General features: G+C 38.5%; 5 protein-coding genes and 1 non-coding gene across 6 annotated transcripts in view; 3 read left to right on the top strand and 3 right to left on the bottom strand.

Moving 5' to 3' along the window:
• LOC103427435 (1-acyl-sn-glycerol-3-phosphate acyltransferase PLS1-like) overlaps positions 1–3,338 on the bottom strand; it is a 7,001-nt gene extending 3,663 nt beyond the window's left edge. Inside the window, exons 1-6 of the mRNA XM_008365489.4 lie at positions 3,116–3,338; positions 2,897–3,019; positions 2,669–2,708; positions 2,093–2,166; positions 1,887–1,946; positions 1,571–1,648 (exon numbers count right to left, since the gene is read on the bottom strand). Of these exons, the coding sequence (XP_008363711.3) occupies positions 1,571–1,648; positions 1,887–1,946; positions 2,093–2,166; positions 2,669–2,708; positions 2,897–3,019; positions 3,116–3,196 (456 nt within the window). The 5' untranslated portion in view covers positions 3,197–3,338. The remainder of the gene's footprint in view (positions 1–1,570; positions 1,649–1,886; positions 1,947–2,092; positions 2,167–2,668; positions 2,709–2,896; positions 3,020–3,115) is intronic.
• Positions 3,339–7,090: 3,752 nt separating this feature from the next.
• Positions 7,091–12,220, bottom strand: LOC103427354 (1-acyl-sn-glycerol-3-phosphate acyltransferase 3-like). The gene is made up of 11 exons (XM_029100070.2): positions 11,910–12,220; positions 10,831–10,953; positions 10,261–10,300; positions 10,030–10,103; positions 9,592–9,651; positions 9,178–9,255; positions 8,937–9,095; positions 8,662–8,787; positions 8,030–8,122; positions 7,733–7,819; positions 7,091–7,575 (listed from the first exon to the last, which is right to left on the bottom strand). The coding sequence occupies exons 1-11, from the start codon at positions 12,090–12,092 to the stop codon at positions 7,354–7,356; spliced, it is 1,245 nt and encodes a 414-aa protein (XP_028955903.2). The 5' UTR covers positions 12,093–12,220; the 3' UTR covers positions 7,091–7,353.
• Positions 12,221–13,443: 1,223 nt separating this feature from the next.
• LOC103407912 (polyadenylate-binding protein RBP47B') lies at positions 13,444–18,222 on the top strand. Its single transcript, XM_008346788.4, has 8 exons — positions 13,444–13,812; positions 15,391–15,874; positions 16,038–16,117; positions 16,208–16,338; positions 16,634–16,730; positions 16,891–17,052; positions 17,263–17,360; positions 17,789–18,222. Exons 1-8 carry the CDS (start codon positions 13,627–13,629, stop codon positions 17,877–17,879), a joined length of 1,329 nt encoding a protein of 442 aa, XP_008345010.1. The 5' UTR covers positions 13,444–13,626; the 3' UTR covers positions 17,880–18,222.
• A 21,736-nt stretch (positions 18,223–39,958) lies between these two features.
• Positions 39,959–46,951, top strand: LOC103456394 (origin of replication complex subunit 1A-like). The gene is made up of 16 exons (XM_008396109.4): positions 39,959–40,947; positions 41,053–41,188; positions 42,515–42,667; positions 42,767–42,904; positions 42,988–43,139; positions 43,230–43,329; positions 43,440–43,562; positions 43,643–43,804; positions 43,962–44,019; positions 44,233–44,411; positions 44,508–44,622; positions 45,543–45,613; positions 45,712–45,807; positions 45,959–46,035; positions 46,497–46,580; positions 46,719–46,951. Exons 1-16 carry the CDS (start codon positions 40,103–40,105, stop codon positions 46,780–46,782), a joined length of 2,553 nt encoding a protein of 850 aa, XP_008394331.3. The 5' UTR covers positions 39,959–40,102; the 3' UTR covers positions 46,783–46,951.
• LOC114824282 (small nucleolar RNA snoR28) lies at positions 42,575–42,652 on the top strand. The gene has a single exon (XR_003772423.1). It is a non-coding gene; the product is annotated as a small nucleolar RNA snoR28 (small nucleolar RNA).
• An 8,551-nt stretch (positions 46,952–55,502) lies between the features above and the next one.
• Positions 55,503–62,778, bottom strand: LOC103448103 (uncharacterized). Its single transcript, XM_008387342.4, has 12 exons — positions 62,349–62,778; positions 62,000–62,067; positions 61,249–61,332; positions 60,790–61,083; positions 60,068–60,207; positions 59,351–59,438; positions 58,853–59,035; positions 57,691–57,852; positions 56,749–56,942; positions 56,470–56,620; positions 56,051–56,216; positions 55,503–55,904 (listed from the first exon to the last, which is right to left on the bottom strand). Exons 1-12 carry the CDS (start codon positions 62,731–62,733, stop codon positions 55,837–55,839), a joined length of 1,983 nt encoding a protein of 660 aa, XP_008385564.3. The 5' UTR covers positions 62,734–62,778; the 3' UTR covers positions 55,503–55,836.
• Positions 62,779–71,424: the final 8,646 nt, after the last annotated feature.

The raw sequence follows: 71,424 nt of genomic DNA, 5'->3' as shown, positions 1-71,424 counted from the left end.
TTTTAAATGACAGTACAAGTAAATAGCTGATGAGTCACTATCCTTCAAACTGCATTCGGGCAAGATTATTGCTACAGGAGGCCAAGCCAAGGTGTCTATAAAAGGAGAAAGAGAAGTCAGAATCAAGGACACTCAAACAAACAAACAAAAGCACAAACTCTGCTCAAAGCCAGATTTGCCTTCAAAACGAAGCTGTAGTCAACCCAAGCCTTCATCCCTTTCGGGATAAACCCTTTGTAATAGCTCTGCTACCCTGCTCAAAGCCTACTGTAGTATCGATTTTCTTTCTGCAAACTCATTTCCCAACCCCTTTTCTAAGCCTTCAAACCTTCTGTTAACCCACAAAGATAGGAAGTTGCAAGACGATCAGCCTTGCCCGACAAGGTTAAACCTTGCTCGACCTGCTTTGGTTTTGTCTTTTTCATTCATTAGCCTAGCAATATGTTGTATACTTCAAGTTGTATCCAAGTTATTTCTAGTAATATGGCTATTAAAAGACTCTCTCAGCACTTGAATCCGATTTGAATATGTCTTCACAGTTCAAGCCAGATCTAAGTTCTAAGCCTTCGGGCATATAAGATTTGATCACCCTAAAAGTCCTTGGCCTCAAGGCATAAAAAAGAACCTGATGTGGACTTAACCCATCCACTACAAGCTTTGATAACAAGAAGTCCGAAGTTACTTGGGGCGCAAGTAATCGACCTGCCACTTGGTTTTATTTCTGTTATATTATGATGACCATATAACGTTCGAGTACAGGATGAATTCTGATGGGAAGCCTCAAGGCCTATTCAAGGCCCCACAAAGGCACCTATTTGGATTCATCCTATTTCTCGGGCAAGAACGTTCGAGTACGGGATAAATTCTGATGGGAAGCCTCAAGGCCTATTCAAGGCCCCACAAAGGCACCTATTTGGATTCATCCTATTTCTCGGGCAAGAACATTGAGTATAGAAGGGGTTCTGATGGGAAGCCTCAATGCCTATTCAAGGCCCCACAAAGGCACCTATTTGGATTCATTCTGCTCTTTGAGCTCAAGTAATCAGAAGTATGATGGTTATAAGACCCATATAACACACAAAAGGAACCTTATGTGTTTGAGTACTAAGTTAGTTATTTATGGGAAGCCTCAAGGCCTACACCTAAGGCCCCACAAAGGCACCTGTCAATAACTAACATAGTCTCTCGAATATATATAATTAAAACTCAAACATCCGTTCTACATCTACCATGCTGAAGATGGTAGTGGCACGCCTGAGCAATTCAAAGTTAATCTTGATCGTGAGCCTCAAGGCCTACATTCAAGGCCCCATAAAGGCACCTTTCAAAGTTAACTCTGTCCTTCTCTTTCAACCTTGCTCGACAAGCCTTGCCCTACAGGCTTTGCCTGACAAGCCCGCCAGTAAAGCAGAAGCCCGACAGAAAGCATCAACCGGCGCCAACCTCTCAGGGAGCTGTGTGCTCGTCGGCCAGGAAGCATTTCCCACGAAAATTCCCGCCACGAACAGGATCCCATCTATGAGGCTGCGAGAAATTGCGGTATAAATAATTTCATTTCGAAAAATTGTACCTTTAGGTTGCTTTCATCTTTTTCCCAGCTTCTATCGAGGAAAACGAACTCTAGGAACCAAGAAGTCCACCCAAAAACCTGCACAAACTAGTTGCAATTAATATATATTTAAATTCTTTAAACCTTGATGAATTTTCCTTTCCTATTTGATGCTGCTTTATACTTGTTGAAGGGATTGAAAACTTTGCTCCATTTTGGAAGTGATATTGAAATATATAAACAAAATGTTAATTACGTACATCTACACTAAACCCTAGAAAAAGCAAGCACACTAGCTAGTTAAGATGATTATATAGTGTCTGCCTCAGAAACTCACAGGAAGGTATTTTGAAGATTTCTTGACAACCATAAGCGCACTACGAAGGCAACCCGAGCGCTGTAGGAAGCAATATCCACATTAAATTAGGGTTCTATAAGAAAATTTAGCAGGTTGCAACTGATAAGGTTGCACACTATAAGAAAGTTGCTAGCTGACATTTTTAGCTATTTCCAGTTAACAAGCAAAAAGCTACAATATCGTACATTAGCTAAAAGCAACCCCATCAGTATATCAGCATCACAGATGTGGTTTGGCATGAGCAACGCATGCTCCTTACCTGTAAATTTCTCTAACTTAATAATTTTTCGAAATTGAAATATATTAACAAAGAATATCTCAGAAATGAAATATGGATAGTACTTGTGTTCCCTCTTGGGGGATGATTCATTTTCTTACGTGCAAATAACGTATTTTCACCATAGAAATTTTATAATCGGAATCGTTCAATTTCTTAAGGTTCATTTGAAGATCATCCCTACAAAATCATTCTAATTGGAATTCGTTTAGTTATTCAAATGCACCAAATAAATGGAGGTTTCATCATGAATATGTTACTTGATCCTTACACTGTTGATTTATTGGATACATTTGAATGACTAAACGAACTCTTATTCGAATGATTTTCGTAGGGATGATGTTCAAATGAATCTTAAGAAATTGAACAGTTTCAATAATGAAGTTTCTACGGTGATGATATGTTATTTGCAAGTGGAGAAATAGGCTCATCCCCCAAAGGGGGGAATGCAAGCATTATCCATAAAGTAATACATTCTCGTTACCCATTAGTCGATAAGTTTCCAAATCTGTGTACAACTTAACCTGAAATCAAAAGTCCGTATTTATTAGTCAAAAGAATGAGTAGTAGTACTAACGTATGGTAGCTCCAAAGTATTAGATACGCGAGGTTGTAAGTGCATGTAATGCACGAAGGAAAAAAAACTGACCATATGTAGAATTAACCTTTGTTATATATAGGTCTACAACAAGTGATGCAAATTTGCGTATACCTTAAGGCCTCCCCACCACTCCATGAGCCAAATGAGATCCAACCATAAGAATGATGCAACTGCTCCATTGATCTGTCTAAACGCACTCTTCGACAAAGGCCGAATGGTGAGGAAGCAAATCGCCTAAATGTAAAGTATGATTAGTTATGCCACCTTACGCATCACAACTATTATAGTGTAGAAAGGATTTAAACGACTATTTTAGGGTAGAATAAGGACCTGGATAAGATTAATAGCTAGACCAAAGAGAAGAAAGGTCAGTCCAAAAGGAATTGAGAACAATACAGCTCTAACCTCCATGGCCACACACGCACAATTCCTACAATTGCAGGCAGATAAGAGACAGAGAGCGAAGGCGGAGTGAAGAGATCGAGGGTCCTATAAAAGGAAAAGAAAGGATACTTGTAGGTATGAATATGTAAGCTGTTATTTCTGTTTATCGGCAAATATGACACATTCAGAATTTATATACTCATCTTTTTTTACTTATTCTGTCTGAAATAAAAAAAAAGAAAGTGGTTTCACCTGTAAAACTATTATTTATTTATTTATTTTTGAACAAAATATATTCTATACTAAAGGAGTGGGCGAGTTTTATACTAAAGAGGCCGGGGAGTGGACTAAACCTTTTAATGAGTTAGCAATAATTGTTCAAATTCGCCTTTAACGAGAATTGAACATAAAACCTCACTTACAAGTAAAGGAAAAAATATCACTAAACCATAGTACTAAGTGGCTATTGATTCAAAAGTAACTATTTAAAATTACATTTTTACACTAAAAAGTCAATCCTAGTACTATTCACTTTACCTTTTATTTTGTCCTTATCGTTAAAACTCAAAGTTTTCGGACATTTTTCATTAGTTTTCCTTATTTTGTAAGGTGGGTTGGCAAGGACCTCACGTAACCTAGTCTATTGGCTTGGTACAGTTCAATTTCTTTTATGAATTTAGGTACAGTAATTAACTCAATATAATTGTAAACTTTTTGGGACGTACCTATAACTATAAAAATGTCGTGCGATCGGGCTGGACGTACCAAAAAATCTAGCTTGCACTAGGGTTTGCGATCCCTACATCAAGGAGCACTGTTCAAAAAATATAGGCGGCGCTATAAGTTGGTCACCGCTCTGATTAGTTCTTAGACATTTAAAAATTAAGAAAGTATGCTTAAACCCGTTGACGTGTCCACCTAGCTTGCCTAAACCTGCATAAGCGTCCATCTAAATCCACCTAGGCACCTGTATAGATCGAGATTCTCACTTAAATAAAAAATCGATAATTTTTATTTTGGAATTCTATTTTTCAATAAAATGTAAGAGACTTGTTGAATACTTGGATGAACACTCATTATATACTTATTCCCCATATTTTCAATATGTTTTAATACTTTATAATATATATGTTATTTTATTTTACAATTTATGTATACAATTATGTGTCTTTTAAATATAAATGGGCACTTATTTTACAATATATAATAAATTTACTTAAATTTGCCTAGATCTCACCTAACTGTCTAGGCGCTAAGTCCCAGTTCACCATCCTACTAGTGTCTAACGTCTTTTAGAACTTTGATGAGTTGCACCGACTTTGACATAAAATATTGTTAGGCAATTTGGTAACTAGGTTATAGCATACCATGATGATACCCACTGCTGTATCGTATTAAACAGCACCAAAAGATTTAATTTTTCTGGTAATTTTGCGTGCTGGAGTTACTGTGCATTAGGTAATTGGTCAAAATTAAAGTATTGTGGTCGGTAAATTTCGGTCAATTCGTAACTTGGTGACCATTTTCCCTTGGTGTGTAAATACATATTCCTATCCTTTTATATATAATCACGCTCAATAAATCATCCCGGATTCAATTATCAAATTTATCAAAGAGTAACCTAGTAATTATTATAAGAGTGACAATGGTTATCTGCCGTTAACAAGGGTTGATTGAGTTGGTAAAGATCATTCTCTTCATCATACCAAAGTTTAGATTTGAGTCTTGCTGCCGGCAATCTCTCTTGATGGGTGATTTGTAAAAAATCCAGAAAGGTACTAAGATCCCATCTTTAAGTCCTTAAAGAGGCTTGTTGTATGCCCTAACCCAGGATGGGGTAGCCCTCCCCACTCATTCGCTAATTGGAACCTAATGGATCGTACATCGAGTAACGATGAATGTGAAGAAATATCAATGAGATGGATAAGGAATTGAATAGTTTAATTGAGATTGGTCAAGATTAATTAATTAGTTAATTAATCATACGAAAGGTTTGTATTGGCTTTTTAAGTTAGTTTCGGGTTTTGGTCCACAAGGCACATAGAGTTTAAGTTGTATGACAACTAAAATGAAATGAGCAATATAACCTAACTAAAACAGCGAGGGCGGCCATGCTAAAAAATTAATTAGTTAAATGTTTTTTTTTTCAATTTGCAGAGGCTCGAATTGTCGGATTTGCAAATCGATTTCTATTGATCTCTACAAATCGATGACAAACTTGCAGACGCATCTTCCTGACGGAATGCTTAACGGTCTCGAGAAGGATGCGACAGTCAAAGAAGAAAAGCTTAATGGTGGTGGGTTGGAGATCTATTGGAAGATGACTGAGGAAGTCGAAGCCTCAACACAATGATGATGCGAAGCGCTGGTCTTAGCAATCCCATCCTTTTTGCCCGGCCTCGCCAAACCTAACTAGCGAAGAGTTTAGTCGGAACGAGTCCGAGTTAGTCCCATTAAACTCAGTCCTGGCTTGCACCAAATACGAATTAATATTCTTAGCCAAGCCAGTCTTGTCCAGTGAGGCTTAGTGAGTGCAAACAAACACGCCCTTAAAGAATTAACACCATGCAACACACCCAATCACTGAGAGATTTTCAGTGTGACGGGAACACGGGATGATACACCATGTGTCACTATACAAATAATGGGATATGGGTGTTAAAAAGTTAATAACTTAAAAAAATAAAAATTTTCACTATTTATATAAAAACACGTGGTGTACCACTCGTGTTCCGATCACAATAAAAAATTTCTCCCCTATCACTAGTACTGTCATGATTATGACCACAATTCTTGAAGCATATGTCATTTGTGTCCTTGCAAACACAGGTTTTGTCATTATAGACACTCATTGTTTCTGAATCTCCTTTATAATGAGAAGGTATTTTCCTTTCTGTTATGTTTAGCATCCTTACAATACTTGTCAATATTGGAGAAAGTGGTAACCACGACATTACCATAGTTCCCGGCAGCTTGGTAATAAACATAAGTACCAAGTCCTAAGATAAAACTCGCAACTAGATTTCATGAACTGTGGTCTCAAAGCAAGCAAGCCACAATTTCTACAACGCATAATAAATAATTTTCATAATTTGATGTTCCAATTCTTTATGGACATTACATAAAGCTAAACTTGTCCCTATACTAAATTGAATAATTAACATTAAGTCATATCATATCTCTCCGGAACTCTTTTATTGAAATGCTATTTAAGATGTAATGATATATTGGCACATCACTCACATTTAGAGTTGTCTGGAACTCTATATTTCTAGCCAATTAATGCCATGATAAATTTTTGAGCTTAACAACATGGTGAATCATGAATGACTTGATCTCGTCTTAGGGTACGTAGACAATCTAATCTAAGGATTAGATGCAGCCATGAGATGAAACAAACGAAGGGACGCTACTTTGAACTAATGATTTGTTTTTGGTACTTCACATAGTGAGACTACTGGCCTTTTTGAGTATGTGCCTTGCGTATATATGTTACTGAAGTACCGAGTCTAACTTGATTCTTACTTTGGCGTATAATTACGTCTTGACATCGTGTATCGATCCTTAACGTATCTCAGAATCGAGATGTGACACGTATCCTAGGAAGAGGAAAAAGAAAAAAAAAACAACCTACAGTCTAGTCAAACTAGTTCGGATCCGATCGCTATCTCATTTGATCTACCACACGATATTATTCTAGATTATGATAGTGTTCTTGAAGACTTGATGCGACAACTTCTTAAGTTGATCCATCGCATGACACTTGAGTTAACAATTATTGTACCTGCTAACAACTGACGACAACAACCGCCATCTCCGAATCAAGAAGACTTGATGCGACTACTTCTTAAGTTGTTCACACTCAAAGAGGGAGTGTTGTAAATACTATTATCAATTAGAAATGTGATTGTGGAAATAGAATTTGAAGATCAAATCCTTATTGGCTTTGTATTACTTGTAAGGTAAAAAAGTCCATCATGATTAGTATAAACAAAAAGTACAAGGCCAGTGATGAATATACAATTCTCACATACCCGAGCACCTCTCTCTCTCACCACCTCTCAAAGTTAGTTTTACAACAATCTGTATATTTTATATTTATATATTTCCAAAAAAGAAAGAAAATACATGATCATACATGTGGGTTGGCTGTTGTTAGTCCTAAATATATATACACATGAAGATCATTTCTGAATGAGTCGCTGCTGTGATGGGTCTTTTTGGGGTACCGTGAGAGCAGTAGAACGCTCTGACTCAGATGACTGGATGAGAATTTGCATGACAATTACAATAAGGACCAAGAATGTTGCTGAAAATGCAATGCCTTCCCATGAGGCTAGGAGGGCAGAGCATTGCACAAATTTGTAAATTCCATAGGCAAGGAGGATCGACCAAAGTATGACAACCTATATAATAGTAACAAGAAAATGTGAGTTAAGTCAGTTGGTCAAGAGAATGTATCCCATTCGGCTCCTTAATTGCAACTGAGTTTGAAGCCTCTTCCTCCATAGATTAAAAGATAGAAAGAGGGAAATGGTAATTTGGTCAGTTAAAAGATCTTACAATTAAGGACTTGGTAGGTCTGCCAATGTTTTGAAGTTGTTGGTCACTGAATGAACCTTTGGCAAAGTACTTCTCCAATAAGGCATCCTGGTAGTTGGAGATTTTAAAAAAGAAGAACATAACATCAAATATATAGTCACGACGAAGGGCATTGTAGCTCAATCATTCACCCCTGGGCTCTAGGTCCTATGTTCGGTTCCGCCCGCACCAAATATTGCTTGTATGAAAAGTTTCACGCACGGGAAGATTCCAGATAAGAAGAGAAAAAGAAAAGAAAGGTTGCATCGATTACTATACCTTGGTAACAAACACATCTTTACACCATTGTCCAATTCCATCAGCCGTTTCTGGCAACTCCTGCATTGAGTGTCTCCTGATTTGTAATTTTAACTGCAACAATCGGAATTCCTTATAGTTAGTAACATTATTTCCTAACCTATTCCCACAACTGTTGGCCTCAGCTCTACATGGAAACAGTACAGTTGATAATATATCAGCCCCATTTCATTTTCCAGAAGTTATGGCCTAGAATTTTAACAGAAGCATAAGTCCCGTAAACAAGATCATGCATAAGGATGCAACGGCACACCAGGCCAGCACGAAATGCCGCCTTCTACAGAATGTCTGTCCTGTTTCTGCACACTCATGAGTACTTTGTATCTTCCTTTTTTGTTCCCCAGTTCTGGTAGCATCCTTAATGTTTATTGTGGTTATATGCTAAAAATTCATTTCACGTGTTATGCATACGGTTCATACATCCAATTACATGTCATGTTTACAACTCTCACGTACGTCCTAAATGACGTCTGCAGGTAAGAAGGATTACAGAAAGTGTGATGTTCCCTATGAGAGACTAATGATGCAGTTAGGAACAAAATAAGGTTAATATAACTTTATTAGCATATGAAGAAAGAGTTATGTGGTCCTACCACAGAAGATTGCCCTCTGAATATTCTCAACAATGTAGGTGGTGGCTGATTGTTGGGGACGGCCAGTGTACAGTCATAAATTGCTGGAATGAAAGAGCGCATATGGATTACCGATGAAACAAACCCCTGCAAGTACAGAAAAAATTCAGAAAAGAAAAAAGTAGTGCAGCTAAAAACGTATAATGTGGCAAGGATGCATTGCTCTTTCTTTTAATTTAAGTAGGTCGCATATTAAGGATTCGGTCAGACTTCACTTCTAAATACAGTATATTTACCTTCGTCCGTGGAAGCAAGACGTTCCTAGGAATAGGCAACCCTCTAGAAGCTGCAAACTCTTGAGCTGCCATTAACTTTGCCTGCGTAAATCGTGTTCCTTCTACAAAGAGAGCCAACCAAAAAGGCATGGGGAAGTCCTCTAGTCTTCGAAAACCTGACTGTAGTGGAGAACCCATGAGTTATACCATGACAAAGAAGAAGACTGTGTCAACATATACATGTAAACAAATTTAAGGATACCTTCAATGTGCCTTCATCTTTTGTCCATCTTCTTTGCAAGAAGACATATTCAGAAAACCACATTGACCAACCGATGACCTGTGTGCATTTGCCATGTTATCAACCCTTACCGAAAGATTTATCACAATACAAATTAGATGATTGAGTAGAAAAAGGGCAATCTGAATGAGTTGGTAACAGTTGGAATGAGGAGAGTGACAAGAATTCAACTAAATAATCGAATAAAAAAATTAAGAAAGTTGATAAATCTTAGTTGGTGAAGCAAATAACTTAAGCTGGCATAATTAGTACTTCAGCAGAGATTCTGGTTTTCTTAATCCTGCTAATTACGGAAAGCGTAACTAAATACATACAACATAAATCCATCACTAACTTCAATAGGAACAGAAAGATACATGTTGAGTGAAAACTCACTGGGAGGAACATTATTTCTTTCTTTATGATGGCTAGTGCGCTACCAAGGCAACCTGAGCGCTGTTAGCAACACATTGATACCGATCAGTGAACTAGAAATAACACAATCGAAAAGATATAGGAGGTTAATAAATTTCTAACTCTGCCAACTTTACTTCAAATCTCATTTTCACTATAAGGGTGCGGTCTGAGGTGTTCTGAATAAAGGAAACACAAAGACACAAGATACAACGTGAGATATTGTTTTCTGAAATTTTTTGTTGAGGTTAACAGTTGAAAAACAACAAAGTGGGGGAGGGAAGGTCGCGGACCCCATGATGGTAACTTGTTTTTCATGAACTCAGAAAATTATATGCTTTTAAAATACCGTCAACAGTTAATATGCTTGTTTAACATCATACAAATGACTGCTAGAGATATATTTGGAAAGATAAGCACCTGAGCTACAAGCCATCCGACAAGCCAATCAATGTCACTTCTGTGATTGGAAATGACAAGTGCATGTTCTTTACCTGAAAATTCCTCAAACAAGGAAACAGTCAGTCGACTTGAGAGATTTGTAAATGTAAACAAAGTTCAACTTTTCTTTCTTTTGCCATCAAAATCTTAATTCCCTCTCTTCGACTGAAAGAATTCTGGCATACAACCAATTAATAATTGTCACCTCACCCATTAATTGAAAAGTTTTTGAATCTACATACAACTCAACCTGCAGAAGAAGTTCCAACTAGTTAGACCGTGATTTAAGATTGAAAAGTCAGCACGGAGAAATGTAGCAACGAGTATGTTTCTTCTGCATATATGGCAATCCAAGGCAACTTGGAGTATGTAAAAAGAAAAACCATTCTAAAAACATGGTTTTCAAAGTAGATTTTGCATCATGGTGTTCGTTAGTTTCCTCCTTCGCTGCTCATTTTGAAGCTTCAATAAATATTTAGCTTTTGCAGAACCACAAAGATTTGGATTTTCATACAATCATTTAATTTGTCTGTTCATACAATCACACTCTTCCAATAACTCAACAACCCCTACATATTGTAAGCAATGAGCATACTAAAAATTTGAGATTATCAATTTGTTCCAAGATGTGTATGTATTGGTTGATCAATCATATAGATCCTACCACGGTGCATTTATCTCGAAAAAGCTACGACTGCTAAAAGATAGGTCTGCGATAATATTGTTGAGCAAATGAGACGTAAAGGCATAAACATGAACAACTTTAAGAAAGAAGCATGCCTTGATTCCTGCCCACCAATCAATGAGCCATATGAGCTCCAACCACAGCAATTCTGCTACTAGTTTGTTGATCTTTCTATACATACTCTTTGATACAGGACGAACAAGGAGGAAGCACACCATCTGCAAGCACATATTGAATAATCAAAGGAAAATACCATTAATTAGTTTAGTGAGGTAAACCCATGTTCGAAGCCACTGGATGAAATGGAACGATCTATAGGACGTAAAAGCATAGAGCATGTAAGTAAACGATATGTTGGTCGGATTTTCATCCAACAACTTAGAACAGGGTGCGCTTCTTTAACAATTATTTAACGCGTTACGCGAGACATTTGAACATTCTTGTATGTGCCTATGTGTGCGTGTGCATGTGGCATGGAAGTGCAGGGCCTTATATGCAGCAAGGATGCCATACGTTGAGCCAAAACATATTGGAAGTAAGCACCTATTGAAGGCATTATTTTCTGATGGTGATAAATAGGTAGAAGGTTTAAGCCTTATGATAGTTACTTCTGTTCAATTAATTCTCATTGAGATATAAATTAGTGTCCTGATAATTCATCTTTGCAATTTTTTCACGTTAAAACACATTCAGCAACTCATAATTTTGTACCATTGTGTTCCAAACTTGTACCATTGTGTTTCATACTTACAATTACGATCAAATTACTCGAAGTAACGGAGACATTATAGAAACCCCACGGCTGTATAATGAATGCAAATTAAAGTTGATTCTTGAGACCCTGGCTTTAATTCATGCTTACTCCGATTCTTAGTTAGCAAACACTCCTTGATATCAATATTTTACGATTATCCGATCTATCAAAATTACGTGATGGGTTGGAACCTCGAATTCCTTTGCATGAAATAGAGTCATTGAATTACCACAAATTCTCATCATTCACATCATGCGTTCTGGCATAAATTAGGTTTCAAAAATCTCAACATTCTCCATAACATGCAATTGGATCATTCAATTTCCATGCAACGATCAAAATGGAGGACAACTTTTGTTTTCCTTAAAAGTGAAGCAAGTTTTATGTAGTTAATGTCATCAGACGGGTCTGCGTATGTACCTGCATGAGATTAACAATGAGGCCAGAGAGAATGAAGAGAACGCCGACAGGTAAGATGGCAACTACAGCTGGGATGGCCATGGAATGTGAGGCGGCGCCGGCAGCGGCGGTTTTGGCTTTGAATTTGGAGACAAAGAGACACAGATTCAACGGGAGACAGAGAGGAGACCTTTTTGGGGTCATAACGAAACAAGAACACGGCGTGAGACGAGAACTGGAAGCCGCTTCAAACGCTCCATGTCGTTACACAATTACAAATGAACCATTATTATATGAAGCGCATGCATTTTGGCATTTTCTAATCTAGTCACTTTTCTTTTTCCAGCAAAAATAAAATACAAATCTAATCACGTTTCTAAAGGGAGAATGACTTACATGAAACATTCACCACTGCATGATGTCCTGATTCAATAAAACAATACATCTGTCATGTAGGATAAAATTCGTGCTATTTTAAGGGCTGGATAATTAAAAGGAGGAGACATTTAATCAAGAAAAGTGATTGAAAAATTGGGTTAAAAGTTATTTGTTAGCATATCCCAGAGGTGGATGTTTTGGACTTTTTGGGTTGTTCACATTAACGCAACTTTTATTTGGAATGTCAGTTTTGGGCCTATTACAAGACTTGTTGCAATAAGCCTAGTCAGAATTCGGCCAAATTGTAACTTTTACCAGTCCAAACATCCACTTTGAAGAGAAGCTGGCAACAAATAACCTTTTAACCCGTAATTACCAGTTCTCTTATCACTTTACTTGATTAAACGCAACCTCCTTCTTTTAATTTTCCCGAGCCCAAAATAACACCAATTTTGTCCCAAGTAACTTTCATTTGACATGTCAATTTTGGGCCGATTATATATAGATACGAAGAAAATGATCAGTCCAAAACGAGATTTTAGTATTTTAGGATCTATTTTATATTTTGTTATTTTTTTTCCCCTATTTGGATTCCTAGAGTTTTAGGGCTAAGTACATTACAAATAGGTCACCTTGCCTTTAGGTTGTAATCCTATCATATTATTAATCAAAGTTAAAGAACTTTTCTCAATTTTATAGTGTTCCAGAAATTAAAGGGTGACCATTCCTGATCTCTTGTGTCTATAATTTTTTACGTGGCAATATGTAAATTTCTCATGTGTCTTTGTATTATTAAATTTGGACGTCACATGATGATAAACATGTTTCATGTAAGTTGTTTTTCCTTTTAAGAAAAAAGTGACCTGGAGACCTAAAAATAATTATAAAAAAAATCCCTAACCCCAGCCCTCTCACTTCATTTCATTCTTCTTTGTGTATCATCGCTTGAATGAAAATATAATCACAATAAAAAGAGAAAAATATTATTTAACTTTTTATCAATCATGATCAGAAATGAGAGGTCATATATTTGTTTCTCACCAAACATAATAGGGAGTTTTAACGAAATACCATATTTTTACTTTTTCTTGTTACTATTCATTACACATTTATTTATCATTTTCCATTAAAACTAAATTTTTTTTAGAATTTTCGTTAGTTTCTTAGATAATAAAACAAAAACAAAAAAATAAAAGTAAATTCTCCATCCTTTTCGTGGGCTAGAAAGGGGTTCTGTTTTCAGAGGGGGAAGCAAAAACGGAGTGTTGATTGATTTAGTCGGGGCAAGAACACGCTGTCGCCAAAGCTGTTATTCCCGGGTGCTGCTGGTTCCTTCTTTGTTCCCGATACCGGTGGAAAAATGATGAGCGCTCAGCCTCAGCCGCCGAGTAGTATGATGGCGGCGGCTCCTACCACGTCTTCTCAGGGGTACCAGCATCATCATCAGCCAACTTCAGTGGAGGAGGTCAGAACCCTCTGGATTGGGGATTTACAGTATTGGGTGGACGAAAACTACCTCAATACCTGCTTTGCTCACACCGGCGAGGTCTCTCCCTCCCCCTCTCTCTTCATGTGTATACTATCTGTTAGGGTTTTGCTTGGAAATTTTGTGTTTAATAATCATTATTCACTTGGAAGAAAAATGGGTATTTCGCGTTTTGCTTGTTGTTATGTGTTGTTTGGGGTTGCCTGGAATTGCTTTCTTCTAGGGGTTGATTATATTTTTTGGAGTATATAAGTATATATTTGTGTTACAATTACAGACTGGACTGATGGAGGCGTCTTTGGTTCAAAAGTTGTTTGCTAGGTTATTGATAAACCATGGATTTTGTGAATATGTATTTCGGGCTTTGTGAATACATATTTCGGGCTAATTTATAGGTATAGGGTGGGGCATTGAGTCTACGAGAAACAGAAATTTATCGTCTTTGTAGCCGACTATTGTTGTTTTGTTAGCTGAAGTGATGAGGGTGGGTGAGGAAAAGTGTTTGGATTAGGCTGGGTGAAGGGTTCGATTCCCTTCCGTTGTAACCCAAACTAGGGAAAGAAAAAAAAAATTAGGGAACTGACATTTTTTCAGCGAGGATGAGGATATGTTGCATGTTGTCGCTTTGTAATTGGAAATTAAGTTGGTGTAGAGCCCATGGCTGGTGTCTAAATGATTATCAAATCATGTGTGATTGGAGTCTTGTGATCACTAGATGGTTAGTAGTCCATTTTTTGAAAAGGCCAAGTGAAATTGCCAATATGATTTTGACGGTTCTATTCAGTTTACTAGATTAAACTTTGTGGTTATTCTAGAAGAGTTAAGAGAGCAAGCCACACTTCTGATATTTAACATTTTGGCAATTGTTTCTCGTTCCCTTTCATGCAATTTGAAGGGCCAAGGTACCTCCCAAGGTATGGGTGTTTGCTTGGATCATAGCTCATGGGAGGATATGTACTTGTAAATACGGTAAAGAGGAAACAGCCTTGGTGGTGTTCATTGTTCTATTGTTTTGATCCTTTGATCTTGTGGAGAAAACTGTTTAGGGAGGCCCATTCAAGCTTGTGACTCCAGCTTCTTGCGTTGCTTTATTGTGTTAGAGGTATAATTTTTTATGGAAAAAAGATGGGCACGATGTTAGGGAAATGTCGGTCCTCGGAAATATTTTTGGGGTGTGGATGGAGAGGAATAGAAGGAATTTTTGGGAGTAAGAGAGGAGGAGGCTAAACCTTCAATGGGATAGACTTCGTTTTTGGCCTTCCCCTTCAGCATCGGTAGCTTCAGAATTTAGTGATAGTTCTTTTCAGGCTATATTGGTTGAAATTCTGTGGTACACTAGTTTTGGATTCTGTTTAAATTTGTTTGAATGAAATAATAGAGTCTGATGATAGGGTGATGGAAGTGGATATTTTATATTAAAGAATTTAGTTTTGCGGGTCTCAACATAGCTGGACATCTCATCCATCTTTGGTTGTATTTTTTCTTTATATTGCTTAATGAATTTTTTTGTGTCCCAGACTCCCATCCACAAAAGAAAACAAAGCAAGCTTGATAGGTGGCTTAATTTAAAGTTTAAACTAAGCATGCAATTCTATAACAGTGTGCTATTTTTTACTGTTAGATGATTACTTTATGCAGGTAATTTCAATAAAGATAATACGTAATAAAATCACTGGCCAGCCGGAGGGTTATGGGTTTGTGGAATTTGTTTCTCATGCTGCAGCGGAAAGGGTTCTGCATGCTTACAATGGGACACAAATGCCTGGAACTGAACAAACTTTTAGGCTAAACTGGGCTTCCTTTGGTATTGGGGAAAGACGTCCTGATGCTGGGCCTGAGCACTCTATTTTTGTAGGCGATTTAGCCCCTGATGTTACAGATTATATGCTGCAAGAAACCTTTCGAACTAATTATCCATCAGTTAGAGGTGCCAAGGTTGTGACTGATCCTAACACTGGACGCCCAAAGGGATATGGGTTTGTCAAGTTTGCTGATGAGACTGAAAGGAACCGAGCTATGTCAGAAATGAATGGTCAGTATTGCTCAAGTAGACCGATGCGTATCAGTGCAGCAACACCGAAGAAAACCACTGGTTTTCAGCAACAATATGCTGCCGCAAAAGGTAAGATCATATCATAATCTGGTATAGCAATAAATTCAAGTTGTGGACAAGATGTGCTCCTATTTGTCTTCATGGATTAAGCTTACGTTGCCTTCACAATGCTCTCTTGAAAAAAGTCTAGTTAACCTGACTCAATGCACTTACCTGTGGATTTTTCTGGCAGCGGTATATCCTGTCCCAGCATACACTACACCAGCAGTTCCCGTGCTTCCTACAGCAGATTATGACGTAAACAACACCACTGTAAGTCTGACATGCTTAACTTTATTACTTTATTTCGTTTTTGTGTCTAATATATTACTCTTACGACCTACACGATTATGTCCAATGCAGATTTTTGTTGGTAACTTGGATCCTAATGTGGCGGAGGATGAACTCAAGCAAACTTTTATGCAGTTTGGAGATATTTTCTATGTCAAGATTCCTGTCGGCAAAGGATGTGGTTTTGTACAGTTTGGGACAAGGTTTGTTTAGCATTTAGGCCTTCCCTTGATTGTTCCATTTTCTTAAGAAATGGTTTGCCCTCCATCTTGGCCCCTCCTACTGATTTCCAAATACATGGCTAAATAGAGTTAGACTGTTGGTTTATTTAGGCTAGCCCTTGTCGATTTTATCCTTTGCTTGAACAAACGGCATCGCATAAGTATGCAGGAAAGAGGCAAAAGAATGTTGCAATGTCTTTGTCTGGCCATCCAACTTCCCGAAGAAAGACAAAATGTTAGTTTTTGTTGTTTATTGGTTTCACTTCTGTCCATACAGGGCATCTGCTGAAGAAGCTATCCAAAGGATGCAGGGAAAGATGATCGGTCAACAAGTAGTCCGTATTTCTTGGGGCAGGAGCCCAACAGCTAAACAGGTGATTTAATTTTTGCATGATATCGTTTTTCTCTATTTATTTCTTCTTTCCTTGATGTACAATGCATGGAAGAGAACTCGAGTTTATTACATCCACTTACAGATGCATAAAAGAGACATTTATAGTTGCAAGCATAACATGAAAAACTGCCTCATTTTAGGACGTACCTGGTACCTGGGGTCAGCAAGCAGATCCAAACCAATGGGCTGCATATTATGGTTATGGACAAGGCTACGATGCCTATGCTTACGGGGCGGCGACTCCTGATCCATCATTATATGCATATGGTGCATATGCTGGCTATGGCCAATATCCTCAACAGGCTAGTCTATAAATTCAGTTTTGCATGTATCCTGTTATCTGTTATTGTTTCTTTAAAGACCTTTCAACTTGTAGTCTTTCCATATTGTTCAGCTAAGCAAGCTAGTACTGGAGTACTTCATCTACAACTGGGACTAGGAATTGACGTGATAGTTTAACGATTGCAACTTGTTTGCTTTTCTGAGTATATTTTTGGATGTTCTGTTTTCAGGTTGAAGGTCAAGATGCTGCAACTGCGGGAGGTGCTATCCCATCTGTTGAACAGAGAGAAGAGTTGGATGATCCCTTGGCTACACCGGACGTTGATAAGTACATCTGCTCACCTTTTCTGTTAATGCAACATCTTTTAACTGAATTATAATTAGTAAATTAAAGTTGAACGAGTTAATATATAAACATATATGTTGTCGATTTTAATCTTTTAACCATGTGAAAAGGTCATTGTATTAACTATTAACCATTATGGAAATATTCATAAACTGTTAAAAAAATGGCCTCGCATGACATGCATTGCTTCTGTTGAAATGCAGACATTTTTTATTTTTTTTATTACATTACTTGCATTAATGGTTCTTCTAAGGCAAGAAAGAACCGAACAAAAACCCCCTACTTTCAATGACCGAAGTTGTGAATTGTCATATTAGATTCTCTTGGCACCATTTGCACACAGAGGAAACTAATATATTTTTATACATAACTGTGTATTGACTTGTTCTCTTCTCTTGGTTGATTTCTAGGTTAAATGCAGCTTACCTCGCCCGCCACGAAAGGGCCATCTTATGCCGGCCTTTGTGGCTGAGAACATCATCATTTACGCAGCAAGCTTAGCCATGTTTCGCATAATGTTTGGTTCCAAGAGAAGAAGCGATCAGGATATGGCTCGCCTTTATAAACAATGGAGCGAAACCGAGGCCGGGAAGAGTACAGTGGTGCACTCCGCTTTGATCCAGTACTCCGTAGGATCTAATCATATGGCGGCGATATGGATGTCAATATGAAATTGTGTTACGTTGAGACCTGGTGCTTATGGCATAGGTTTAGGTTGTCTCTGAGATTTATGGGACCTTTTTTTCCTTGCTTCAAGTTTTTTGAATTATCAAACATATTGCATCTATATCCTCATGAACTAGGTCGATTGTTAAGTTTAAAACGGTATAAAGACAGATTTTTTGATTTTGTTTTTCTTATTATATATATTTTTGAGGAAAAAGGGATTAACTTGGCTAATCGAGATTAGGAGTACCTTTTAAAAATACCTTGTGACCAATTCACGGAATTTCGTACTTATGATCATAACTGTTAATATTATAAATCATGTTGGTAAAGATTGTTTTGCCAAAAAATCAATAAGATATGAGATCGCTTAGCTATGAAACTGTATAAAAACATATTAACAAATTTGGTAAAAGCATTATCACTGTCTACCTATTTGCTACGGTGTACTTTGGTTTTAATTAATTTTATACAGAGATGATCTTAAGAAAGTAATTTATGCTATGAACGGTTTTGATTATATTTACAAAGTTGGGAATCTGTCACGAGATGTTTTTAGAAGAAACTCCTCAACCTTGAGGAGCCAAACATTATTATTACAAAAACTTTCTAAATTTGAAAGAAAAAACAACTCAAAGCACTACTAAAAAAAATATGATCAATTGATTTTGATTGCTATAATTGTCAATATTTGATTGTTATGTTGTTAATTTTTATTGCTATGTGGTTGGATTTGATTATGACCAATTAAACAATTGAGATTTGATTTATGATTATTTTAGTTGATATATATCATCATTATTTAATTAATATATTGCCAATATTTAATTACGATCAGTTAACATTAGAGATATAATTTTTAGTTAAGAAAATTTTATTTGAACTCGTATAACTTCTTTCTATGCCCAATTTACTCTTTACACCCTCATTATTTTCAATTAAACAATCAATATCTCTTTAAACCCAACTTTACAACTTAAACTACCCTTACAAACCCAATTCAATATAGGCTTTTTAGCCAAAATGATCCATGAAATTTGCATAACTCCTCATTTTGGTCCCTAAGATTTGAAATCAATAGAATTGGTTCCTGAGTTTGTCCACAATCAATTATTTTGGTCATTTCATGAAAAATCTTGATAAAATAAGGATAAAATGACAAAAATACCCTCAATTTTGGTCAAATCATTTTGGCCTATTGTTTATTAAATTGAGGGTAATTTGGTCATTTTGATCCTTATTTAACATAATTTTTCATCCAATGACCAAAATGATTGATAATGAACAATGTCAGGGACCACTTCTATGGATTTCAAATATTAGGGACTAAAGAGAGGAGTTATGCAAATCTCAGAGATCATTTTGGCTAAACAGCTTTCAACCTTCAATATATATGTTAACTTATCTTTAAACCCATTTAAAAAATAAACTAAAAATCAAAATCAAAGCATTCTCTCCTCTAACGTTTTCTCCTTCCAACATTTGTTTTTGATGGAGTCTTCATCATCCTCTACAATGTTGCTTGATAATCTGTGGTTGCCTTGCTCGATGATGCATGTTGCATATGAATTTGAGTTTTTTATGTTTTAGATGATTTAAAGACTTTTATAAGTTATAACCTATAAGCACATATAGGTTATAGGTGAAATGACAGGAAGTCCTTTGTTTCCTTTTTCCCTTTTCTTGTAATAAGTAATGTTCTTTGGGGAATAAAATTGCAAAGTAAAACTAAGACAAAGGTGAAATGACAAAATTTAAATCGAGGGACAAACAAAAATTGGAAAATATAAACGTTGATATATATATAAATTTTTTTATTGGCTTTTTCAATTTTAGTAGAACATGCAAAGAAAGTTAACCAAAAGAAGGCGGTGCAATGAAGAGAGTGAGAGTGGTGGTGTAATGAAGAGAGTTAGAATGGTGGTGAATTGAAGAATCAAATGAAAAGCTGGGAAGAATGCAAAAACAATGAAACAAGCTGTTGTTATCCAATAAAAGAAAGCACGATGTCATGATTATGTTATGTAAATTAAGTAGAAGCCTTGGTAAATAGTGTCCAAAATGAACATGAAAAGATTTGGGAAACTTGTACAGCCCACAACAATCATAACGTTAGTATATGACATATAAACCAATAATTCAACTCTTACATAAACCGATTCATGTCTTAGTTAGAGGATCCAAAACTTCAAAATTAACGTTTATCCGACAAAAAGAGCTTGTTTTTCTCTATGAGAGCGTCTTAGGATTTTTTGACACACCCCAACCCGAGTTGTCCACTAGGACTCTGAATCGAGCTGTGCTGGCCGACACCTGGAGGGTGACGAAGCCATAAAGTATGATGATGTGGAAAAAAAAATGTGAAAAAAAATTTAAACCTAAGAGTGCCTAAATACCAGAATGCGCTGGTGAGCGGGAATGAACCCACTTTACACGTGACGTTAGAGCATAAGCAAGTACAGTAGAGTGAATTGAGAATCGTACCCTCGAAATAATCTCCAATATTAAGAATCATCACGAATCTTCGACGATAAGAAAGCTCAATTAACAAAACCTGGAGGGCAAAAACAAGACAAGGGTGAGTGGCCCTGAAAATAAAATTTTAATAGAAGCCATATAAAACATTATAACTCCTCGCTATAATACCTATATAATTTCCAGAAAAATCATAAATATACCATAACACAGCATCTCATCAGCAATATCAATAATCATGTGATTAATAACCCATACTAGCAAACAAAGTCGGAGTCACCTATAGTGACATGTACGACTTATCCATATCTCATCACATATGCTGGCTCATCACATATCTCATCACATATGCTAGCTCATAAGTCGGAGTCACCTCTAGTGACCTGTATGACTTATCCATATCTCATCACATATGCTAGCTCATCACATATTTCATCACATATGCTAGCTCATAAGTCGGAGTTACCTCTAGTGACCTGTACGACTTATCCATAGCTCAATAAGTATACCTGCACACAAGTCGGAATCACCTAAAGTGGTCTGTACGATAGGATTGGGTGTAAATAAATACGCTCAAGTGCTATGATCACATGAAGACTGTGCGAATAATCGCGGGTCACCTACGAGTCGGAACCACCTATAGTGGTCTGTACGACAGGACTGTGCACCTACCTTGGATCCAAAATGAGCGTAAGGTGCGGGAAGTGAACATCACGTGAAGGACTGTGCCCTGGCCATGGACGGGAGCACTAACACCGGGATGCAAGTTTATGAGCTCTAACTGTATCTATTGTATCATATATAATTCATAGGCAACCTGTACGACAGTGTCGTAGTTGCCTATCATTGCAACCTATACAACAAGGTCGGAGTTGCCTAAACATACATGTAGGCATACCATAACCCCATCATTTCAACTAAAACCATAAACTCACCTGAACTTACCTAGGTGTCCTGCGTTCACCTTCGCACTTCAAAGCGTTCATAATAATTATGTGTAGGTAATATACATATAGATAAACCATGATGAAATCTGATACTCAACCATGTTATAGCATTTCCAATTATATATATATATATATATATATATATATATATATATATATATATATATAATGTGGCATAAAATGCATAAGTTGTAACGCCCTACTCCTGAATTATTCATTTTCGGAAATAATTATCGGTGGCAAGCTCAACTAAACATTAATTTAACTAACTATCAATATTTATGATTCTTTACTTCAATTTCTCAATCCTTCACATAATGATTTATAACCAACATCCCATCACTAAATCTGTTTGCACCATACTTGACCAATCCCGAAACTACTGAGCACCGGTCAACGTTATACCGTCAAGGACTCAGAAGAGTTTCCCTCCAACTAGGAGGCCAATCACAATGCGACATGTGTCGACATCAGAAGCTAATCATAGCGCAACACGTGTCAACATCAGAAGCCAATCACAACACGACACGTGTCAATGTCAGAATGAAACTAGAAACTCTCTTTTATAAATATAGATCATTCTCTCACAATATTTCCTAATGTCATTTGTACTAAATCATTCACTTGTACTCACTAAAGGAGAGCTTGAACCTATGTACTTGTGTAAACCCTTCACAATTTCCGTGGACGTAGCCAGTCTGGGTGAACCACGTACATCTTGTGTTTGCTTCCCTATCTCTATCAATTTACATACTTATCCATACTAGTGAACGGAGCAATCTAGCGAAGGTCACAAACTTAACATTTTCTGTTGTACCAAAGTCCTCACTGATTTTGTGCATCAACATTTGGCGCCGTCTGTGGGAACGACACTAATTCCCATTCTCTTCAGCTTTGTCAAGCTGGTTTCCACCATTCGTACACTCTCTTTTGACCAGGCATCCCTCTCCAACATGGGGAGCGAAGGAAGCCACATCACACAGAATGACACCCCTCTTGCACCTAGTGCAAAGCAACGAAAGAAGGAAGGAAAAAGGTTTGCTCTTCAAGCTAAAGTCGATGAGCTAGAAGCTCAGAACAACAAAATAGCAATGAAGAATGAGGTCCTCCAAGAGTAGTATGAGAAACTCTTTGAGACGCTCCATGAAACAAGGCGTACTCAAACACACGAGCTCGTTACCCTTGTGGACATCAACCATCATCTGGTGCCCTCCAACATGAAGGGTCACTTTCCTTCGACATGGGTATCCCTGATGAAGAGCGAGCTAATCATCAAAACATTGATCAACATGAGACATCTCACAACCCAGCTGCTTCGACCCAAAGCAGGAGAAGTGGAGGAAGACACATCCTTGCAGAAGGGTTGGAAGGATCGAAAGCCGTTTATCGTGACTGCCGAGACTTCCTAAAGCAACGTCGAGAGAATCCCCTCCACATATGCTCGAACATCAATGACCCAAAGGTTCCTGAAAGACTCCATCCCCTCCCATGACCCAGGCTAGCTGCCAATCTAGGGAAGGAACGACAGGTCCTAGAGGAACATGAAGGTACAGGGGACTCTGAGGTATTCCGATAGACTCACCCTAGAAGTCAGTATGGCGAGTCTAAGGAAAAATCACACGTCTTCGCTCAAACTTTACTACTTCCAAAAGACGATGGAGACTTACGAAAGAAAATACCAGTGGTACAGGACCCCCTTATCCTACAGCTCATCGAGGAAGTAAACAAGTTGAAGGCCAAACGTTAGGCCAAGATACCTAACTGGAACCAACCTAGGCCTGGCCCTCTCAGAATGAGGATCCTCGACACCCCCTTCAAGCAAAGACAAAACAAAAGCTTGGTTTACAACTCTATACTGGAAGGGAAGACCTAATTGAACACCTTAACCTCTTTGAGTCCACCATGGCATATCGGATGCACACCAACGAAGAACGATGTCTTCTCTTCCCCTCCACCCTCTCTGGCGGAGCTCTAAACTGGTATTGCCGTCTTCCACCTGAGACAGTAGACTCATTTGAGGAACTGAGGAAACTATTTGTCTCTCAACACATCTTCCAGACCGATCGTTTGCATTCTGCAGATGACTTGTACACTATTCGCCAGAAGTCAGATGAGCCACTATGAGAGTATGCTGGTCATTTCAGCCATGAGTATTCTCACTGCGCTGAGGCAGATGACAAGACCGCCCTCAAGGCTTTCACGGCAGGCCTATGTAATTGTTTCTTCAAGTACATGATCAATGCCAACACTTGGAAGACTTACTCTGAGGTGATGGCACAGGCGTACAACCATGCCTCCGCCGAGGCAAGGACATATCAAGGGAAACCCCTCACAACCACCCCTTATCAGCAAGTAGGAAGTGGAAGCCAGATCCAACCAAATGAGAAGACCTCGACCTTCCAAACTGCAGCGGTGCCTTCCCCTGCCTTACTTAATACTTTGCCAAGTCAATAGACATATCAATCTCAGGGCAAAAGGAAAGATTTCCATCCTCACTAGTCTTATTTTAGTAAAAAGAGTAAGGGACACTACCGCGATAACCAAGGGTATCGCCATGATAATCCCCGACCCCAGGCAGTCAACACAGTGGGTCAAACACGTGTCAGGACAACCCCTACCCCGAGGTATGAGGCATACACACCTTTGAACGCCACATGCGCGGCCATTTATCCCAGCATAACACACCTGATACCAAAGCCAAAACCGAGGCACCCGGATTACAAGCCCACGAAGAACACGGGCACGTTTTGCTGCTACTACGAGCATAACGGCCATGACGGCGAGAAGTGTATCACCCTTCGTGATCATGTTGAAGCTTTGGCACGTGAAGGAAAAATTGATCAATTCCTCATTCACCCTCCAAGGGGTAACCGTAACCAACGCCAGGTGAATGTGATATATTCCATAAGTGGTGGCACACCCATATCTAAATCTTCCAACAGGGCCTTGAAAAATAGTGAACGAGTTTTAAGGTCTGGCCACCAAGTGTTTCACGTTGAAGACATCAGGGGAGGTAAGTATCAAAAGCCTAACTGGGATCCAATATGTTTCTACCCTGAGGAAGAAAGAGGTATCATCTACCCTCACAATGACACACTGATCGTGGAAGCTCACATAGCCAACTTTGAAGTACGACGAATCCTGGTAGACACGGGGGCATCGGTCAATATCATGTTTGCTGAAGCTTTCAGGGCACTTAATGTAGTTGAACACTTGCTCGATCGCTCGATTTCCCCTCTGATAAGCTTCTCCGATGATATCGTGCGACCTTTGGGAAGCATACACTTATCTTTCACCATTGGTACAGGCCCTTACACAGCTACCATTACCACTAACTTCCTGGTGGTTGATTGCCCAACGGCATACAATGTCATCTTCGAACGCATAGGCATTAATGATCTCAAGGCCATGGTATCCACACATATGTTGTTGATGAAATTTCCAACCCCCTATGGCAATGGTTACATCAGAGGAGATCAACTTAATGCACGATCATGTTACAACACTTCGGTTAAGCAACAACACCTGCCTGTGCCCAAGGAAACCCTTTCTATATATGACCAAGTCATAAAGACCAGCCTAGACGAAGCCAAATTGGATCTTCACGGTGGCAACAGTCAACCCGACGATCCTCGAGATGACTCTTTCACCCAGCAAGCACAACCCCCTAAAGAGTTGGAGAAGGTCTCTATTTTAAAAGATTATCCGGATCGCATGGAGAAGATTGGCACCACCTTGTCACCACCCATTCGGTTGGCATTGATCTCTTTTTTGCAAGAGAACACTAAGGTCTTCGCCTGGTCATACGAGGACATGCCAGGCATCTCTCCCGATATCATCTGTCATCGTTTAAGTATTGACCCCAAGACCAAGCCAGTGAGACAAAAGAGAAGATCTTATGACGCTGAACGGTACGAGGCAATGAAGGCAAAAGTTGAAAAACTCAAAGGCATAGGCTTCATCCGCGAAGTCAATTATCCAACGTGGGTAGCAAATGTTGTCCTTGTTAAGAAGAATCCGACCAAGGAAAGTCTCTTGCTCCAAAAGGTCTTGTGGAGAATGTGTGTCGATTACACCGACCTAAACAAAGGATGCCCGAAGGATAGCTTTCCTCTTCCTCTCATAGACAGACTTATAGACTCTACGGTAGGGTGTGAACTTTTGAGCTTCATGGATGCTTACTCAGGATACAACCAAATCCTCATGAACCCTCCGGACCAAGAACACACAGCCTTCACTACTGACAGTGGACTATATTGCTATAAAGTCATGCCTTTCGGCCTAAAGAATGCAGGAGCAACTTATCAGAGACTGGTCAATTCAATGTTTACCGAACAGATTGGGAAGAGCATGGAAGTTTACGTTGATGATATGTTAGTCAAGAGCAAACATGCTGACCAACACATCACCAACCTATCTAAAACTTTCACCATTCTAAAGAGGTATCGAATGAGGTTGAACCCCAACAAATGTGCCTTTGGCGTAGGCTCTGGTAAATTCTTAGGCTTCATGATAAGCCAACGAGGCATTGAGGTTAATCCCGAGAAGATCAAAACAATCCTCGACATGAAGGAACCGATAACTTCAAAAGACATCCAGAGCCTTACTGGCAAGGTGGCAGCCTTAACTAGGTTCATCTCTAAGGCCACAGACAGATGTGCTCCTTTCTTCATAGCACTTAAGGGAAATAAGAAGTACATTACATGGATTGATGAATATGCTGAGGCATTCAAGAACCTCAAAGACTACATGAGTAAAGCCCTTTTGCTCTCCAAACCTGAGGTTGGTGACACTCTCATTATCTATTTGTCGATATCGGCTTCAGCAGTAAGTTCCGTTCTCATTCGAATGGATGGTAATGTCGAACGGCCTGTCTACTACGCTAACAAGGCCTTACAAGATGCAGAGACACGATACTCCAACATTGAGAAATTGGCTCTAGCATTGGTCATGTCTGCTAAAAAACTTGGCCCTTACTTCCAAGCACACTCCATCATCGTGCTTACCAATCATCCTCTTCGACAGATACTCCAAAGTCCTGACACTTCTGGGCGAATGATCACATGGGCAATAGCATTGGGTGAGTTTGACATCTCCTACCAACCAAAGCCAGCTGAGAAGGGCCAAGCAGTGGCATACTTCATCGCCGACTTCACATATCCTGTTAACATTGTTTCTACACCTAAAGAAGTGGTTTCATTACCCTCGGAAGCTCAGAAAATAGAACCAACAGCCCCAGCATGGAGTCTATATGTTGATGGCTCGTCCAACCAACAGGGTTGTGGAGCAGGACTAGTCCTTACGACCCTTGACAAAGTGGCAATGGAGTATGCTCTTCGTTTCAAATTCAAGGCGTCGAACAATGAGGCCGAATATGAAGCCCTCCTAGCAGGCTTACGTTTAGCCAAACACCTTGGGGTTAAACGAATTGATATTTTCAGTGACTCCCAATTGGTGGTTAACCAGGTCACCAACAACTTTGACGCTAAGGATAGCTCCATGGTTGCATATTTGGCACAAACATAATTGTTGCTTAAGCACTTCCACTACCAGATCACCCAAATTCCTCGAGCGGTAAACAGTCATGCAGATGCTTTGGCTCGCCTCACCACAGCGGTGGAAGACAAGATTGTGAGAAAAATTCAGGTCAAATTGTTGGTAGCATCAAACACCATGGCTGCAGAAGTGTGCAACTTACAACAAAGGGATAGTTGGATTACCCTGATTTATAGATTCCTTGCTCATGGCACCCTTCCAAATGACAAAGTCCAAGCTAAGCAGATTCGATACAAGGCTACCCGTTACTTGATCATTAATGACCAACTCTACAAGTAGGGTTTTAACCTACCATACCTAAGATGCCTTACGCCCACAGAGGCGGAAACTGTCATTCGGGAAATACATGAAGGAGTCTGCGGAGATCATGCTGGATCTCGATCTTTAGCACACAAGGCTTTTCGCAAAGGATATTACTAGCCAACACTCCACCAAGATGCCATCAGAATATCCCACTCATGTGATAAGTGTCAACGCTACGCAACTATTCCTCACTCCTCTCCTGAGCCGCTCACTCCTATGATCAGCCCTTGGCCCTTCGCCCAATGGGGACTTGATTTGATCGGCCCAATGCCTACAGGGAAGGGCAAGGTTCGTTATGCAATCGTTGCAGTGGACTACTTCACAAAGTGGGTCGAAGTAGAACCCTTGGCAACCATTACTGAGGCAAAAATAGAAGACTTCGTATGGAAGAACATCCTTTGCAGATTCGGCATTCCCAATGCGATACACTGACAACGGGCGACAGTTCGACAATAATAAGTTCAGGATGTTCTGCTCTAAGTTCAACATCAACTTATGTTTTGCCTCCCCAGCTCATCTCCAGTCTAATGGACAAGTTAAAGCCATCAACAAAATAATTAAGCGAACTTTGAAAACCAGCTTGGACAAGGCTAAAGGTTGTTGGCCAGAATTTGTACCTCAAGTTCTTTGGTCATACCGCACTTCGTATCGGACATCAACAACCCCATTCTCACTTGCCTTTGGTACAGAGGCAATTGTCCTAGTTGAGCTTGAGCAAGCAACGTTCCGAGTCCAGAACTACGTGCAAAGCGAAAATGACAAGCAACTTACCCTCAACTTAGATCTAGTCGAGGAACACAGAAACTAGGCACACTTTAAGAATGTCGCCTACAAGCAGCGCATCTCCAACTACTATGACTCCCGGGTCAAACCTTGTTCTTTCAAAGTAAGGGATTGGGTATTGAAGAAAAGATTACTCCGTGACAGAGTCCCGATTGAAGGAACACTTAGTCCAAACTGGGATGGACCATTTGAAGTTGTTGGCATCAGTCGCCCTGGCTCCTACAAGCTTAGAAGCTCTGATGGCAAAACCCTTGGCCATCCATGGAATGTTGATCACTTGAAGTACTATTCCAAGTAAACTTACATTGTACAAGTGTTAAGCTTCAGCCGTTCAGCATCCTATGTAACGAAAACTATTTAGCATGAATTCAATAAAGAGGTGATTTAGATAACTCAATCCTAATCCTTTTACATTCCTAACAATGAAACACTCGGGTTCAAAGCTTCAACATGAATGCTTCCAATAGGAAATCAAGTCTAAGTATATGTCAACAAGACTATACAAATAAACAAACAGTACTGGACAAAACTAGTACGTCCAAGTTATGGCTTATATCTAAACAAAGGATTTGCTCAAACATAGCCAGGCATTCATCAATGATAGTGCAAATACTTGGTAAGTAGCAACAAACTAGTACATCCAGAGTACATGGCACAAGCTATATAAACAACAAACTAGTACATCCAGAGTACATGGAACATGCTACACAAACAACAAACTAGTACATCCAGAGTACATGGCACAAGCCACACAAATAACAAACTAGTACATCCAAAGTACATGGCACATGCCACACAAACAACAAATTAGTACATTCAGAGTACATGGCACATGCCACACAAACAACAAACTCGTACATCCAGAGTACATGCAGAAAAAGAGGGCACTACGAGTCATCCTCATCTGAGGCCGAACCCCTGACAATATCACTCTGCGTTTCAACCCCATCGCCATCACCATCTTCCTCATCATCTTCAGGACCATCCTCACTCTCCTGAGACTGCTCACTGATACTAGCCTCATTATCAGAGTCATCATCACTACTAGGATCAACTACGAGGACGAAGGCTTCACCCTTTTGTCGGTACTCATCCATCTCATCACGGTACTTTCAGATAATGCTTTCATTGTCGTAACGCTCAAGGACGGCTATCCATTTCCTTTTCTCAAAATTAGCCGCTCGGATGCAGTGAGGTCTAAAAGCATCGTGAAAGGCCTGGGAACCTAAGAACTCCTGCACAGCAGCATCCCTCTCAGTAGGGATACTCATTTTCAGCCCATAAACCTCAACCAAGGCACTATCCAACTCCCCTTTAACCTTGGAAACCTCAAGGATGGTTGTCTCCAACTGTTCCTTAGTCGCTTCCAATTGTTTCTTCAGCCTCACGTTCTCACCATTCCGCCTCTTCAAACTCTCAAAGTTTTCATCCTTAAGGCGGATTGCATCAGCCAAAGCTTTGCTCGTTTTTCTGGCGTCATTCACAAACTGCTTATTCTATTTAAACTTTACCTTGTACCGCTCGACTTCTCGCAATCTGTCATCGTACTCTGTCATGACCTACATGACAAGATAATCATCACTACCAGGAAAAAGAGGGGAGAAAGCAGAGAAATGACAAAGTAACACTTACATAAGAAGATAGCCTCATCATCCAATCACGATTTGATTCATTCTCATCTAGTGGCTCGCCAAACTCATCAATAGTGGATCGACGTTCTGCCAGGCAATTATTGACATACCTAAAACTACTTGGCTGCATGGAAACCTTCAAGTCATTCCAATGAATGCTGCCAACCTCTTCCTTGTACTTTCTCTTACGGCTACAGCTAAGGCCACCTTCTTGGTCAGCAAACTCCATGGTTGGAGGAAATATGGGATTGATGGTAGGAAGAGGAGGCAACAGTCGTCTCTCATCCCCTGCAACTATGGTAGCAGCACATCCGATGGCCTTAGCTTCAGCCTTCTTTAAGGTAGCAATCTTGAGGACCTCATTTTGCGACTTAGGTTTAGGGGTTGGCCTCACCCGGTGTTTACGAGCTCCCTTGTGAAACAAAATGTCGTCTACAGGAACTAACATGGGTGTTTTCCCTTTCTTGGCGTTAGTTTCCCCTTTCTTGCCCACTTTCTCCACTGAATAAGAAAAATCAAAGTAAGGAATGCAACTTTGTAAAAGAAAAAGGAGACGAAATGAAAGACACAACTTACTTGCTCGTCTCTGGCACTCCGACACTAGGGGCTGGAAACCGTACTTTCGAAATAAGGGTCGTAGCTTGCCCAAATGTCTATCATCTTTGGGCACCCTCAACACCTTCTCTACGTCAGCTAGCTCTCGTCCAGACAATTTGATGGTCCCTCGCGTCACTGCACAAAGAAAAAATGTTAGAAGCAAGAGAAAATCACGACAAATAGCAAATAATGCAAACAATGGATACATTACAACCTACAGTCTGGAAGTGAGTAGGAACACGTCGCTCAGGCGTGACACCTTTAGCATACTCCCAATCATTATAAAGAAAGCACCAACGGTTTTTCCAAGTGCAGTACGCCTTTTTCTTACTAAAGACAATACGTTCTATCTCACTACAACATGCACACTCGGCATACCCAGTGCATGCTTTCACCGGGTGCATCTTATAGCAGTAGCGCCATTGATGAAAGGAAGGCTCACTTAACCCACATTCCATCCAAATAATATAAAACCCGATCAAGGTATCCCAAAAAACCAGGGTAGAGTTGCCCAGGCGCATATCCAATGAAAGACAGCATCCATTGCAACCACGGGTGCAAAGGCAGCTTCACCCCTAAAGTCAATAATATCTGGGTATAGAACATAACATGACCATTGGGTGGTTCAGAGGACAATTCTTCATAATGCACCAAATGCATTCCTACACTACGGGGGATACTGCATGATTGCCCTAGGGCCTCAAGCTGCTTTTTGCTATTTAACAAGTTTTGCACTAAATGGTCTGCTATGAACTCAGAGCGAAATATGGGTATGGAATCACAAACAACCCCCTCACCCACTGACATGAAGGAGGAAGAACCAATATTGGCTAAGGCTTGGCAATTGCGAAGATCACCTAATCTTGAATTTTTTGTACAAGACTCCAACAAAGGCCCTAAAGCCTCCAGCATTGCAAGCTCAAACCTAGAGTTAGAGTTAGGGGAGCCCCCATCACTAGGACTTCCAAACTCTGACATCTACAACAAACAAAAACAAACTCTATCACCACATGAAAGATCAAAACATAAGAAAGTTCCTAGGGCGTGGAGAAAAGCTCAATCAGTTTATTATGTTCTCAACCAAATACATGAACACTCAAACAATTCAACAAGAATGAAAGCATGTGATCTAGTGGAGAAGACTACCAACCTGAAGATGGTGCAAAGCAATGCCAGAATCCCTCTCAACTATAAGAGCACTCTATCTCTAAAAAAATCACTACAAAATGAGCAAATGAAGACAATGAAAAGAGTGGAAACTTCTCATTCTTATAAGGTTCAACATGGCCAAAGAAATTCAAAATTCAAAATTCAAACCATGAGAAAACCCCACATGGAAAGTCTTCAAACTTCCACACAAGCTCAGGAGTTTTCAAATTTCAAACTTGCAGCACCCCCTCTTCCCCTAAAAAAAAAAAATCCGAAAAAAGGGGGGGGGGAAGAGGTGAACACATTAGCTTTATCAATTTATGGTGCCAACAAGAGCTTCATAAATGGAGGGCAAACACAATTCTCAAAAGCTTCACACACTCTTGATCAAGACGGTGTGAAGCAAAACCAATTTATGATGCCAACAAGAGCTTCATCAATGGAAGGCAACCATAATTTTCAAAAGCTTCACACTCTTGATCAAGACAGTGTGAAGCAAAACCAATTTATGGTGCCAACAAGAGCTTCATCAAAGGAGTTCAACCACAATTCTCAAAAGCTTCACACACTCTTGATCAAGACAGTGTGAAGCAAAACCAATTTATAGTGCCAACAAGAGCTTCATCAATGGAGGGCAACCACAATTCTCAAAAGCTTCACACGCTCTTGATCAAGACAATGTGAAGAAAAATCAATGTATGGTGCCAACAAGAGCTTCATCAATGGAGGGCAACCATAATTCTCAAAAGCTTCACACACACTCTTGATCAAGACAGTGTGAAGCAAAACCAATTTATGGTGCCAACAAGAGCTTCATCAAAGGAGAGCAACCACAATTCTCAAAAGCTTCACACACTCTTGATCAAGACAGTGTGAAGCAAAACCAATTTATGGTGCCAACAAGAGCTTCATCAATGGAGGGTAACCACAATTCTCAAAAGCTTCACACACTCTTGATCAAGACAATGTGAAGCAAAACCAATTTATGGTGCCAACAAGAGCTTCATCAATAGAGGGTAACCACAATTCTCAAAAGCTTCACACACTTTTGATCAAGACAATGTGAAGGAAAACCAATTTATGGTGTCAACAAAAACTTCATCAAAGGAGTTCAACCATAATTCTCAAAAACTTCACACACTCTTGATCAAGACAGTGTGAAGCAAAACCAATTTATGGTGCCAACAAAAGCTTCATCAATGGAGGGCAACTACAATTCTCAAACCTTCGAAGCAAATTCAAGACTGTTCGAAGCAAATTCAATTCATATGGTTCATCCAAACCTTTAACTACTACAAGGTGTGGCTTGCATCACAATCTCTTGCTCAACAGTGTGGAAGCAAATTTTGTATATGTTGTCTCTCCCACATTTTCAAATTTCTAGTTTCACAAAAAAAAAAGGGAAATTCAACAAAAGCTTCAACTCCAAAGCTTCACCTACAAAAACTTCACACTATCTTGATCAAGATAGTGTGAAGCAAAATCAATTCATGGTGCCCAACAAAGCTTGACCTACAAAAGCTTCACCCATAAAAGCTTGACCCACAAAAGCTTAACCTACAAAAGCTTGACCCACAAAAGCTTGACCCACAAAAGCTTCACCTACAAAACTTCAACACAAAAGCTTCACCTACAAAAGCTTCACACTATCTTGATCAAGATAGTGTGAAGCAAAATCAATTCATGGTGCCCAACAAAGCTTGACCTACAAAAACTTCACCTACAAAAGCTTTACCCACAAAAGCTTGACCCACAAAAGCTTCACCTACAAAACTTCAACACAAAAGCTTCACCTACAAAAGCTTCACACTATCTTGATCAAGATAGTGTGAAGCAAAATCAATTCATGGTGCCCAACAAAGCTTCAACCTCAAAGCTTCACCTACAAAGCTTCAACACCAAAGCTTCACCTACAAAGCTTTAATATATATATATATATATATATATATATATATATATATATATATATATTCAGAAATTCGAAAATTCAAAAATTCAAAAATTCAAAAATTCGAAAATTCGAAAATTCGAAAATTCGAAAATTAAAAAAAAAAATTGAAAACAAATTTTCGAAAAAATAAAAATAAAAAATTGTCTAGCCCTCCTCTTCTTTGGGCCTAACAACTTTCATAACAAATATATATGAAGGAGTTTTGGGCTACCTCTTAGAAAGGAAATGCCTTATTCGTTAACTCCCTCGACCGGAGACTTGGGGGACTCCTATCATATGCTACTGCACCTTGATACTTGGAAGTCTCACGACCACTCAGTGACTTGAATTTTTCAAGTCTCCAAATGAGAAGTTTTCCTCACTCGGGAAATTAAGGGAGCACTACCTCAACCTACATGCTTCACTCACAAAGTTTCAACATACAAGCTTCAACAAAAGGAAAAATTCAAAGAACTTAGTGAAGAAGGCCTTGGTGTATTTAACACACTACGTTGAAATGAAGCAAAACTTGTTTATTGATATCTCTGATAAGTTACAAATATGTACATATACATGAATCAAAATAAACAAACAAGAGAGACCCTTCACAAAGGTTGCTCAGGAGAAGTCTTAGCAGTAGGCAGAGTCCCAGAAAGAGGAGGCACCAGAAGGTGATTATTTGGAGCCTCAGTACAAGGCAAAACCCCAGAAGGAGGAGGCACCGAAGGTTGATCATTTGGAGCTTCATTACACGGTACAGCCTCAGAAGACGAAGGCAATAAATGCCTTTGGATCAAACCCACAAACCTCTGATGATCAAGTAAAATCTGACCATCAAATTCCTGCAGCTGGTCGATCTTCCTCTTCATGTTTGTAGCACAGTCATGTGCGAGCCTGTGCAACTGTTTATTCTCATGCTTGAGCCCTTTGATCTCCTGTTTGAGACTTATCACTTCAGCCGCCAATGATTCAACTTGGCGGGTTCGAGCAAATAGGCGTTGGGCCATATTAGACACAGAACCTATACACTGAACATTGAGAGCCAGAGAATCCTTAACAGCTAACTCATCTGACCGTTTGGAAAGTAGTCTGTTATCTTTGGGAGTGAGAAGGTTCCTGGACACCACCGCAGCGGTCATATCATTCTTCATCACAGAGTCCCTAACGGTAAGAGGACCAATAGGGGATAAGAAGGATGGGCGCCATATGTTGTCTTGAGAAGGCATGGCTGCCTTTTCACCAAAGTTCAAGTCAAAACGACGGTCGGATGGGCCAGACATTCTCAGAAATGATGAAGGAGAAATGAGGTGCAATAAATCTCTGAAGTAAGGGGAAAATTCCTACAAGCAATAACTCTCTGAATGAACCCCTTGCACATAATTGGTGCCCTTATAAAAGATAGGGCAACAGGGCCGTTGGTTCAAAAATCGAAAAGGCACCACTCTCCGGATTCCAAAGAAGCACCACTCTCCGGATTTCAAAGAGGCATCACTTTCCACACATAACATCAGCTCCTCGGGTACCACAGATAACTTTGCTAAAGATCTCTGACAAAGTTTAGACACATAAATTTTGAAGGTCCAGCTACCCTACTATTACTCACAAGGGTAAAGGAACAGCACCACTGCTTGATAACTAGAAAGTCCCAATGTGTGTCAACCTCTGTGCTCCGTGGCAAGGCAGACTGGCAAAAATGCCTAACCTTTACTCACATTCGAGAAAACACTCACAACAAGATTGCTTGCTCAAAAATCGAAGAGTAACCACTCTCCGAATCTCGAGAGCTAGACTCCCAACATGATTACTTTCTCAAAAATCGAAGAGACACTGCTCTCCGAATCTCAAGAGTCAGACTCCTAACAGGATTGCTTTCTCAAAAATCGAAGAGGCATCGTTCTCTGAATCTCGAGACCCAGATCCCCGACAGGATTGCTTGTTCGAAAACCGAAGAGGCACCATTTTCCCAACTTCGAGAGCCAGATTTCCTTGGATAAAGTTTGTCTGCAATCTTCACACGCAACATCAGCTTTCCAGATAACACATACCACTTTTTCAAAGCGCTTTGACAAAGTTAAAACATGTGAAGCTTGCAGCTCCCACTACATTGCTATGACCAAGAAGGGTAAAGGAATAACATTATTACTTGCTCAAAAATCGAAGAGGCACCGCCCTCCGAATCTCTAGAGACAGACTCCCAACAGGATTACTTTCTCAAAAATAAAAAAGGCACCGCTCTCCGAATCTCAAGAGCCAGACTCCCAACAGGATTGCTTGTTTGAAAACCGAAGAGGCATCGCTCTTTGAACTTTGAGAGCCAGATTTCCTTGGATAAAGCTTGTCTGTAATCTTCACACACAACATCAGCTTTCCAGATACCGCATACCACTTTTTCAAAGTGCTCTGACAAAGTTAAAACACGTGAAGCTTGCAGCTCCCACTACATTGCTACGACCAAGAAGGGTAAAGGAATAACACTACTACTTGTTGTTAGGGAGGCTCCTATATATGTCGACCTCCATCCTCCACAGCCAAGCAAACCTGCAAATAAAAAAAATGCTCAACTTTTCTTCACATCTAAGAGGGCACTCTCAGCAGAGTCTCTCGAAATACTCAGCTTATTTTCCTCCCGATAATACCTCTGCAAACAAGCCACACCAGAGCAAAAGTATCTCATATCATTAGGGTTAAAAGCAAGAGTATCCTATATCATGCTTTTTCCCTGTCTTTTCCTTTGGCCTTGTTCTTACCTGCTAGACAAGGAGAAAAAGAGCAATCAGTTAGCACTTGGAATCAAGCTTCTAGTCAGGAACTGATTGCCTGGAACCCATTGCCTGATTACTTACCTAGCTTTGCTCTTGAGTACTCATCTTCAACATCTTATGCTTCCAGAGAAGATACCACATCTACCTGAGGAACAAATAGGGCAAGTGAGAAGGATACAAGGAAACATGTGGAGACAAGCATAACAGAACACGTGCCGATACATCTACTACTTTGTCAATAGCAAAAGTATCCAATATCATCAAGGTCGAACGTACTCTAGATTTGATGGACTTGTTTTGACCCTCAAATTCTTGAGTCGGCCTTATACTCTGAAGGGAACCAGAAAACCCTCCAGCCCAGTTCAAGAATAAGCCTGTGGAAAGTTACTTCTTAAAAAACAAAAGTATCTCATATCATCTCTTCTCCATTTGCTTCTCCTTATCCTTAGTGCTATTTACAACACAAGGAGAATGAGAACAATTAACCGAAAGCCGAAGTCGAACCTCCGATCCAGGTTGCTTGCTTGGAAGTCTGATTGCTTACCTTGTATGTTACCTCTTTCAGCAAATCTCCTAGCTCAACGACTTGGGGGAATCCTACTATAGGGTTTGTATCACACTTGACCAAGCCCGAAACTACAAGTAAGCTTTAAGTGAAATTGATACATTACCTTGTGCATCTTCATCGGTTAAAGATACCATCCTTGGATGGAGGAAAAGTACTTCCAGAGAAGATGCCACATCTACATATGAGACAGATAAGGCAAGTGAAAATGATACCACACTTCGGTACTTAGAAGTTTCATGATTACTCAATGGCTTGGATCTTGCAAGTCCCCAACCGTGGAGCTTCCATCACTCGGGAACTTAGGGGAGCATTGTTTGTACCATACTTGACCAATCCCGAAACTACTGAACACAAGTCAACGTTATACCATCAAAGACCCATAAGAGTTTCCCTCCAACCAGGAGGCCAATCAAAGCGCGACATGTGTCGACATCAAAAGCTAATCATAGCGCGACACATGTCAACATCAGAAGCCAATCACAACACAACACGTGTCAATGTCAGAATGAAACTAGAAACTCTCTTCTATAAATAGAGATCATTCTCTCACAATATTTCCTAATGTCATTTGTACTAAATCATTCACTTGTACTCACTAAAGGAGAGCTTGAACCTATGTACTTGTGTAAATCCTTCACAATTAATGAGAACTCCTCTATTCCGTGGACGTAGCCAGTCTGGGTGAACCACGTACATCTTGTGTTTGCTTCCCTATCTCTATCAATTTACATACTTATTCATACTAGTGACCGGAGCAATCTAGTGAGGGTTACAAACTTAACATTTTCTGTTGTACCAAAGTCCTCACTGATTTTGTGCATCAATAAAATCATAAGGTTAAATCTCACATTTTCCATCAATGTCCCTCACATTGCACAATTTCCCAAACAAGGCTATTGTCTCAATTAATTAGTCTCATTTATAGTATGGCTGCATCTAACGTCTCGTTAGACTGCCTACGTACCCTAATAGGGATCAAGCCATTCGTAGTTCGCAATAGTACTTCAAAGCATTCACAGTAATTATATGCAATAATCAATTTATAAACGTTTGTGGAATTGTCAACCATATATATAATATACAATAGAAAGGAAAAGACCCACTCACTTGAGGTCCGCGCTACGACTCTCTAGCACGCATATCGAGACATCACGAACCATCGTCGCCTATGACCAATTATCAATCACATCTCAGAATTCATACCAATAAAATACACAATTCACATCAAATGCATCTCTATGTAATTCAATTCGAATGATCTGCACCACGGATTTTCGATCCGTTGCTTCCAAAGACCCACATTATACTTCTAGAGCAACATCCTAAAGTCCCATTACGATCCAACGGTCGGATTTCCGCCAATTGCCAAAACCAAGTGGTAGTTAACTTGTTATTTTATAAACTTACGAATCCAATTCGGGAAGATCCGTATATCATATTTTAGATCCGTAAGTTCCTATGGTCCTCAATTATTACGTACTATAATATACTAAAGTTTGGTGACGATCCAACGGTCAGATCTTCAATTCATATCTTTACCAAGTAGCGTATCCTAATGAGTTTAGGTCCAAACAATCAACCTACGATATACAAATATCAAAACTGAATTCAAGACATTTAACATAGCCTAAAAATAGCATTGGCGGCCCACTAGTCAGGCGCCGCTGTGGGTGGCGATCGGCCGCCCCAACTCGTCGGAAAATTCAACTATTTCTAAAAATTACCAAATTTTGCAGAAATGAAGATCTCGATGTGTGGAGCAACTTTCATACCTGTGACCAAGGCCAATTTGGCTGCAAAGAGCTCCAATTTCACTCAAATCCACTGGAAACCCTATAATGGGTGTTCTTCAATTCGACATCCTTGGTGTTCCAACGTCTTCACCACAGCTTGGGCTTTATTCCTGGGTTCTAGGGGAGTGTTCTAGTGGTGGTAATTGAATGGTTTCACAATTGATGGATTTAACACATGGTTCCCCGCAGCACCCACGGGTATTTTTCACCAACTTACAATCAAATCCCTTCCAAATTTGGGTGGAAATGGAAGAGGAAAGGACTAGGAGATGATTGGTGGTGGTGTCTTGATCCAATTCGTGAGAAATCCAGTGGAAAACCACCGGAAAATATGGAGATATGGATGCACGGGTCACGCGGGTTGGGGAACTTGTTTCTCCCTTTCCCCCGTTTCTCCCCCTTCTCCTTTCCCTCCTTTCTTGCTTTCTGATTGGCCATCCCTTGCTCTCTCATCTCCTGATTCAGCTAATGTCTCTCTCTTTCTCTCTCTCACCGGTTGGGCAGTTCTACCCTTCCTCATCCCCTGCTGGTTCTCTCATTTCTTTTCCTCTATAATCTCCACATCCTCCTAATAATAATAATAATAGTATCTTTTTATGCGAAGATATAAAATAGCAATATATATATATATATATATATATATATATATATATATATATATACACACACAAAATTTTTAACGAGAACTTCAGGAATACACTATAGAAATATTTCGTACGTCTCACTATACGTTGGTCCACGAAAGTCAATACTCCCGCCTCTAAGGGCATTTTCGTAAAGTCACGCTTTAAAAATTAATAAAAATATAAAATTTGGGACGGGTTGTCATATTTTTGCTATAGCATAACGAAGGAGAAAAATTAAGTGATGGTTAGGGTTTCATTATTGGGTATGAGTTTATAGATAAATCTTGTTTTTCTTGTTAATTTTATTTTGTACTTGATAGTAATTATGTAAGAGGGTAATAAAGACATTTCACATTTAAAATTTAAGTTGGGTGTATAAAGAGGTTAGACGTGTTCAAATAATTTTTCCCTTTTAATTATTTTAGCCTACATGCATCGTCGATATTTGATTAGATTAATATATATTGTCAAATTCAATTGTGACCAGTTAAATAATTGAGATTTAAGTTGATGTGGATATCAGACTTGTGACCAGGGAGAGACTGAAATGGTTTTGTGAGTCTTCCAGGCCTCTGGAATAAGTGGATAATCATGACTTGTCACTAGTTGTTTTCTTTAAAAAAAAAAAATATTGTGATACGATATTATTATTATTATTATTATTTATCACAAATGGACCGTAACGTTTGGGTACTCACGACGGAGAAAATTGTCATTCCAAGGGTGACATGAAAAATGGGGAAAGAGGGCAATGGGCCAAGTAGCAGTAGCTGGTGGGCCATCAAGGTTACCGTATCAGATTCAGATCTCATACTTTCCCTCCGTAGCAATTTTCCCGCCATTTTTCAACCGCTAAATTCGCTCTCTGTGTCCGTCTCGAATCTCTTTTTCTCCAATTACATTGCCATCGTTTCTGCACGCTTGGAGTCTGAGCGGCCATGGCAGACACTCCGAAGAGGGTCCTGCAGTCCCCCAAGAAATCCAAGCGTTCCAATTCCAAGCCACCGCCGCCTCTAACTCCCACAACTCCACGAACCCCTACTCCCCGCCGGTCGGCTCGCCGGGCCTCGCTGCAGGCCGGTTCCGCCACTTCCCAGAAGCTATTTGAAGATTCGCCGAAGAAAGACGCGACGCCTCAACACGAATTGCGAAATGATTCGGGCAAAACACGAAGAAAAGGGGGAAATGCGGGAACTGCAAAAACCCCAAAATCTGCTGAGAAGGGCAAGATGTGGAAGGATAAAGAGGAGGCAGATTTGACCGAGGTTGAAATTTCAATATCTCCTGTGACTCCAGGGCAGTCGGAGATTAAAAAGAGGAAAAGGGAGCAGAAAAGCACGGTGGTTACGCGTTCTAGGGCCTCGAAAAATGTCAATTTTGAGGAGAGCAAGAGCGTTAAGTCAGTGCCGAAAAGACGGGTTTATTATAAGAAGGTTGTGTATGATGGGGGTGAGTTTGAAGTAGGGGATAACGTGTATGTGAGGAGGAGAGAGGATGCGAGTTCGGATGAGGATTTGGATGAAGTGGAGGAATGTAGGGTTTGCTTTAAGTCTGGAAAGGTTTTGATGATTGAGTGTGATGATTGCTTAGGTGGGTTTCATTTGAAATGCTTGAAACCTCCACTGAAGGATGTTCCTGAAGGGGACTGGATTTGCGGGTTTTGTGAGGCTCGCAAGTTGGGTAAAAAGGTCCAGCTTCCGACACCTCCAGAGGGGAAGAAGCTGGTTAGAACATTGAGGGAGAGGCTTCTCTCCAGCGATTTGTGGGCTGCCCACATTGAAAGGTAGATTTGTAATTTGATTTAATTTTGTGTACGGTGTGACATTTGCTGTAGTTTTTGATTGTAATGCATGTGGACTTTGGTCTTTGTGTATTTGAAATTGTGCAGCATATGGAAAGAAGTAGATGGAAGCTATTGGTGTCGGGTACGTTGGTATATAATCCCAGAAGAGACTGCAACTGGAAGACAACCTCATAATTTGCGGAGAGAAATTTATCGCACAAATGATTTTGCTGACATTGAGGTGAGAGATACTAACAAATCTTGATTATTGTTGTAGTAAGAATTATTTCTTGTATAGCTGTGATTGCTTCATGAAAGGATCCTTTTCCGTTTGAATAACCACGATGGGACATATGCTTAGCCCGAGAGTAAAAAAGAAGCCAAAATAGATTAACAAACACATATTTAGCCAAAACCAATACATATAAAGTAGGATTAACTCTTGGTTTAAAGGGAGTTGATTGCACATTGGTTTTATAAGTTAAGTGATGCACACAGATTTTCACATAAGTTTTTGATGTTCAGTAATTTCTTTTCCCTTGTGACCCGCCTGCATTTCAAACGCGTCAGGTTGTGCAGTTTTGACTACTTTTATTGGCAGGCGATTTCTATTAGTATCTTTTGAGTTCAAAATAGTGCAAAATTGAGTATACCTTTATTTTCCTTATGGAGAAAGTTGGAGTTGGTCTTCCATGAAGTCATACTCTGGTGCAAAGGCAGACTCAGTTTAAAATATTGTGGTGATTAAGTTTACAAAATTTTGTTGATTAAGTTCATAGAATTATGCTGATTAAGTTTACAGGATCATGCTGAATAAGTTGAAAAAACTTGTGAATGAGAAGATGAGAACCATATATCAAGCAACTTCTCTTGTTTAAGTTAGTTGAATAGGCTTGTATACCACTAGTTTTAGGTAAAGGAAGAAAGCGGGTTGGAATGCTAATTCCTCATCCTCAAATCAGCTCTTTCTGGGGACCGCATTAGCTGTCCGCTTTCAGGTTGGGCAGTAAGGGTCGGAGAAGGGCAATCACTCATTCTTAAAACCAGCATTCTTAAGACCAAAAAAGGAATATAAAAAATTCGAGTGGCTGAAGCTGAAGCAGCTAGGGTAGTCGAATAGGCCTGTATACCACTAGTTTTCCTGTTTGTATATGACTAGTTTTCCTTCCTTTAGATAGCTCCTAAAGATATTGAAAGCTGGCAGAACATGCTAAAGGTGGGGTTCTTACCGGATATCTCTAAATTTATTTTGGGCTTTTCTAAGAGGGAAAGGCTAGTCTGCAGTGATTTGCATTCTTGGAGCTTAGAAGACATTGGAAAGTTGGAAGGCTAAGCAATAGGTGCAATTTTTAGCAGAAGTCCTATAACGAACTATTGCAATTTAACAACTAGATATGCGAATGAAGTGTATGCCTTTGATTGGTAACTTTTTGTTGAGGTGCCTCTTACATTTCTGCACTGGAGGGCATGCTTTTTGTGCCGTCTAACATGGAATCTATTCTTCAACATTTTTGGTAGCTATTTCACTAACTTATAAAATGTCTACGATGAATTCATATTTTCACAGATGGAATCTATTCTTCGACATTGTTTTGTGATGAATCCTAAAGAATATGCCAAAGCAAGCAATGAAGGGGATGATGTTTTTCTATGCGAATATGAATATGATATTCATTGGCACAGCTTCAAGCGTCTTGCTGAAGTTGATGACGGTGAAGGGGTAAGTGTTTCAGGCAATGAGAAGCAGCATTGAACATACTACCTAAATCCAAATGGATTGAAATTGAGTTGAAATTTACGGATTTTAACAATTTGGTAGGATGATGATGAAGCTGGAAGTGATGAAGATTGGAAAGTTGGCAAAGACTTGGACTTTGATTCAGAAGACATGGACTATGACGAGGAAAGCATCAAAAGTATACTAGCTAAACCATTTCGAGCTCATGAGTTGGCTGCAGTATGGACACTACCTTCCATCTCATACCTGGGATTTAGTTTGTATTCTCCCTCAAACTAAACTATGCAATTGTGTATCTACAGAATTCACAGAAGGGGCGGTTCTTTGGACTTCAAAAGATAGGAATGAAGAAAATCCCAGAGCACGTAAGATGCCACAAGCAGACTGATCTTGAAATAGCAAAGGCAGCACTTCTGCTGTCATCCTTGCCTAAGTCTTTGCCTTGCAGGGATAAGTATGTGAGAGTCATTCGTTAAAGGTTTTTTTTCTTCTTTTATTTGTATTATTGTAACATTGTTTGTAATAATGACCTGCTTGCATGCAGAGAAATGTTGGAAATAACTGCATTTATCAAAGATTCTATCTCCGATGATAAGTGTTTGGGACGTTGCCTGTACATTCATGGTGTTCCTGGAACTGGCAAAGTACGATCCGTTGAGAAGCGTTTGTGACGTTGCCTATAAATTTCTTTTATGTACTTATGATGCATGATATGAGTTTCACTTATTCTTGTCATATCTTTCTGTAACCGCAGACAATGAGTGTGCTAGCAGTAATGAAGAATCTAAGGTCTGAAGTTGATGCCGGAAGTATAAGACCCTACTGTTTTGTGGAGATAAATGGTCTGAAGTTGGCATCACCAGAGAATATCTACAGGGTAAAAATTATATTTAGACCTGCTACACCTTATCATGCTGGCATGCCATTGTTACCTTGTAATACTTGTGTTTGTCACAGGTTATATATGAAGCATTAAGCGGGCACAGAGTTGGTTGGAAAAAGGCTCTCCACTTGCTAAATGAGCGGTTCTCTGAAGGAAAGAAAATTGGTAAAGAGGATGACAAACCTTGTATTCTTCTCATTGATGAACTCGATCTTCTCCTGACCAGAAACCAGTCGGTAACTACTTTTTCCCCTATCAGTCTATCATTTAGCAGTGTCTGTATTTTGTGATGTGAATATTTGTTAAATATAATCCCAGTCATGCAGTTATATATGGTATAGATTGTTTTACTATGCGTATTATTGAAATATACAAGTCCTTTTTTGGTTTCAGGTTCTATACAACATTCTTGACTGGCCTACTAAGCCACACTCAAAGTTAGTTGTAATAGGTAAACTTTATCTCCATTACACATCCTTGTTGAATGATGATTGCACTCTTTTATCTCACAGTGATCCTTCTTTTCTGAGATAAATGGATACTCAAATACAGAAAGGCAAGTTGAAAAAGAAAAAAAAAAACAGTTCTTGCAAAAATAATGCTGATGACTATGAGATTTTATATGACTGGAGCATTAACTTGTCATAATAAAAAACCTGTTCAGGCATAGCAAATACCATGGATCTTCCTGAGAAGTTGCTTCCTCGTATTTCAAGTCGTATGGGAATCCAAAGGCTTTGCTTTGGCCCCTATAATTACCAACAGCTTCAAGAAATAGTTTCGAGCCGCCTTAAAGGAATTAATGCATTTAAACAACAAGCTATAGAGTTCGCTTCAAGAAAGGTGAGTTGTATGTTCTCTGTTTCGTCATAAACTGTATAAAGTCATTACTGGATGCTCGCACTGGACACTCAGCCTATTATTTGATAATATATTCAGGTGGCAGCTATTTCAGGGGATGCACGTCGTGCACTGGAGATATGCAGGCGTGCAGCAGAAATCACAGATTATCGACTAAAGAAACTAGCCTCAACCCCTAATGATGCATCTGAAGGTATTGAACTTTAACCATTGATTTATCAGACTAGCGTATTCATAAATTGATGGTGCAAGGTAAACAATGAGGAACAACTCCTTTAAAGTAGGAAACTTGAACTGAAAGATCCTTGCTCTGTTATTGTTTTGGTAATCTGTCCTACACTCCCCGCTCTCCCTTCAACTTCTATCACTATGTTTGATAAGCTTCAATTCCTGGAATGATCTAGTAGAGAGAAATATCTTAAGTTATTCGTATTTGTCAATGTCCTGCAAATTTTGGAAAGAGTGAGTGCTTTCAATCACAATTCACACTTTTGAACTCTCAACTTATTGCTTTCATTTAGTTCAAACTAATAAGTAATAACTAATCTCGGCTTTTAGTTTCCACTTACCACATGAACAGAACATAGAGTGATAATTTAACCATCCACGATCATCACTTGATACTCGGGCCGTAAAACTAAAAACCTCTCATTCTCCAATCTGTCTTGAAATATAAGTATTGTGTTTCTACTTGAGGACTTCTTGATCACTAGAAACTGGGAACTGGGAAGATATTCCCTTCATGCCCAATAGTTGTAAATTTGATTTGCTTGGTATGAATATTTTAATTTGCACCTTTGTTAGATCAAGGACACGAAACATTTGATTTTAATTGATGCATTGAAGTGGATAGTTTGGTTCTAGAGATGCACAAGCTCTTTCTCAAGGGAATTTAGATTTGCCTCTCTCCTCCAACATGGCCCCATATTGGGACCTCCTCAAAATATAGAGGAAATTGAATTATATTCCTAATGTATCATTCTGGAACATATTGAATAAGCAGCCTTTTAACCAATAATCTTGAGATAATTCAACCAAGGAATTAAAGTTATTAATTTTCTTGTGAAGCTTTTTTCTCGTCGCTTACAGGATTTATATGTTTCCACTTTGCAGGAAAAACCCTTGTTGGTATGGCAGAGGTTGAAGCAGCCATCCAAGAAATGTTCCAGGCACCTCATATTCAAGTGAGTTAACTTATGCCAAATTGTTGACAAACAATGATTTCTGCTGTTCAAACTTATTCTATATTAACGTTAACTCGTCTTTGTTTTTCTCCTTGCAGGTGATGAAAACTTGTTCCAAACTGAGTAAAGTATTTTTGACTGCTATGGTGTATGAACTGTATAAAACAGGAATGGGAGAAACTACTTTTGAAAAGGTGAAGTATAATATAAGTAGACATCATTTTGTTTTTATTTTTTGGTTTACCAGTCTCTTTGATGCCTTCGCTGTAGACTTTCAGTGCCGGAGGTTTATGATTAATCTGTATGTAATAGTGTTTTCATTCTAGTTATGTTTTTTCGTTGCAGTTGGCAATGACAGTCTCATGTCTCTGTACCAGCAATGGAGAAGCGTTTCCTGGACATGACACACTATTAAAGATAGGGTAAGACGTGTTATGATTTTAATTCTTCTCTACATACATTTGTACGTAGGAACATAGTTGTTTATTGATCTCCTCTGTTTCTTATTGTCATGTGAGTGTTTGTCCAACTGTACCAGTTTTGGCTTTTGACTAAGAGAATATTGCGAGTTTTACAAACTTTTTAGCGCAATCCCAAGCTTATTCATAGGCCCTTCATTTGGAGCAATGGTCAAAATATGATATGTTCCGTTTTAAAACGAGTGTTTTCGTTTTTTGTGTATTTTGGACGTAACATTTATGACTGAGGCCCTTTGTTCAGACTGATCCTTGCAAAAGGATGATGTTATTTGTATCTGCAATTGTCTTATTAAAGAATATTCACTGAGAACGAACGACTAGAGTTTAATTTCTAGAGTTGGTACCGATTAAGTTTATATATACTTACATTATGTGATATATCTCATTTGTATTGTTTTTGGCAGTTGTAAGCTCGGCGAATGCAGAATTATTTTGTGTGAATCAGGAGCAAAGCACAGGTTGCAGAAGTTGCAGCTCAACTTTCCAAGGTTAGTTCGTCTGTCCACTGTCCAGTCCTAGCATTGCAGCAACCGATTAGACTCGGGTTGCTTGTCCGTAGGCTTTCGTGACCTTAGTAGTTGCAATGGTCTCGCTGCTGATATGATTTTGAAATGGCTGCGTTTCAGTGACGATGTAGCGTTTGCACTCAAAGACAACAAGGAGCTACCTTGGTTGGCCAAGTATCTCTGATTTTCAGATTCAATCAGTTTCAGAACCTCCTCATTTACATACATTCTTGTCATAAATTCCTTTCGGGACTGACTATCATCTTTAATTATTTTTCCTAAACTACATTTGTTTTAAATTATTTGAGTGAGACTTGAGAAATTTAAACAGAAGGAACATATTTTTTTTGAAAGCATCTTTGTTTTTATTTGTATGTTTGGATATGTGAAACCAAGGTTCTAAAAAACGCTAGGCGCTAGTCAGGCGGCAGGCTGGCGCCTAGCGCCTAGGCGGCTAGGCAGGGTCTAGGCGGGCGTCTAGGCAGATTTAGATAAATTTCTTGTATATCTTGTAAATAAGTGCATATTGACACTTACAAAAAAATTATAGTTGTATGAAGTATATCGATAAGATAATAAAAAAATGACAAAATACAAAAATAATATCCAACAAATCCAAAATTTAAAAATACATCAAGCATATATATATATATCATATAATTTAACATTTTGAATGACTATATCTAATTTTTAAAAATTATAAGTAAAAATCCCATGGGTTGGTATGAAAAGGTGCATATGCATCCTTCCCCAAGCACAATGTGGGTGGTATAGCTGCACAACCGTTTCTTGAAATGAATGACAACGAATCAAAATGCATCTAATTAAATTATCGGTTAATTAAGGAAATTTACTCTAAATTAGCTTGGTAGTTTTGTTTGATTAGGGTTTCCTTATCGTTAAGAAACTAGTGTAGACAAGTCAACATCAAAATATTAAATCTGTGTGCCACCCACAGTGTGTGGTGTGACCCCTCCCCTGCAACCCTAGTCCCCATGCCTCACATCAGCAAATAGGGGTGGGTTCGGTACGGTTACCGTACCAAAATCCTTGTACCAATTACCGTACCAAACTTTCGGTTTGGTAAAATCTATTACCATTACCGTACCAAACTTTCGGTATACCGAAGTTCGGTATTGCCAAAAGTTTGGTTGGCATGGTATGGCAATGGTAATTGCCATTTTGTTTTGGGACAAAATATGTTTTTGTTTTTTTAACCCAATTCAAGGGCAAAACTTTTTTTTTTGTACCTTTATCTCATACATTATAGATTAAATTCATCTATTATTCATCATTCACAATTCACACACATAATAATTCAAATGAAGCATCAAGATTCATCATGAAAATTAAGCTTACAATCCAAATTGAAGTTACGAACCAAAACAAATAGAAGTTAACAATCCAAATAGAAATTAAAGTTTCAAACCAAATGAAAATTGGAAGTAAACTTCAAAAAAGAGAATTCATTGATCAGTTATTCAAGCTTGAGATGTCGAAGCTTTTGGAGGAGGCATTGAACTTGTAGAAGATTGAGTTTGTGTCAAGCCTACATTACAAACAAAGAAAACATATTAATTAGTAGCAAGAAGAATTAAAGTTGAAAACCATTTAATAACAAATTTACTAAAAAAATTAAAGCATATCTTTCTTGTTTTCTCTTCTTCTATTTCCTTGTAAAATTGAAGCATATCTTCCGTTGGTCCTTATAGAAGTTTACTTCACCTGCCCTAAGCCAACCACTAGTACACACTAGTGCCTCCATTATTTTAGGAGTCAAGGATACCCTAAAAGGGTTCACAACCCTCCTCCCTAAACTAAATGCATTTTCACTAGCAACAGTAGAAGTGGGGGTTACAAAGATATTTTGGCTATTTGTGAAAGAATTAAACTCTTTTGTGTTTGATTTCCACAATTTTAAGAGATCAAAGTCACCAACAACAATGCTAATATAAGTAGGGTATTATTTTCAAATTATTGGAATATTATAAATATGTGTTATATAAGTATGTATTATATAAATTATAAATTATATTGTATTTTCGGTATGGTACGGTAATACCGTGGTAATGGTATCCATTACCAATACCATACCATGATATTTCGGTACAGTACAATACCGTACCATTACCGATTGGTACAAAAAATTTGGCACAAAATCGGTATGGCACGGTTGGCAATTCGGTTGGCATGGCAATTTGGCAAAAAATTCCACCCCTATCAGCAAAGACAGTCAGACTCCCAAACCAAGGAGCCCATTTTGAACCCTTGAAAACCGGAAACTTCTATTCTTTTTTATTCTTTCATTTTCTTCATACTCTTCGTCTTGTTTCCATTTCCTCTTCATCTTTTTCTTTTTTCCGTTTTCCCTCTGTAAATCTAAATTCTCCCCCCTTTTTTCTTTTTTGTTTCCTCTTCTTCGATGAATTTCAAAATTCAGAGAGAGGGAGTCGCCACAGCTACGAAAGTCGTGGTGCACACTACACACAGAAAGGGAGTCAAAGCAGCGAATTTTTTCCCAGCAAACCATTTCACTCCGCTAGATCGCTGCCTAGACAGCTGCCTAGACCACCCAGGTCGCCTAAGAGCGCCTAGGCGGGCGCCTAACAGCTCCCCAATTTTTTTGAACAATTTGGACCTAATCGCATCGGCACAACCCCGCCCAGCGCCTAGGCGGCTGCCTAGGCCGATTTTTAGAACACTGTGTGAAACGAAGACCTACAGACGTTCAGGGCCGAAGGGGTAAAGGAAGACCTAGGAAGACTTGGAAAGAGACTCTAAGAAAAGACTTGGAGTACTTGGATCTAACGGAAGACATGACACATCACTGAGCGTAATGACGTTCTAGGATTCATACAACCAACCCCACTTGGTGGGATAAGACTTTGTTATTGTTGTTTTTATTCTTATGAATCGATGATTGAAGCCAGGAATGAGCTGAACTTGTTCAACTGTGAATTAATAGGACAAGCCCGAAGAAGCAACAAGACTGCTGCCTGGCTCTAGCTGGATAATACATGCTAGAAGTTAGCATTTCCCTTACCAAGTTTTCGATCTCAGGTTTCTGCACATAATAGGCTTGTTGAATTAGTGGCCAAGTGGCCAACTTTTGATTAAATAAAAGAAAAGAAAAGGTGGACAACATCATTGTGTCCCTTCCTTGTTTTGGGGAGAAAAAAAGGCACCTTGTCTAAAGTCCTTTTTTTTCTTTGGTCCATGTGAAAAGCCACGGGAATGGCTAGGTTATGAATTAGGGGAGCTGCTGCCCTTTTGTTTAAGAGAGCAGAAAAACAGTGAGCAGAAAATAGAGGGCAAACACACAGCAGAAAAAAGGTGTTGCAACCCCCATTTGAAGAGAAGAAAGGAAGGTGATTTTCTTTCTTGGTTAGTTCTCACTCAATCAAAGTTGTATTTGTGTATTAGCTTTGAGCTTCGTATAGAGAAGAAATTATTCATTATATTTCTCTCTATTTGTTTCTTTGGTGTGTGTGAGCTATTGGTTGTATTGGGGTTTTGGGTTGAGAGCTTGCCAACACTTTGCAAACTCACATTTGGTTGATAGTGGATTATTGGGTGAGCTCCTACTGCTCCGATGACGTACTCCAGTTACACTGATTGTTGAGGAACCTCGTTAAAATCTTGGTGTCTTTTATATTTTGTTCTTGCATTCCATTTGATATATTTCCTGTGGGTTAGCTTGAGTTGGTTCCAATTGGTTTGGTGCTATCCTAGCATAACAATTGGTATCAGAGCACTGGTTGCTCTTGGGTACTGTCTAGTTGCCAAAGATGTCAGACAAGCAAGACGAGAATCCTTTTGGAAGCAGCTCCGGGTTTGCAAGAACTACGGTGCAAAATGCAAAGTTTGAAGTGGAAAAGTTTGATGGCACAAACAACTTCGGGATGTGGCAATGTGAGGTCAAAGATGTGTTGGCTCAACAAGATCTACTTGCCGCTTTGGGAGAGAAGCCAGAAGCTATGTCGAAGCCGGAATGGAAGAAATTAAATTTGTGGGCTTGTTCTTTAATTCGGTTGTGCCTTGCAAAAACTTAGAATTATTTTGTGATGCGGGAGACAATAGCAAGTGTGTTGTGGCAAAAATTGGAAGACAAGTATATGACGAAGAGTGCAGAGAACCGGCTACACTTGAAGAAAAAACTCTACCGCTTCCAATACAAAGAAGGTACAAAAATGATTAGGCACCTTGATGCTTTTAATAAGTTAATTGCCGACTTGTTAAATTTAGATGAGGATAATAAGGATGAAGATAAGGCCTTAATATTGTTGAATTCCATGCCGGACTCTTATGAGCATTTTGTTACCACTATTATGCATGGTAAAGAAATTGTGAAATTTGAAGATGTATCAAATGCCTTGATGAATTATGAAATGAGGCATAGAGATAAAAATCATGATAGTACCTCTGAAGCTTTATTTGTTAGAGGTAGATCATCTGAGAGGATGTCATCTTCTAGTAGGAAAAAATCACACTCTCGACCTAGAGGAAACTCTAAAGGTAGAAAAACCTTGGAAAGGGATGAATGTGCCTTTTGTCATAATAAGGGTCATTGGAAGAAAGATTGTCCTAAGTTGAAGACCAAAGGAAAAGAAAGTTCTGAAGCCAATGTTGCTGAGGTTGAAACAGATTTTTTTTTTATTTTGCTTTAACCACTTCCTCATCATTTGATTGTGCAACTAAATGGGTGTTGGATACGGGTTGTGCTCATCATATGACTCCTCACAAGGATTGGTTTTCAAGCTTGAAAGAGTTTGATGGTGGTGTTGTGTTCATGGGAGATGACAATCCTTATACAACAAAAGGGATTGGTACAGTTCGTTTGAAGTTGTATGATGGTATGGTTAAAGAGTTGACAGGTGTTCAGTATGTACCGAATTTGAAGAAAAATCTTATTTCTTTGGGCACTTTAAAATCCAAGGGCTTCAGGTTTCATTCAGATGGACAGACATTGAAAGTTACTTATGGTGCACTTGTTGTGATGAAAGCTCCTCGATGTGGTCATTTGTATCTATTGCAAGGAAGCATTGTGACAAGTGAAGCGTCTGTAGTCTCAGAAAATATGGGCACATCCAATTCAGATACTACTAGACTGTGGCATATGAGATTAGGCCATGCCAGTGAGAAAGCTTTATAAGGGCTTGTGAAACAAGGTCTTCTAAAAGGTGCCACGACTTGTAAGCTTGATTTCTGTGAGCATTGTGTCTTGGGAAAGCAAACTAGAGTGAAGTTTGGTACTGCAGTACATCAGACGAAGGGCATTCTTGATTATGTGCATTCGGATGTTTGGGGTCCTACAAAGACTCCCTCTTTGAGTGGTAGACATTGGTTCGTGACCTTTGTTGATGATTATTCAAAAAGTCTTGGGTCTACACTATGAAGCACAAGAGTGAGGTATTGAGCATTTTCTTGAGTTGGAAGAAAATGGTTGAGAACCAGACTGGGAGAAAGATTAAGATTTTGAGATCGGATAATGGTGGTGAATACACATCCGACCCTTTCTTTAAAGTTTGCAAAGAGGAAGGGATTGTGAGACATTTTAGTGTCTGGGGAACTCCACAACAAAATGGAGTTGCAGAAAGATTGAATCGAACCTTGCTTGAGAAGGTTAGATGTATGTTGTCTCAGTCGGGTTTAAGCAAGTCATTTTGGGCAGAGGCAGTTAATTATGCATGTCACATCATCAACCGGTTACCCTCAGCTGCTGTTCAGGGCAAGACACCAATGGAGGTATGGACTGGAAAACCTTCTTCTGATTATGACTATATCCGTATTTTTGGTTCACCTGCTTATTTTCATGTGACTGAAAATAAACTTGATCCTAGAGCCAAAAAACCTATCTTTCTTGGTTTTAGTAGTGGTGTCAAAGGTTACAGGTTGTGGTGCCCAGAGATGAAAAAACTTGTAATCAGCAGAGATGTGACATTTGATGAAGAAAGTATGTTCAAAGACTCTGAGAAGAATGTGAAAGATGTCCAACAGGTGGAGCTTGAGAAAGTTGCCTCTGGTACTTCAAATCCTATTTTTGCTGATGTTGAAGCCACTACAAGTGAAGAAGTTGGAGACCATGAGGATGTTGAAGAAGTTGAACTTGAAGATTCTATTCAAGTTGAAGAGCAAGTTTCACCTCAAGAGTCTATTGCCAAGAACAGAGGAAAGAGACAAATTACCAAGCCAGCTCGATATAGTGACTATGTTGCTTTTGCTTTTCCTATTATCATTGATGATATTCCATCCAATTTCGAGGAAGCTATTGAGAGTGAGGAGAATGAGAGGTGGTGCAATGCCATGGGTGATGAGATGAATTCTCTCTTGAAGAACAAAACTTGGGAGTTAGCTAAATTGCCTAAGGGCAAGAAAGCTATCGGTTGCAAATAGGTGTATGCCAAGAAGGAAGATGCTGATGAGAAAAGTAATGTGAGATTCAAAGCAAGATTAGTTGCTAAAGGGTATGCACAAAAGGAGGGCATTGACTACAATGAAATCTTTTCTCTGGTTGTGAAGCACTCCTCAATTCGCATTATGTTAGCTCTTGTTGCACAGTATGATCTTGAGCTTGTACAACTTGATGTGAAGACGGCTTTCCTACATGGTGATTTGAATGAAGAGATCTATATGTGTCAACCGGATGGGTATATAGTGAAAGGGAAGGAGGATTTGTTTTGCAAATTGAAGAAATCACTTTATGGCTTGAAGCAATCTCCAAGGCAATGGTATTTGAGGTTTGATAAATTTATGAGAGGCCAAAATTATTCTAGAAGTCAATATGATCATTGTGTGTACTTCAAAAAGTTGCAAGATGGGTCTTTCATTTATTTGTTGATATATGTTGATGATATGTTGATTGCCTCAAAGAATGTCGAAGAGATTGAGAAATTGAAGAAGCAAATGAAGAATGAGTTTGAGATGAAGGATCTTGGTGAAGCGAAGAAGATCCTTGGCATGGAGATCACTAGAGATAAAGAGAAGGGTTTGATCAGTTTGAATCAAAGACAATACCTTGAGAAGTTGATTCAGAAGTTTGGAGTTCATGATTCAACCAAACTGGTTAGTGCCCCTTTGGCTCCTCATTTTAAATTGAGTTCTCTACAGTGTCCTAAAATTGATAAAGAGAAGCTGCAAATGAAAAATATACCATATGCAAATTTGGTTGGTAGTTTGATGTATGCAATGGTATGCTCTAGACCAGATATTGCTCATGTAGTTGGCATGGTGAGTCGATATATGCATAATCCAGGTAAACAGCATTGGTAAGCAGCTAAGTGGATATTGAGATATCTCCATGGTACTCGAGATGTTGGTTTATGCTTTGAGAGGAATAACTCTGGTATTGGTCATTTTGCAGTTGGTTATGTTGATTCAGATTATGCAGGTGATCTGGATGGAAGGAAGTCTACTACAGGCTATGTGTTTACTATGGCTAAAGGACCAGTTTGTTGGAGGTCCATTTTGCAGTCGTCTGTTGCCTTGTCTACTACAGAGGCTGAATATATGGCAGTTGCTGAAGCTATAAAGGAGGCCATTTGGTTACATGGGCTGATCAGAGATTTGGGGGTTGATCAGAAGCAGGTGGAGGTACATTGTGATATTCAGAGTGCCATTTATTTGGCTAAGTATCAGGTTCATCATGCGAGGACCAAGCACATAGATGTGCGCTATCACTTTGTTCGTGAAGTTGTTGGTGAAGGAGAGATTATTCTCCAAAAGATTTCAACTAAAGACAACCCCGCTGATATGTTGACTAAGGTTGTTGGTGTAGCCAAGTTTGTTCACTGTTTGAACTTGGCTCACATTATGCCTATATAAAGAAGGCGTTGAGCAGTAGGAGTTTTGGAGCATTTGGCTCGGCATGAGTTGTTCTCTTGCTAGTGTTTGGGAGTAATTTTTGTGTTGATTGTGTTGGTTGGCTTATCATGGCGTTTTCAGAACTTGGCCAAGGTGGAGATTGTTGAATTAGTGGCCAAGTGGCCAACTTTTGATTAAATAAAAGAAAAGAAAAGGTGGACAACATCATTGTGTCCCTTCCTTGTTTTGGGGAGAAAAAAAGGCACCTTGTCTAAAGTCCTGTTTTTTCTTTGGCCCATGTGAAAAGCCACGGGAATGGCTAGGTTATGGATTAGGGGAGCTGCTGCCCTTTTGTTTAAGAGAGCAGAAAAACAGTGAGCAGAAAATAGAGGGCAAACACACAGCAGAAAAGAGGTGCTGCAACCCCCATTTGAAGAGAAGAAAGGAAGGTGATTTTCTTTCTTGGTTAGTTCTCACTCAATCAAAGTTGTATTTGTGTATTAGCTTTGAGCTTCGTATAGAGAAGAAATTATTCATTATATTTCTCTCTATTTGTTTCTTTGGTGTGTGAGAGTTATTGGTTGTATTGGGGTTTTGGGTTGTGAGCTTGCCAACACTTTGTCAACTCTCATTTGGTTGATAGTGGATTATTGGGTGAGCTCCTACTGCTCCGAGGACGTACTCCAGTTACACTGATTGTTGAGGAACCTCGTTAAAATCTTGGTGTCTTTTATATTTTGTTCTTGCATTCCATTTGATATATTTCCTGTGGGTTAGCTTGAGTTGGTTCCAATTGGTTTGGTGCTATCCTAGCACAACAAGGCTTCAGATGGAATCTGATGGCCATGTTTCATAAGGAGGCTACCTCTAATATCTTCAAAATATATCTGCCTGGAAGTGGAATTCCTTCATTTCTCACCTTCATCAGCACTTGATAGTTACGGAAAGTGGTTCAGGTTCGGGTTATCGGATTCGCAAATACATATCAAAACCATTTGGTTAAGTTTAACTTTCATTTCCCTTGAAGCCATTAGTTAATGGAACAAAATATATCGATGTAAAATGTTTAAATAGTTTCGAAGACGGGATCAGGAGGAGAAGGGATTAAGCATATGCTGATTATCGATGACATCTTCTACGTCTGGATCTTCGTATCATATTTGTTATTTACATTGATTTCAAATTACAATTCAAAGGCTACAGCTCCAAGCCATCAAAACTTGGGTACATACATGAAATTACAGTTCTTTTCCGTAGATGGGTTGGTTGCATCGAAAATTCTTCCTGCTACCAAGTCCGAAGCGTCAACTGGAGAACAGTTTTACATGAACCACATTGCAAGTTTACCTTCGGCATCTGATATTAACTAGTTTTCCCCGTGCACAAAGCCTTTCCAAAACAAATGCCTTGCTGGTTATGAGATGATACGACACATGCTTCATGTAGCTAACTCCAATTTTCGGTCACGTGGCACAAGATTTGCCTGTGCTCGCGTTGCAGCTTTTCCTGCAAACATATGATTTTACAGTCCTTAAAGGTGATTATTTGTCTTCTACGGCATTCAAGCATCACAAAAACATGGAAATTCATGTGGGCACGCATGCAAGAAAAATGTATGTGTGAGCGTTACAACAGGCTACATCAGAACTGACCTTCCTCTTTTTCTGTTTTTCTCCTGTTAGACCATAGAAGCCTAATTGGAGTGCCTAAAAACCCAGCATCTGAACGGAGTTGCTTCTCCATATAACGCCGGTATGTCTCGGGGAAAAGTTTTGAATCATTGACAAAGAACACAAATGTTGGTGGCCTTATAGCTGCCTGTACATGAAACAAAGTAAATACACAATCTATTGTTATGTTCATAAGAAAATACCGGATATGTTGTTTATGACACGCAATGCAAGTTCAAAAGAACAGATACTACCATAAAGATAGGCACATCATTAATGTTTATTCCAAGAACTTCTCGTAATCTTGTGGACGGTAACATCCAAAGTTTGCATAAACAAGGGTGTCACTTGGGAAGATATGTAATGAACAGGAATGAAAGAGTCCTGCACAAAACAAGTACCTGAGTGCAGTAATAAATGCGGCCTCTTTTGCCACCTCGTGTCCTCGGTGGTGATTTAAAAGCTAGTGCTTCCTGGACCACTTGGTTTACTACAGAAGTACTAAGCCTTCTTGATCTTTCTTTCTCAACTGTGCTAGCAGCATCAATAATCCTAAAGCCACTCCAAAAGCCAAAATATCAGCAATATGAAATGAATTCTTGGGGTTTACAAGAAGTTAGCTGAAGAATGCAACTATGATGCAAGTTAAGCTATAAAAGAGATGCTGTTTCAGAACGTACTTATCAACACTCTGACCAGCTATTGCAGTTGAATATACAATAGGTGCCCAGCCAAGGATACGAAGCTTCTCCCTAACATCCTGCTCATAGTATGTCGCAGTCTGCTGGTTTTTATTTGGTATGGTATCCCATTTGTTTACAACTATCAGGCAACCTTTGCCTTCTCTTTCTATCCTCTCAGCAATCTTGCAATCCTAGGAGTTCAATACAGAAGGAAATATAGTTAAAAGAAATTTACTTGTGGAAAGTAAACATCTCATTTCATTGAAATTCCAAGATGCCGTTTAAATTTCAAATTTTATATAGAAGCTATACTTACAAAAATAAAATTAAAATCCTTAAAAATTGAGAAAAGAAAAGCTATTTTCACTCTTGAAGATTTAGAGAAATACAATATGCAAAAGTTTGTTCATCGAAACTTATTTTAAAACCACCGACAAGATAAAACTAGAACAGCCACCAAGAAGGCGCACAAAAAGCTCAAATCAATTCAGGAAAACCGCAACTTCCTTAAGCTCAATAGAAATTCTATTTCCGTTCACATGCATCACATGTGCAAAGTGCTAGGTTGGCATGAATGAAACTGCCTTTCAAATCTGCTAGGACTTGCTAGGGTATGGAGAGGAACGTGATTCCATTTACACAGTATTTTTGTTACAATTACAATACCAGAAAAGATTCAACATATAGCTAAAACATCCATAAAGTTATATCACGATTATTTTGAGAAGTTTGTCCACCTTAACTTGATTTTTTTTTTCAAATTTTGGTTTCGCTTGAATGTGATTAATGCATTGTATTTGTACAAAAAAAGTTTCAAACATTAATCAATATCTGACTTAGTTTGTACTTTTGTAACCATGCGCACATGCGGGCAGGAAACTGTAGGCATGTTCTCAGATATTTACAGAAATGATAACTCAAGAAGAATGGACAAAGTACCTGTTCTGTGATACAAGCCAGGGCCTCAATGACAAGAGCCACAACATCAGAACGACGAATGGCACGAAATGCTCGATTTACTGATAAAGCCTCTGTCATGCTACCTGATGAAGCAACGACGGCTCTTCTTCTGATTCCAGCAGTATCAATTAGTTTGAATTTCTGCAAGATAAGAAAAAAAAAATGTTGCAATTATAAGTATCCAAGTAAATTTGAATATCAATAATGGATTGTCTTAACATCAAGAGGGAATCAGAAAGAAAGTAAAATAGAATAATATAATAGATAATTGCTCTGACAGTTGTCCGCTAAGATTTCAAGCATGTGAACCAAAATAGCTTTAGGATCCTACTTAGGAGTGCATATAAGTTGATCCGAACCAAGCTATTACTTGTTTGAGCTCGGCTTGGTATGTTGATAACAGAGCTGTACCTACACTTGAGCTTGCTTAAACAGGCTCAAAATTGGCCTTGATGCAACTCCTCGGATCAAGATGCAGAATCAATAGACAGAAGGAGAAGATGGAGAGAAAGAGAAGAAGACAAAGGGAAGGGGAAAACAGATAAGAAAGAGAAGTTAAAAGAGAGGCAAATAGGATTTCGATATATTTGTCGGCAAAGAATTAATTTCTAGACTGCCTATTGTTAGAATAATTTCCATGTGTCAATACCAAACAGAATGAAAATCCAGCATAACAGCACACACCAACAGGCAGAGGAAAATAAACGAACAAGCTTTAGCTATCTGAGATTGAACAACTCGAAAGTGGCAAGGCTCTTTTGTAGACCCAATTCCATGATTCAGTCAACAAAATCAATACATGAATTCAGTAAAAGAAGAATAATGCAATTCAAGTAAATGAACAGCTTATGCTAGAGATCAGATTCATGGTTCAGTGTCGACATACAAGTATGCAGTCAAAGTTTTGCAAATCATTGATTTCAGTACAAAGTCTCTTGACATTCCTAGGCAGAAATCCAAAAAGGAAACTTATATATAACGTCAGTTAATAAGGAGATAAATAATGGTATTAAAATCACCGAATCTGAAGTGTTATTTGCTGATTCTTCAGTTTCAGATTAGTTATGTTACATAATAGATTTTTGTAATAACTGTCAACAATAGGCGGTATAGTAGAATGTAAATTGTAAACCAATCAAACCTGTCCATCTGGTCCAGTAAATTCCATATCAATAGCATCACGGGTTGTTCCACTGACTGGGCTAACAATTGTCCTGTCCTCTCCAACCAATGCATTCAAAATGCTACTTTTACCAACATTTGGTCGGCCAACAATTGCAATTGCAGGAACATACTCTTCCTGTTCAGCAAAATCCTCCGGGTCCTATATAGAAGCATAATAAACTAAATCATAAAGAAATGAAAATATTCATAGAACAAGGCAAGAAATGCATCTTTGGGCTTAATAGATGACGAAAAGCACCAAAAATTTCAAGTAAATAATAAGAAGCATGAAAAGATTCTACTATTGAAACTGAAAAGTTCACTAACAAGCTCAAAGTACTCTGAAAAGTGAGTAATATGTGGCACAGTTAAGCCAAAGCCAATTGCCAATTGAAATTCAATATTCAACAAAAGACAGTCAAACTTAATTATTAATATACCCACATTAAAATTTCTGTGATCACTGATTACAAACCTCATTCTTTTTCAGCCCTGAACACACAAGATCAAGAAGCTCTCCAGTTCCAGTTCCAGATATAGCAGATATAGGAAGTGGTGAAAACCTGGTCAACCAACCAAAAACCGTACCTTTCATAAATTAATATTAGTATCCTATTGTGTCCGCTAGAGAATTGAAATGTGCCTGAGTTTTTTTTATCGGAACAATAAAAATTTATCCTAGCATTAGTTCTTGTATTTTCTTATCAAGACGGTTCAATATTCACATGCCTAATTATAAACAAACAGATTGGTACGGTTTGAAACTTGCGAGATAAGTCAAATTTTCCTTTTGATTATCAGATTATTTACCCTTTTTCTTGAGTCTTTAGTGTCTTGTCCAAGTTGGTAATAAAGCAGGGCTAAATTGAAACATTTACAAGACTATATCGGTGAAAAGTGTATCAGACATAACAAAAAAAAAGTATTTAAACCCAGAATGATGCTATCATGCATCACCTAAGCACAACCCTGCACCTATAATCCACACCCCAGGTGTTGTAAGAAAGAAATAGAGAAATTTACTATCCAATCCTACGTTATTATGTATTGAAGAAAAACCAAGGTACCCTGAAGACATTACTATTTATCAGTTTTACTTTTTACAAGAAAATAAAAACATTTAACCAGAACCCTTTTCTCAAAATTTAGTAAAGTAACATACGTGAACAAAATGGACAAGAGTTTAGCTTACCCCAATGACCAAAATTCTGATGCTTGCATGATCCCTTTACGTGGAGATTCACACTTGTTAACTGCAAGAATGATGTACTTATCTGAGAAGTTTTTACGTAGCCAATCTGAAATTTCCTCATCTGCTGCAGTTAGACCTGCCTGTTTAACACTGTCAATACCATGTACTAAAATCTTTACTATTATAAACCCAATATTCACCAAAGTATGTTTTAATTTAAAAACCTTCAAAAGTTCAAATAGGAATAACAGTACAAGTAGCATGATGGGAAAATCTATCATAATCAGAATGACATAACTCAAGCAAAACCACATTGCATTCAACTCAAAGTCCCACCAATCAAATGAATGACACTTAAAAGAAATTTGAAAGTCTTTCACAAAGATCGCCAAAACCAAGCTATTTAATGACATCCAAAAGTCAAGTCTTGAAAGAAAAAAATGTCAATTCACTTCCTCCACCTTATTATCGTAAACCTGTATCATGTGTATATTTTATACTATTGTACAATTTCTATGATCAACTTTATTCAGTATATTAAAATTTACTTGTTAACTTTTAAAAAGTTTTCAGACCAGTATCACTGGCCAATGCTTGAATATGATTATATTTAGAATTTCAAAGGAATTTAAGGTTATATTCCTTTTCAACACAAAGAAGCTGAAAGTCAAAACTAAAAGGCACATTGCAGTTGTCCTGCATATATTTACCAAAAACTGTACCTGGCCATCAACGAGGAATATAATGACAGATGATTCTTCAACAGCTGCAGTAGCTTGTTTCTCTATCATTGAGGGCATCCTAGCAACAGCTGCCTCCCTTGAGGCAAGTGGGATTCCATCCATACCAATGGTTGTTGAAATAGCTAATTCTTCCATGACATTAGCCTGGGACTTTGAAACTGTAAGTACACCACCAGTATCCACCACCATAAATTCATGGTCACCCCAAAAGGATCTACCATACAGGCGATCCCTAGTAACCCCTGGCTCATCCACTACAATTGCCTTGTTCCCCTGAGATACATAACAAATATAGAAATAGGAAAAGGAAAGCAAAAGGGAAGTCAATTTATAGAGGTACAAGCATAGATATAGTTGCATCTGGAAGCTTGAAATTGTTAATTGTATAAAAGTATTGATGATGACTAGAAAATGAAAGGGCAGATTCTGGTTAAGTACCGAGACAAGACGATTAAATAATGCTGATTTGCCAACATTCGGTCTTCCAACAATTGCAACCCTTGGAAGAAGATGGTCAGGGATCTGTAATTGAAATTTGAATGGTTTAGAGACTTATATTTTTTTCCTTCATTCCAACACAATGACTCCCCAACTTACACCATTGGAAAATAATATTTGATTTGATCCTATAATCAACAGTATACTTGGAATATAAAAAGAAAAATATAATAAAGTTCTCCAGACGTATAAGATAAACAGAACTGAGGCCATATGCAAAGTCTCACTCCAAAAAATTGCTCATGAAACTATTTGCGAAAAACGATTAATCAAAACAATGGCTGAAGTAATTTTTTGAAGTCCCACCTACTTATGATCCTTCAAGTGAAGTATATTCATTTTTATCAATTCCTAAGATAAAGGGCCTACGGTCCTAAGTGCTGGAAACATGGTAACCACTGTAACGTGAAGATCTTGAACTCATTTAAACTAGCTTGGTCATGCCTGGAGACCTCGGGCACCGTACATCTGTTGCAAGTTTCAACTAACTTCTTACAGTTTATGGTTCTGATATCTCATTCTTAATAGCAGCTCGAATATGCTGTATGGTTCTGACATCTCAATCTTAATAACACCAAAATTTTAGAAGGATACCGGTAATACCATTATCCGTGAGCATCAACCAAACATAAACTCTCATTAGTTTCTTCTGAATAAATAAATAATGAAATAACCATGAGAAGATACTCACAGTTTTAACTGTACTCTTCTGATTCCTCTGCTTTCGACCAACTTTTTCTTGGTCATCTTTGTCATCTTCTGAAACCATCAAGACACATTAGAAACTTACCCATCAATTATCCCAAACTAAACGAGAAAATTCCACCAAAACCCAAGTTCACTATTTTGTCAAAGTTTAAAGGAGTAAAATTCTTAATGAAAATCTTTTTAAAATAAATATTTTGACACCCACTACTTAAAGCAGAAATTTTGGGAAAAATTCAGCAGCTTCCGGAATAACTCGATCGAATTACGAATTGGGGTTTGCATATGCAATCAAATTATGAACTGGGTTTTTCCATTCACAAGAAAAAACACACCAATTCTGAGTTGGGTGGACAAAGAGGAAGAGAACTCTTCAACTAAGTATCGAGCGTCTTCTTCCAGGTCGTCGACGTCGGCCGTCAATAACTCGCCGCCGCCGCCGTCGGACTCGTCAACGAGCTCCTCCTCCTCTTCGCCATCGCCTTCTTGTTGTTGTTGGTCATCTGCTGTGGAGGAGATATTGAATTCGTTGGCAGGGAGGCGGGAAACGAAGCAAGGAAGAGTGTGAAGAGAAGTGTGGAGAGAAAGGGAAGGAGTGCGGAGATCGCGAGAGAAATATTTGGGAATTGGAAATGGGGAAGAGAGGAGAGAGAGAGTTTTGGAGAGAGAGGGAGAAGTGGTGGTTCCTCTGTAGCACAAGAGCTCCGAGGGGGCTGCCATTTTTTTGTGTGAGACTGCGTATTCGGGGTTTGGCGGGTGGGAGGTTTATCCAATTCCATTTTGGGGTTTATGCTTATTTTATAAATTGTTAAATACAATTAATCATTAGCCAAATAGGAGTTTTAACTTAAAATTGTTGTAAAATTGATGGTGTGTGCAATGGAATAAATAAACAAGGCATAAAATTTACGAGGTTCCTCTACAGTCACCGTGACTGGAGTACGTCCTCGGGCCAGTAGTTATGCTTTCATTTATAATTTGAAATAATAAGATTACAAAGATAACTCTCTATTTTCTCATTTGTTTTTCCTCTCTCTGCCATGAGCCTTCTGGCTTCTCTCTTCCGTTCTTTTTCTTCTCTTTATTCTCTTGGTATCTCCTTTGATTTATAGGCAAAGCAAGAGCACCAAAAGCAAGCAGTGGCAGCTCCTAGTGGAAGGACATGTAGAGTAGAATGAGTGGGATGTAGTGGGTTGGCCATCCACACATTGAATGGCTCATAATATTATAACACTCCTCCTTAGAAGGCCATAAGTCTTCGATTGACTCGTTAAAACCTTGATCTATTTTTGGATGCTCCCCCTGACGAGTAGTAACACATCTGTTGTACTTGTTGACTTTCCACATGCTATTTCTTGAACTGGGCTGGAGGGCTTTCTGCTAGACTTGCATCAAAGGTTTGAATTTACTCCTTTTATTTGGAGCGGAATTTGATTCAAGGTTGGTGGACACTTGATCTTGAATCGGACTTGTGATTTCTTCAAGGACCTTTGAAGCTTGATTTTGAATGAAATTGGACTATGAGGAGCTTCGCGTGGCAAGTGATCTTCGGCTTTGTCGGGGATGAATCAGCACGTGTTTGTTGCGCTTGTCTCCACATGTTTCAATGTATCATTTTTACTTGCCTTATCTGTTCTCCTTGCATAAGTGGTATTTTCCCCGGTTTTCTCCCATGCATGTGTGGCATCTTCTCTTGTAGTATTTGTCCCTTGATGCAGGAGTGGAATGCAACCCTTGCATTTGGATGGTTCATCACTTCTTGGTGACTAGAGATCCAGCTCCATCAACAGTTGAAGATGACTACTCGAGAGCAATACTAGGTAAGCAATCAGGAAAGTTTTCAGGCAATCGGTTCCTTACCGGAAGGTTGATTGCAGGTTCTGACTGATTGCTTTTTTTATCCTTGTCTTGCAGGTAAGAACAAGGACAAAGGAAATGACAGGGAGAGTGCATGATATGAGATACTCTTGCTCTCGTCCTTGATGATATGAGGTACTATTGCTTTGGTATGACTTGTTTTGAAAATGTATTCTCGGAGAGAAAGAATACTGAGTATGTTGAGAGGATTGGTTGCAGATGCATTTTAGGAGCGAGGGAAGAGTTTAGATACTTTTGCAGGTCTTTCTTGTTATGGAAGATAGAGGTCGACATATATAGGAATTTCTCTATAGCAGGTAGTGGTGTGGATGTGGCTTTGTCATCCACACTTGTCAGCAATAGTGTTGTAGTTGGAATAGTAAGATTTATGCGTTTTCAACTTTGTTAGAGATCTTTGACAAAGTTGCATGCGATATCTAAAAAAGTTGAGATTGCGTCTGAAAAATGCCAACGAACTTTATTTAGGAAAATCTGGCTTTTGAAATTCAGAAAGTTGTGCCTTTTCGATCTCTGAACAAGTAGCTCTGTTGCCTCTTCTTTTATAGAGGTATTGATTGTATTCAAATTTGCACACTTTGAAGATTTCCCACTTGTGAAAATTGTCTTTGGTGTATTTGTGAGATTTCATTATATCCAACATTTTTCTTTCATCAATTTCTAAAAATAGCTTGCCTATCTAACATTTGCTTAGAATTAAGTCTTAGGACTAATACAGGTGAGCCGCATCAGGATAATATATGGCGCCCGTCTTTCTTATCTTCAAATGGTCCTCTTACGGTTGTGGACTCCGTGATGAAGAATGACCTAACCGCTACAGTGGTAGCTAGGAATATTCTCACTCCCAAGGATAATAGAATCCTTTCAAACCGGTCTGATGAGTCGGCAGTTCAAGACTCCTTGGCTCTCAATATTTAGTATGCGGGCTTTGTTTCTAATATGGGCTAACGTCTACTTGCTCAAACTCACCAAGTTGAATCATAGATGGCTGAGATGGTAAGTCTTAAACAAGAGATTAGATGGCTCAAGCACGAAAATAGAGTGTTACACATGCTTGCAAATAATTACTCGACGAACATGAAAAGAAAGCTCGACCAGCTACTGGAATTCGAAGGTCTGTCTCAAAATGACAATCAAGGGTTCAAGTCTTTATTCCAAAGACACCCATTGTCTCAACTGTCTAGAATTTCACCAAGTACTAAGGCTCCAAATAATTAACCTCATGTGCCTCCCCCTTCTGGGGTACTTCCGAGTACTGAGGCTTTACATGAGCAACCTTTGTGAAGGTTCCCTCCTGTTTGTTCATTTTAACTCATGTGTATATACATGTCTATAATTTCTCGGAGATATTAATAGATAAGCTTTATTTCATTCAATGTATTGTGTCAAATACAATAAAGTATATACTTCACCAAGATGTGGTACTTTTGGACCAAATATCAATTCAACTTTTCCCTCACGAGGATGAATGATTTTTCTTAGTGTCTAAATATTTATAACCACTTAAGTGTTCAACTCATGATCTTCAATCCATATGATTCTTTAATATCATAAACATCATGGATAAGATTCATGTTGGCATATTGTTCGATCTGCAATTCGAGACAATATTTCTCTCAACACTTTATAATCTTTCTAGACTCTTCAGGAGTCCTAATTTAATGTCATCGACTCTTCAGGAGTTCTAATTTAATGTTATTGACTCTTGCAAGAGATTTTAGTATGTTGCAACAATATTATAATGATAGTACTCACTAAGGTAATTTATACCATGCATTGGTATTGAGTACATAATTCATGTTTTACCCTTCCGGGGCTTACTTTAAGCAATTTGAAACATTCATAGATTTTCTACACTTCATGACACATTTTCCTTTGGAATATATATAGAGCAATTTGCTCTCATGTATACTTGAGGGATTTACTTATGGAGATATGATGTGGGCGACTCACAACCCTTCGTATATAATTCTCCATTCATATGAACTCGTTTACAAGAGTATAATTTCAGGTTTCAATTAGTAACCTTGTGTCATATCATGTGAGTGTATTTCACTATATTACAAATGCCCATATGTAACCTTCTAGGTTCAACATCTTTTGGCTATTTGTATTGTATTCAAGTATATAGGTATATTTTTCAACGTTCTTACAAAATTGTAATGGAATTGCCTTTCTCCATCTTTGGCCAATAATTTTTCCTTTCACAAAAAAAAAAAAGAATGAGACTCAATATCAACACATCTCATTTGATGAATTTAGTAGCTATTTGTAAAAACCAAAATTATCATTGGTTATCATCAATCCGTGATCCCATATTCTCATGTGCATTCGCATGCATAAAAACTTTACATTTCTTTGGATATCCATTGCCTCTTCAAGGGCATTATACTATCTCTCCCATGATACTCATAATTTAGAGAATGTGGATCATAACCTCCTCTGAAGCGTTATAGAGCTTGAATTTTAATCTCCACTTTTGGGGGTTGAGTCATTTGGAACTTATACGTCTATCATGCTTGATGCATGAGACATCAACATTCCCATGTCCGCAGATTGTCCTTTCTGGGACGTGTATCCATGCGGTGACTGTCATACTTTTGACATGCAACAATTATGCTTCGGAAATGCAATAATTCAGTAGTGCCACATTCTTCTTCTTTCGAATGACTGAACATTTTGAGTCTGAGAGTTTGCCACGCTTCAGGAGTGCAACAGATAATTCATTTATTGCCTCATTTTTTTGTACAACAGGGACATCAATTTTGTAGGCACATTTGTAGCAAGTATATGTGATGTTATCATTTTCGTTGCATCATTAAATGCATTTGGCATTTGACTTGCATATCATTGCATCATTAATCATTCTCACTTCATTTTTATATTGATTGCTTCATGAATCAAAATAAGACAAATTCTCTTCATTCTTCTGGAACGGTCTTTTCTCATCATTATTCTAGAATGATATTTTCTCATCGTTCTTCTGGAATGAAGTTATTTTCTCCCCCTAATGGCAGGAAAACTGTCTTATTAAAATCATAGTCCGTAAATCATGCGGTAAATATATCCCTAGTCAAGGGTTCCAAATATTGAATGATAGATGGTGAATCAAATCCAATATAAATTTCTAGTTTGTATCGATGACTTATTTTAGTACGTTATGACAGTGCAATAGGCACATAGATAATATAACCAAAAACTCGTAAATGTGTAATGTTTGGCTGGTGCCTAAACATGAGTTGTACTGAGAAATATTGATGGTTGGCAACTGGTCTCAATTGAACTTAATAATGAATTATGTAAAATGGTATGTCCCCATCTTGCAATTTCTTTTTCATGAGTAAGGCGCGATAATCAATTTCATTTGCTTAATAAATGCTTCTGCTAAATTATTTTGAGTATGAACATGAGGAACATGGTGTTCAACATCAATGCCCAATGACATGCAATAATCATCAAAACTTTGAAATGTAAACTCTCCAGTATATATGCATTATATCATCATTTACATAAATCAAGGAACTTCTGGTTCTTATTTAATAGCCTATAAATTGGGATTCTCATGGCCTTTATTACAATTAAGTTGTGGCAACTAAAGGTACTCATCAAGGAACTTCATGTCCAATCTTGAGGATTTAGGGACTTCATTCTTGATCTTTTTGCATGATGGAACTTTAGGTCTAATCATTTTATGTGATGAGGATCAAGAAACTTCAGGTTCTGATCGGATCAAGAAATTTTGGGTCTAGTATGTACTCATCGTAACAAAAGGAAGTACAATAAATAAATTAAAGCAATAGGCGGCAATTCCAGCCATGGTAAATAAATTGCTTTTAAGTAAATAAAGCTTGTGATAAGGGCTTTGATTTAGCACCATTCACATAAATATCAAAGCTTTAAAGCAAAGGGTAATAATTCTACCCACTGTAAATAAACAGAACTTGTGATAGGGCTTTAAACCAACATCATGCACATAAATATGCCAAAACAGAAAATGCAATAATTAAATCCTCATCTTTTGCTTTTTCCTTTTCTTGGTCTGCCACTTCTTTTGTTTGATTCCTTTTATTTTTATTTTTATTTCACATTTTTGAAGTCATTTTGGTTACTTAGGAAATAATAGTAACAATAAGTTTCAATTGGTGTCCCTCCTCCGTGAGTTTCGAAAGAGTCGAAAAGGTTCCCATAAGTTTTGGAGTCAAGAGTTTTTGCAGTTTATGAGAAGATCAAACCGTTAGATTTAGCTCAAATTTTAATATGATATGGACAAGAGGATAATGAACAACTTTTGTGAAGCAACAATTTTGATCTGAGCTACCGAAATGGAGTTTTGGTACTCATAAGGTGTCTGTCCAATTTTCTGCGGAAATTGGAAACTGGTTTGGTATTTTAGCCATCTGCAATGATCGCACCGTTGGAATTTTCTGCAAATTTGATATGTTGTAGGTATTGGGCAGACGAACAACTTTGAAGAAGAAAGTATTTCAATCCGGTGTCTGCTAGTTGGAGTTCCGAGGCTGTGTACATGGCTGTCAGATTATCTACGAATTTTGAATCTATACTCTTTTGCTTCTGCAGAGGATGATATACAGTCATACAACAACATATATATATTTACTTCAGGAAAATCAGTAGTACAAAGATTTTAACATGAAATGAAAAGATTTTCTTATCTGTGAGATTCCAGGCGACAGATGTGAACATGATTTGTGGCGTTGTGCTTCTAGTGGAAGGACATGTAGAGTGGAATGAGTGGGATGTAGTGGGTTGGCCATCCACACATTAAATGGCTCATAATATTATAACAAAAATTTATTTTTAGAACATATTTTTTTGGGGTCTTTTGATATGGGTCCAATTTTATAAGCTTGTTCTGATATGGGTCCAATGTATTATATAGTCATAGGTGATGACTAATAAGTCGAGCAATCATCCACATTAGCAATTAAAGTGTTCATACTTTGAAATCAAATTACATCAATTGCCATTGAATGTTTTATTAGGACTCTTTCAGAAATTAACTTGAACTTTAAATTACAAATCATGGTTTCTACAACCCTAACCCACTCCTGTTTTGAATATTCCTTGCGATTCTTGCGGATTAGCATCCAAATTTGAATTTCGAATTCGTATGAAGCTATTAGAACTAAAGGAACATCTCTGCAGATGACGAAGGCAAACATGACAAATATCTGGTTTGGGTTTTTCTGGTATTTGCTACATGGATAATAGGTATGGCACATCCCCACGAGATTTCAAATACATGATGCGCGCGCTTTATATGCGATTGTGTTATATAAGAATTGCTCCATTGGCTTTTGACATTGATTGTGTGTTCAGGAGCTTTTGACATTACCAAGATGGAGGACTGCACCATAATTGTTGAAAACGAGAATCATGTAAAAATACATGTTTCTGATAAAAAAAATGTAAAATTACATGTTCCACCAGGATAGGTAGTTACAATACGATAGGTAGTTTAGCTTCTACAAGGACTTATATGATAGGTAGTTCAGATTGTAAAACACTTATATGAGAGGTAGCTTAGATTGTAAAAGATCAACAAAAATTTGGGAAATGCCGATAAATAAGAAACCTGACATAAGTAATTAAAGGCCTCCTTAAAATAGATTGATAAGTATTTCAAATTCAAAAAAATATTATCAAGAAATTGGAAAGCAGAAGATGAAAGAAACTGAAGAATTTCTCTTTTTTATGATGGATAACTGTTGATGATACAAATCTAAAACGTGGGAAATCTATGGACAACGTTTAAAAGCTATAAAAGGGTAAAATAGTGATCACAATGTAAAAAAGTCAACCTAACGGCAAAAAGTGCTGACATGGTGTCCTAGTCATCGGACCTAAATAAAAAATAACTAAAAATTGGACTAATCCTAATGTTAGGCCATAAAATTGGACCTATTTCAAGTTACCCCTATTTTTTTTAGTTTTATATTTAAGTTAAGAAGTTAATTAATGATTAATAATTAAGAGATGAGACATATAACAAAAAATAAGTGTACGGTGTGTTTGGGTTAATATTTAAACTTTGGGCTTTCAAGAAGGAAAGCCTAAGAGAGTTCAATAAAGAAGGTTTTGCCCGAAGCCCATAATCAAGCCTAGATCATCCATCTCAAGATATTGTGGCGGCTCCCCATTAATACAAATGGCTAATTGCTTACAAGAAGTGACAACCGATGGAAAATCACCAACTCTCGGCCCAAAAGTGCTTTTGGATGGCAAGCACGTAAAAAGGCTGGTGACTCACTACCCTTCAGTTGTTTTCGGGCAAGAACAGAAACAACACAGCTGGGCTAATTCATCTATAAAAGGGGGAAGAGGGCCCAGAGGCGATGACACTCAACCAATTAAACAAACAAACATACAACTTGTCTCTTAGCCAAGAAAATACCTAGAAAGTCGTGCTTTGTCCAGACTGTGCACCCTTCTAAGCCTTAAACTTCATTAGAAAGACATCTTTTGTCTATGTAAAAGCTCTGTTACCTTTTTTTCCTAAATGTTGTAGTATCGATCTCTCAAGTATAAACTATTTCCCAGTCATCCCCTTTAGTACTCAATCCTTTTGTAACTGCCAAGAGAAAAGACCACAAGACGTTTTAACCTTGCCCGACAAGGTGAAATTTTGCCCGACTCTCTTTTGTTTTTGCCTTTCCATTAATAGATCTCGTGTTATAATGTATCCCTTAATAGATATGCAAGTTATTTTCGGTCTCTCGATGATTAAAAGTTCCATTAACTCTCAAATGTGGTTCACTTAGTACCTTTGCTATCGTAAAAGTAAATGAAACTGATTTTTTGACCAAATTTGGACTTCTACCCTTTAAAGCATACAATATAAACAAAAGTCCTTAATCTCAAGGCATAGAAAAGAAAATGTGGACTTAACCCATCCACGACAATCCTTTGATAATGAGAAGTCAGAATAACTTGGGGCATAAGTAATCGGCTTAAACACACTCATTCTACATCTGCCATACAGAGATGGTAGTGGCACGCCTCAACACTTAATTAGTTTTGATTGCGAGCCTCACGGCCTACACCTAAGGCCCGACAAAGGCACCTTTCAGAATTAACTCCGTCCTCTTCCTGCAGCCTAACGAGCAAGCGAGAGCCCGATAGCCAACCAAAGTGCTAACTCCTCAGGGAGCTATGTGCTCGAGCTAGGGACCCTTCCTAGTGGAATTCCTGCCCGAACACGGTGAACATGCATTAAGGTTAATGTGGGTGAGAAAAATACACTATTAAATAAAACATAAAAACAATAAAGAAGAAATGAACCGAAGCAGATACATTCGACAACTAGAGTGTACACGGCTCTGCTAGTTCGCATATTGGACATGCATGCATGATATGAGGCATATTGGACATGCATGCATGATATGACTCACGGAACGCCTAACTCAGCAACGTGTTTTTTAAGGTGTAAACGAAGCTTTGACGACTGCCCGTATGGACCAAATGTGAATCGTTGGATGAAATCTGAGTGGCTGAAAACCATCAATCAAAATGAGC

This window comes from Malus domestica, chromosome 03 (assembly GCF_042453785.1).
Source record: "Malus domestica chromosome 03, GDT2T_hap1".
NCBI lineage: Eukaryota > Viridiplantae > Streptophyta > Magnoliopsida > Rosales > Rosaceae > Malus > Malus domestica.
Note: the sequence above shows the minus strand (reverse complement) of the source record. Positions and strands in the feature narration are given on the sequence as shown.

Excerpts from the sequence above, each read along its gene's own strand:
- LOC103427354 (XM_029100070.2), bottom strand. The coding sequence starts at position 12,092 with ATGACCCCAAAAAGGTCTCCTCTCTGTCTCCCGTTGAATCTGTGTCTC. Across the intron at positions 9,256-9,591 it reads AAGAAATAATGTTCCTCCCA|GTCATCGGTTGGTCAATGTG; the intron begins GTGAGTTTTCAC and ends AAATGCACACAG. Across the intron at positions 7,820-8,029 it reads AAGATGTGTTTGTTACCAAG|GATGCCTTATTGGAGAAGTA; the intron begins GTATAGTAATCG and ends TCCAACTACCAG.
- LOC103407912 (XM_008346788.4), top strand. The coding sequence starts at position 13,627 with ATGATGAGCGCTCAGCCTCAGCCGCCGAGTAGTATGATGGCGGCGGCT. Across the intron at positions 16,118-16,207 it reads ATGACGTAAACAACACCACT|ATTTTTGTTGGTAACTTGGA; the intron begins GTAAGTCTGACA and ends TGTCCAATGCAG. Across the intron at positions 17,361-17,788 it reads GCTACACCGGACGTTGATAA|GTTAAATGCAGCTTACCTCG; the intron begins GTACATCTGCTC and ends GTTGATTTCTAG.
- LOC103456394 (XM_008396109.4), top strand. The coding sequence starts at position 40,103 with ATGGCAGACACTCCGAAGAGGGTCCTGCAGTCCCCCAAGAAATCCAAG. Across the intron at positions 43,563-43,642 it reads CACCAGAGAATATCTACAGG|GTTATATATGAAGCATTAAG; the intron begins GTAAAAATTATA and ends TGTTTGTCACAG. Across the intron at positions 45,808-45,958 it reads GAGAAACTACTTTTGAAAAG|TTGGCAATGACAGTCTCATG; the intron begins GTGAAGTATAAT and ends TTTTCGTTGCAG.
- LOC103448103 (XM_008387342.4), bottom strand. The coding sequence starts at position 62,733 with ATGGCAGCCCCCTCGGAGCTCTTGTGCTACAGAGGAACCACCACTTCT. Across the intron at positions 60,208-60,789 it reads TATTCCTCGTTGATGGCCAG|GCAGGTCTAACTGCAGCAGA; the intron begins GTACAGTTTTTG and ends AGTGTTAAACAG. Across the intron at positions 56,943-57,690 it reads TGGCTTGTATCACAGAACAG|GATTGCAAGATTGCTGAGAG; the intron begins GTACTTTGTCCA and ends TTGAACTCCTAG.